At 46.5% G+C, this 64625-nt stretch overlaps 3 protein-coding genes across 3 annotated transcripts; all 3 read right to left on the bottom strand.

The window, feature by feature from the left end:
• Positions 1-5093: 5093 nt before the first annotated feature.
• On the bottom strand, positions 5094-10332 carry LOC137417484 (beta-1 adrenergic receptor). The gene is made up of 2 exons (XM_078769829.1): positions 9707-10332; positions 5094-5554 (listed from the first exon to the last, which is right to left on the bottom strand). The coding sequence occupies exons 1-2, from the start codon at positions 10268-10270 to the stop codon at positions 5213-5215; spliced, it is 906 nt and encodes a 301-aa protein (XP_078625955.1). The 5' UTR covers positions 10271-10332; the 3' UTR covers positions 5094-5212.
• A 22034-nt stretch (positions 10333-32366) lies between these two features.
• LOC137412718 (beta-1 adrenergic receptor-like) lies at positions 32367-37162 on the bottom strand. The gene is made up of 2 exons (XM_078769828.1): positions 36066-37162; positions 32367-32828 (listed from the first exon to the last, which is right to left on the bottom strand). The coding sequence occupies exons 1-2, from the start codon at positions 36801-36803 to the stop codon at positions 32487-32489; spliced, it is 1080 nt and encodes a 359-aa protein (XP_078625954.1). The 5' UTR covers positions 36804-37162; the 3' UTR covers positions 32367-32486.
• A 3547-nt stretch (positions 37163-40709) lies between these two features.
• Positions 40710-62996, bottom strand: LOC137417399 (beta-1 adrenergic receptor-like). The gene is made up of 3 exons (XM_078779974.1): positions 62916-62996; positions 41003-41602; positions 40710-40721 (listed from the first exon to the last, which is right to left on the bottom strand). Exons 1-3 carry the CDS (start codon positions 62994-62996, stop codon positions 40710-40712), a joined length of 693 nt encoding a protein of 230 aa, XP_078636100.1.
• Positions 62997-64625: the final 1629 nt, after the last annotated feature.

The raw sequence follows: 64625 nt of genomic DNA, 5'->3' as shown, positions 1-64625 counted from the left end.
ATAGTTAGTTTACATTATACAGGCCTTTTCATTAAAAATGCATTTGTTCAATAAACTTGAACTTTCATCGAATATTTCTCGTCGGTGTTATTTGGGCGGTGAATGATAAACCATGCCGATATCGGCTATTTCCTGCCTGTGCGTTAACTTTCAACAAATCTCCTTCCCGTTTTTTGCAACAAGTCTAAAACCATGTTAGCGACTGTGAAAAATGAAATCAGATGGTGAATTAGAGTAGAGATACAGCCGTGAGAGAGTCTCAATGGACTTTATGTTATAGGCCTTCAAAAATGCATTTTGTCCTATAAACGGTAACTGTAATTGAATTTCTTTCCCGTTGTTTTTGCAACCGAGTCTCAAACCATGTTATCGACTGTGAAAAATGAAATTAGATATCGAATTAGAGTTGAAATAAAACTGTGAGAGAGAGCAAAACACCACGGGCTTAACAAAGGAGGCCTCAAAGCGATGTGAGTAAATAGCATGGTGGATATTTGTTTTTGAAGCCCCTCCCAGACCGGGTATAGCCACACCCCTAGACAGACTCACAGACAGACTCAGACAGAATCACTTACGGAGAATATTTTATCAATGTTTGGAAAACGACAGTGATGTCATGGCAAACGGAAGTGACGGTTGGTTTGGCAGAGTGGGAGGAGCCTAGAGGACTCGGGGTTTTTGTGGCTTAATGGCATGCTGTGCCGTGTTGCAAGTTACTGATTAAACCGTTGATGTTACAAGCAAGTTCTTTACGCGTGAATGCTGGATACAACATTTGGTGATGAGGATGGCTGATATTCTGTTATCTCCACCTGCACTGTTACTGCCGGTCCAAGGCGAGCGCACAATTCAATGGCGGCGATGCTATCAGTCGTTCAAAACTTACGTAATTGCGCTGGATTTACGAGACAGGACGGCCCCACGAAAGCGATCCATTCCTTTACACTGATTGGGTATTGAAGGTCAGCAGATTTTCTCTACTTTGGAACTGGCAAACGACACGTTCATAGCAGCTGATGATGCACTTTCTGCATATTTTGGGGTCTCGGCAGAGTCTTCTCCTCAATCGCTTTCAGTTTCATCGGCTATCTCAGCGGCCAGATGAATCAATTATCCAATTTGTGTCTGCACTGAGGGAGCTAGTACAGCACTGCAAATTTGGAGCACTGCAGGACGAGTTAATAAGGGAGCAGCTCATTGAAAAAACGTCTTGTGTGCAGCTGAGGGAGCATATGTTGTTAGAATATATTGATTTATCATTGGGGAAAGCAGTGGATATCTCAAAGCAAATTGAAGCAGCTTTAGCAGAGGCGTGTACACTGGCAGACACCTCCACAGCGCCATCTTTGCATACGACAGCACAAGTGCCTGTACAAAAAGTACAAAATACCTCCCGGCATTGCACTAACAGTGGATCATTCAAACATGCAGCCTGGTCCCTGGAATGCCCTGCAAATGTCCAACGCTGTAGGAATTCCCGAAAACTGCACCACTTTGCCCAGTGGTGCCGCTTTTCACCCGTCATATCGGCTACCGCATCAGACACAGAAACTTCATCACGAGAAGCAATCATCTCGGTGACCCAGCCAGTTACTTCATTCAAAACCTGTGGATGTTATGTGAATGACATTTTAATGCCGCTTTTGGTTGACACAGGCGCCAAAGTTTCGATTCTAAATAATTCCCTCCATGACCATGTCACGGCCAAACTACAGCGCTCTGTGACATTGACGTCATCAAATCCATCAATGCGTCCCCTTGGATTTCAAACCCGGTCATTGCACGAAAATATCTGGTGAGCTGCGACTGTGTGTAGACCTCCGGGCAGTCAACAAAGCCATCATTCCGGATAAATATCCCCTGTCCACCGGAAAATTACTCACCACACATTTCCATGGCTCCAATGTTATTAGCAAACTGGATTTAAAGCAAGGTTACTTACAAGTGCGATTGGCACGAGCCAGCAGAGACCTCACAGCCTATCACACACATGGGGGTTTTCCATTATAAGCGCATGCCTTTTGGCCTTTGCTCGGCTGCTAGCTGTTTTCAGAAAATAATGTCTCTTCTCCTCGCCGGCATACCTGGGGTGTTAACCTACTTGGATGATATTGTGGTGCATGGTGCCACCCAGCCTCAACATGATGCTTGACTACAACAGGTTCTACATCAGCTCTCTGCCCATCATGTCACACTCAAGTCTGGGAAATGCCTCCTCGGGGTTTCAGAGATAGAGTTTGTGGGGTGCAAGCTCTCAGGGCAAGGAATTACTCCTATCTTATCACATGTTGACGCCATCCATACCCTTCTGGAACCACAAACAGTATCTCAACTGGCATCCTTCCTGGGTATGGCCCCATATTACCTCCGCTTCTTACCACAGTTTTCCTCCACGACACCCCCAATACGCCACCTCCTAAAAAAGGATGTAACTTGGGAATGGACCACGGGTTGTAGTCACGCTGTACAAATGCTTAAACATCAGCTCAATTCTGCCCCCACGCAAGCGAACTTCAGTCTCACAGCATCCACGATGGTTACCTTTGATGCCTCTGGGGTGGCACTGGGTGTTGTACTGTCACAGCATCATGATGGTGTTGAAAAACCAGTGGCGTTTGTTTCCCGTTCCCTCAATCTGGCTGAACAAAAGTACTTGGTGGGTGAGTGGGAAGCGTTGGCATGCATCTGGGCATTCGAGCGCTGGCATTGTTACCTCTACGGCAGAGCCTTCACGATGCGCACTGAACAACAAGCTCTCACATCACTTTTGATTACCAGTGGCTCAGGTTATAAACCATTACGGCTACTGAGTTTAGCAGACCGTTTGAATCAGTACAATTTTACGTTGGAATTCACGCCGGGCCACCAGAATACAGTTGCAGACCTTCTGTAAAGAGCAGTGGTTTCACCATCAAAGGTTCAGCAGGTAACAGACACCGAAGCTGATCGAGTGCAACTGCTTCAAGCACCCCTGTCCACTGTCGTCTCCATGGAATTGCTTCGGAAAGGATCCCAAGATGATGCTCTGTTTACCATGCTCCACGGAATATCCTTCCTATGTACCTATATTAGTGGGGGTGGGGGGGGGGGGGGGTGGCCGTCCAACATGGAAGGGGAGCTGTTACCCATCTACAGAGTGAGGGCAGAATTATCCTCCTGGGAGGATGCCCTTTATTGCCAGGGGTCGCCGCACCTTGATTCCAGCGTCTTTTATGTCGCAGGTTTTGCGAATGGCACATGAGATGACACTTTGGAGTAGTGAAAGTTAAACAACGCTGCAGGGACATTGTCTGTTGGCCCACCATCGATCACGACATCGAACTGATGGTCAAGCATTTTACTGCACGTCTCCTCAGTGGAAAATTCTCTCCACCAACTGCGGCCCCTCTATCCCCGGTGCAGTGGCCATCCGCACCTTGGAAACACCTCCAGGTGGACCTCTGTGGAGAACTGTATGGTGTACCAGCCCATGCCTGTTACCTTCTCGTGGTGTATGATCTCCATTCAAAGTGGCCTGAAGCTTGGCCGCTAGGGTCAGTCACCACTCAATTGGTTAATCAAAGGCTTGATTCATTGTTTGCCCGGTGGGGTCTCCCGGATATCATTACCACAGAGAACGGGCCCCAATTAATTTTCACTGATTTTACAACTTACCTGGCAGAGAGAGCTATCAAGCACATTATAACATCCATATATCATCCTCAAGCTAATGGAGGTGCGGAGCACCTCAACCAGCCGCCAAAGAACGTCATCCGTGCTTACCTCACCGAAGGTTGGCAGTTTGAAGCAGCACTCCTGCAAACATTAATTACACTTCCGTGCCTCCAAGCACACAACTACAAGGGTTTCTCCAGCATCACTGATGCTGGGAAGGGAACTACAACTCCCGCTCGATCGCCTTGGCTTTGCCAAAGGTAATCCCACATCACCAGCTACACGGTTGCAGGTAGAGACTCAGCAGCAGCGTATGAAGCTGAGGTTTGACCAGTCCAAAAGGGCCAGACCACCGACATTACAGGAGCTGGACTGGGTGCATGTTTGACTACCTCGGCGTCGCAACAAGCTACAGCCTTGATGGTCAGACCTATTGCAAATCATTAAGAGATTGGGAGCAGCCACCTATTGCCTGCACGATGGATCACGATGGCATGTGAATCACTTCAGAAAGGTTCCTGTATCACTAGTCAGGCAAGGACAGGGGAGCATTTCTCCTCTTCTTTCCTGGTAGCAGCCAACAGTGCTTTGACAACGGGCTTGCAGACACACCTGCACCTCCAAGGGTTGCTCAAGTTGTTCAGTGACCTCAAAGGGCAAAGCAACCACCCACATGCATGAAGGATTACGTGGTTGCCTCCTTGTTTTGAAAAAGGGGAGGGAATGTTATGTTTGGAATTCACATGTTGTAATTCACATGTAATTCATGTTGGGAATTCACAGGTTATAATTCATATTTTGGGAAAACGGCAGTGACGCCGTGGAAAACGGAAGTGACGGTTGGTTTGGCAGAGTGGGAGGAGCTGAGAGGACTGGGTTGTTGTGGCCTCATGGCATGCTGTGCAGTGTTGCAAGTTACTGATTTAACTGTTGATGTTACAAGCAAGTAATTTTGCGTCAGTGCTGGATACAACACCAAGTACCCATTTTTCCTTGGAAGGATGACAGGCTGAGTCAACCTTCCTGGTGTTATTTAATGGCATGGCAGGGCTCAAACTCATGACCATAAGATCTTAAGGTGTTGAGTAATTATGAGGTTTGATTGAGGTGCGTGAAAAACTTTTTTCAGGACTTATGATTGAGCGAATGGTACATTGAAGGTGTTTCTATGAAGTGTGGAGCAGTAACATCCCCTCCCCCCCAAAAGGACGTCACCCCCAGTAACCTCCTTCCCGCCCCCCGCAATATCCCCCAAAAGGACATTGATGGATTGGGAGTGTGGTTCAGTTTAGCGATTTTGGTCGTAAGGATATTCCGGTGCTGAGTGTGCACCGGCGGTGTAACTGATTCAAATCCCAGAGAGGCAGGGGGGGGGGGGGGGGGATGTTCTGGGCGATGACTGATTTGTAAAATAAAAAACGACAAAACAATGATCAAATAACCTTTTATGATGTTTATTTCAAAGAAATCGAGCAAATAAATGGAAATATTAGTCTGTCATCTGTATATTTCATGAGATTACATTACTGTTTTCTGTTTGCAACGTAATTATTTCGAACTATGATGGTGTTGTTTTACAAAACACAATTCGTTTGTAGGCTGCCATGAATTCAGGGTTTCTTGAATAGAGAAAGGGATTAAATGATGAATTAATATAACCAAGCCAGGTAAAGAATACAAAAAGATAGTTGGGTACACATAACTGACAGTAAGCAAGTATTGGAAATGAAACAAAGAATGGAATCCAACAAATGGCAAATATCCCAATGATGAGACTCAATGCTTTGAGGGCCCGATGTTCACTTTTCGACATGGCCTTGATGACACGATTATCAGCATTTGTGTGAAGGTTCCCCTTGATTCCATCATTTTGTTTGTTGTTCTGAACAATCTGCTGCGCCTTTCAGAGACAAAAAAAAACAATGCATCAAAATAAAATGTTAATAAACTGCTATTCTTATTGCATCTTTTCATATGGAGAAAAACATTATTGAAATAAACATTGAAATTTTCATGCAAGACATAAAAAATATGACCACTGGACCTGGAGCTTAACTGGGCCATAACCTAGTGGTGTAAACCACATTTTGTAGCATTTTGACTGGTGGGTCTGGATAATATGATTTTTGAAGGAATTTATTAAGTTTGCCAGTTTGGCACACTCCTGGTCATATGATGGGAACGAACTTTGCAATCCCCGTTGCTAGTCAGGAATGGAAACTTGCTGCCAAATTTCAGCCGGATCGGCCCATCGGTTTGGCCGGAAAAGTCGAAATAGGTGACGGATGGACGGGCGGTGCACGATGACAAAACCTTGTCTGGAATTCCAATTGCAGATAAGTGAAGATATGATATAATAATATGAATTGTACAATTGTACAAGTGCAATTGTGCATGCAATTGTACAAGATCAACCTCGAATGATCAAACTAATAGAGAAAGCAATGGAGCTTTGGAATACCACATTGATATTTCAGCACTCGGAAGGAAAGGTCAAAATACCAGGAGTGAAGATACGTCGATTAACCTTCCAGGGAGACAGCTTTTCACCCCTGTTTTGCCAGGACCTGGCCCAACTGAGCAATCTCATTAATGAGCATGGATACACCCTGACTTAAAATAATAGAAAGTCAGAGACAAAAAAGGTGACACATCTACTTTACATGAATGATTTAAAACTCTTTGCACCAGACGACAAAAAATTGGCAAAACAACTCAAATTAGTGAAACGGTACTCAAACGACATTTAAATGGGATTGGGCCTGGAAAAGCGTGCCAAGTGCACATTCATACAAGATAGACCACCAAAAACGGACAACATAAAAATTGTCACAAGTACCACAATACAGGAGCTAGACAACAATGCATCATACTGTACTGTCTGTTTGTACTGTACTGTCTTTTTGTACTGGAGCTAGACAAGTTTTGTACTGTCTTTCCCTCGCGGTCCCCATGTGCTGTCTTTCCCTCGTGGTCCCCATGTGCTGTCGTTCCCTCGTGGTCCCCATGTGCTGTCTTTCCCTCGCGGTCCCCCTGTGCTGTCTTTCCCTCGCGGTCCCCCTGTGCTGTCTTTCCCTCGCGGTCCCCATGTGCTGTCTTTCCCTCGTGGTCCCCATGTGCTGTCTTTCCCTCGCGGTCCCCCTGTGCTGTCTTTCCCTCGCGGTCCCCCTGTGCTGTCTTTCCCTCGTGGTCCCCATGTGCTGTCTTTCCCTCGCGGTCCCCCTGTGCTGTCTTTCCCTCGCGGTCCCCATGTGCTGTCTTTGTCTTTCCCTCGTGGTCCCCCTGTACTGTCTTTCCCTCGTGGTCCCCCTGTGCTGTCTTTCCCTCATGGTCCCCATGTGCTGTCTTTCCCTCGTGGTCCCCCTGTGCTGTCTTTCCCTCGTGGTCCCCATGTGCTGTCTTTGTCTTTCCCTCGTGGTCCGCCTGTACTGTCTTTCCCTCATGGTCCCCCTGTGCTGTCTTTCCCTCGTGGTCCCCCTGTGCTGTCTTTCCCTCGCGGTCCCCCTGTGCTGTCTTTCCCTCGCGGTCCCCATGTGCTGTCTTTCCCTCGTGGTCCCCCTGTGCTGTCTTTCCCTCGTGGTCCCCCTGTGCTGTCTTTCCCTCGCGGTCCCCCTGTGCTGTCTTTCCCTCGCGGTCCCCATGTGCTGTCTTTCCCTCGCGGTCCCCCTGTGCTGTCTTTCCCTCACGGTCCCCATGTGCTGTCTTTCCCTCACGGTCCCCCTGTGCTGTCTTTCCCTCGCGGTCCCCCTGTGCTGTCTTTCCCTCGTGGTCCGCATGTGCTGTCTTTCCCTCGCGGTCCCCCTGTGCTGTCTTTCCCTCGCGGTCCCCATGTGCTGTCTTTATCTTTCCCTCGTGGTCCCCCTGTACTGTCTTTCCCTCGTGGTCCCCCTGTGCTGTCTTTCCCTCGTGGTCCCCATGTGCTGTCTTTCCCTCGTGGTCCCCATGTGCTGTCTTTCCCTCGCGGTCCCCCTGTGCTGTCTTTCCCTCGCGGTCCCCATGTGCTGTCTTTATCTTTCCCTCGTGGTCCCCCTGTACTGTCTTTCCCTCGTGGTCCCCCTGTGCTGTCTTTCCCTCGTGGTCCCCATGTGCTGTCTTTCCCTCGTGGTCCCCATGTGCTGTCTTTCCCTCGCGGTCCCCATGTGCTGTCTTTGTCTTTCTCTCGTGGTCCCCCTATACTGTCTTTCCCTCGTGGTCCCCCTGTGCTGTCTTTCCCTCGTGGTTGTCAGCTCTTTCACGAGCCTCGATTCAGTATAGAAAAAAAAAAAAAAAAATACAAATACACCACAAAGTGGAAGAGTGCCACCAAATATGTCACAAAAAAATGCGCAAAATAATTACCAAAGAATACCTGCATCGAGGTCTGATCCTGAAAACATACCTTTCTCCAAGGAACAAAGCTGTAAACCAACTCGCAATACCAGTATTCCAGCGCAGCTGCAGAATAATATACTGGCCACAATCAGAAATCAATAAACTGGATATCAAAACGAGGAAACTCATTCACAAAATGTTTTACAAAAATCAATGCATCCCGAGAATGTAGCTGCTGAGACGAGAAGGAGGTAGCACCCTGAAGGAACTGAACAAAGTGCACAGAATGACAATTGTAGAATTGGTCGAATATGTAAAAAGTCCAAGAAAAAAAGATTGGCCAAATACGACTACCGAATCCAATTTGTAAGCAAACACGAAGACAACAAATCAGAGAAGGTATCCCTAACCCACTTAGCAAAATATTTATAAAGTAGAGTGCGAATGGTCACACACAATGTCACACAAGAAACCGAAACGAGGAGTACAGCCCCAACAAATACAAAAAAGAAAGACATATACAAAATGAAATATCCACAGATATACACAGATAACCGGGAAAACAAAAGAGCAGGAAGTTATAACCACCACCACCTTGAAACATTTTGGAATGCCACCGAAAGTGAGAGCCAACTGACCACTATCAATCATTGAACTCGCTCAGAAGGAAATTATTCAATGCTTCATGTGTCTTGGTCTGCACAAGTATATAGCATCGGTTTTGACAAAAACCGTTTTGTTTCTCAAGGATCACCAGCTATGGAGGGGGCATCACTCCAACGCAGGGATACTTGACTGAGGTCACAACACTTGGAATTAAAATATGGTGCAGGCAATAGCTCACTTGTCTCTGCAAAGGACACCATGGAATTTTAATATCCATTGACCAATGCCAGCAGACAGGACGCCCAATCTAACATCTGTCCGAAGGACAACACACATATCGATTGATACCTCTCCGACCCTGTGAAACACCAGGATCACAGTTTATAGTTGGGTAGAGATTCAAACCCAGGCTGGAGTGCTGGTGCTCCCTGGTGCTTCCAGCCCCCGAAGGACGAATGGTGCAATATTATAAAGCGCCATCAACCAATGTTAATGAAAAAAAGTTGTTTGGGACAATAACACCCATATGTGGATATATTTGTATCAAATAACTGTTTAACATTAATAACCCTGCAAATTTCATGTTTCAATGCTCTTACCATGAAGGGCAATCAAAAATCTAAACAAACCAGATGCGCATTTTAGTCCAGCAACCCTAACGTTTATGTTTTTTTTCTTCTTCTATCAGTATAATTAGGAAGACAATTTTTTAAAAATAAATAATATTGCACTTACATCTGATTAATAATTATCTGTGAAAAATATATATTTTTCTAATGCCGTTTCCTGGACTCTGGCATTTATCTTATTCCGAGAACTTTTGAACGCATCACATAAACATTTGAGAGTGAAGCTGATTTCAAATTTTCAGGGTTTTATAATTTTCAAAGTCAAAATAAAAAGATAATCTAAAACTTCAATTGTCTCATTGTAACAATTGGCTGAGGTTTAACAAAACTGTCTGCTTCAGGTGCCTGTTGATTAATTAATTCTGTTATATTTCGTAATTCAATTCCGGAGACGTGTATCCTATTGTAATGAACATTTTGATGTGCAGAGGCATAAAACATGAAATGCCAATATGCAGTATTTTTGAATGAATTGCTAGAGGCAGGCAACTTATTACATCACCTACCTGTCTTTCTGCAACTCTCAGCACCTGAGCATACACAAAGATAATGACAGCAAGTGGGATGTAGAATGCAACCAAAGACCCGACAATAGCAAAGGACTTGCTGGTGATGAAATCACAACATGTAGGGTCATCGTAACAAGCTTGTGCTGCAGGATCATCTGAACGCCACCAGCCGAGGTAGATTGGAGGGAAGGAAAGAGTTCCAGCGATAGTCCACACGCAAATGATAAGGATGTAAGCTCGACGTCGAGTGAGAACTGATTGATAACGCAGCGGAGATGTAATAGCCACGTATCGATCGATTGCGATTACACACAGAGTTTCAATACTAGCCGTGGCACAGAGCACATCCAAAGAGTTCCACAAAGCACAGGCACTCGACCCGAAATGCCAAGATCCATTGAGAATAAGAGCGGCTCCTGGAGGCATGACTGAAAGACCCATCAACAGATCTGCACATGCGAGTGAACTCACAAAACAATTTGTAACTCCTTGCTTAAGCTGTTGGTTATATGAAATGGCTATGAGCACAAGACCATTTCCTGCCACTGTAATAAATGCCATGAAAAAGAAAAAATATCCCACAGCATCCTGTAATGGCTGGAAGACAAAAACAACACTTATATTTTCGCTCACTGTGCTCATTGTTCTTGGTTGACAATCAAGATACCCAGGAGTTACCTCCGAGCTATTTATCAATGCCTTCATTTCCCCACTGGCATTTTTACCACCATGCATGGGTCATAATCTCTTGGGTAATCAAGTGTGCGCAGTCAGATTCCGGAGGTTTAATCACAAATTCGTTTGTTGAAGAATATGTGCATCTTGGAGTTGCTCGGGAGACCCGGAGGACTGTGAGACCAAAGGGATCAATGTTGGAGTTGAGACGGTGAAAAACACAGAGAAATTGACAGAGAGAGTGATATTGATAAAGGTGGGCGCGATTCGGAAAATTTTAAGTCCGCTTACCGCTTATCCGCTCCGCCAGCCCGTGTAGTCCGATTCGCTTATCCGCTTCAGCGGCCGAAAATCTTAGTCCGCTTACCGCTTATCTGCTTATCCGCTTCGATTCGATTTTTTAAAAGCGCTTCGACGTTTTTAAAGCGCTTTTTGACGTTTCTAAAGGGAATTTAATGCGTTTTAAGCCTAAATAGCCATTTCTAACTACTACAAAGACAAACAAAGCTTTTAAGATCAAAAATATACATTTTTATTTAAATAAAATTTATTCAAAATTTATTGAAATAAAGTTTTCCACTCGACTCTACTCTACTCTACAGTTAATTTAAATATAATTTTAATATATGCAAGTTACATTAAAGAAAAATCAATTTGCCCGTCCTTTCTTTGACAAGAGAGTCTACTAGTCAACAGACTAGCAGTCTGTTGACTAGTCCTCATCTTCCTCCTCCACCTCGTGGGCCTTCTTGAGGAATTGTCTGTGTCCATTGTCACGTTGATCTCAGCCGACTCGATTGAGTCCAGCGACATCCTGCTCTCGCTGCGCGCGAGCTGAGGGGTCAGGGCGCAGATCTCCTGACTGTCCTCCACGTCCCCTATCATGTTGACCGCCGGGTTGTGGATGTCGCTGTGCTGGGACTGCTGGTTTGCGTCGCTCGTGTGCCTGTCCCTGGCACTGCCGCTGGGCTGGAGAGTCAGAAATCTCTCCATCCTGACATTATTGCCGCTCTAGCGTCCAATAAAATATTCAGTTTTCACTTATTATTCACTTAAATAAATATTCACAATTCTAGAGTAACGGCTCAGGCTAACAGCTGATTTGGCGAATCGCGATGCGCTTTAATTTTTCGGTAGTCCGCTTACGCTTATCCGCTTCGGTTTCCGGGGGTTGTTCCGATCCGCTTATCCGCTTCGAAAACGTTAGTCCGCTGCAGCGGATAAGCGGATAAGCGGACTTTCGAAGCGGACCGCCCACCTTTGGATATTGACCTGCTTTTGATGGGAAAACAACAGCCATTTTGCTTTGTTCAAATTGCTGGTGATTCCACTATTGTTGAGATCTTTGGAATAAACCAAATGCAGGAAGGAGAGATGTGATCTTGGGTGTACCAGCCCAGAGGGGAGAACAGTACTCTATTGATTTATGTACAAAGGCCTTGTTTTTCTCCCCAAAGAGGGGAGAACAATATTTTTTTCCAAAAACATTCCACAAATATATTTAAAATAAAGAAACAAAAACCATAATAATAATGGGTTTGCATACGTAAAAACATGTGATGATGATCAGAAGAGCTAGAATACAGAACAGAACATGAACAGAACATGTCTGTCTGTCCAGGTCTCTCTGGAATACTCAAGTCTATCCAGGTCTCTCTAGAATACTCAAGTCTGTCCAGGTCTCTCACACTAAAATACTCAAGTCTGTCCATGTCTCTCAAGGCATGATTCATCCAGTCATTACTTATCCAATCTGAACCAAACTTGACAGGACTTAGGTTTACACGATGGAAGTTGCAGGGATATGCTGGCAGCCCAGAGCATTTTGGTCAAACGAACAAGGTACCAATATCCGAGTACAGAAACATTTATTGTGTAACCGAACATATTCAGATATGGATGTCTGCCAGGGACCCCCTGCTGCGTGGGGCCCCTGGGGCCCAAAGAGGGGGGCCATATTATGGGCTGGATCAAACATAGGAGGTACCACATGAAACCAAGTTAAAATGAACAAATACACTCCACTAAGTATAAAAAAACCCATCGCCAGACAGATTGTCTTCTGCATAAGGCCTGCCAGACACACCCCAAAAGTTGACCCTGGGGGCACTGTGGTAGAATTGGCCTAGAACATATATCAAAAGTACCACATGAAACCAAATGGAAATCAACAGGTACATCTCACAGATGCAAGTTACTCAATGTTGCAAAGTTGTGCAAAGTTGCAAAGAGAAAGTTACTCAATAAGCTAGAGGAACTACAGGATGGGTTCATGGAAACACCACTCCCACTGATTGATGTGACCTTGATCGATGGTGGACTATTGATCCACTCTTTTCTATCTGCCATTGGGAAGATTAAATCTTATGGAAATCTTGCATGGACACTTCTAGCGTATGTATGTGGCAGCCAAGGGAATGAGGTTCACGTATTGTTTGATACTTATCGTCCCATGTCCCTGAAGGGGAGCGAGAGAAAACTACGTGGAGCCGATGATCGTCCATTCCTCATTACTGGTCCAGAGCAAGCACCCAGACAGGGCTGTCAGAAGTTACTCCAAAACGGGATCTTCAAGGATCAGTTGGCGATATTTCTCCTTAAAGAATGGCAAGAAGATCATTATGGTCCCATCCTAGCAAACAAGATACTTATTGTGTCCCATGGTGGCAACTGTATTCACCTCACATTCAATCAGCTTGATTTGAAGATGTCTGTTGTACACCCAGCCCATCTCCAGGGTAGTCATGAGGAAGCTGACACTCTCCTTGCATTCCATGCATCCAGCGTTACTGGAAATGCAGTGATCAGTGCCTCTGATACTGATATCTTAGTTATTATCCTAGGAATGATAGGAAGGCACCTGACAAGTCACAGACCTACGGCATACAATAGCATTATTATGGATTGTGGATCGGGGAATAGTCGTCGACATATTGATGTCAGCAGCATTGCCACCACCCTGGAGTCAAAGCAGAAGGGACTAGCTGCAGCCATGCCAGGTCTTCATGCATTTACCGGCTCTGACTTCACCACTGCATTCTACAGGAAGGGTAAAAAGAAGCCTCTAGAAGTTCTTGAGAAAGACATAGAAGGAACACTCATCCAGTTCTTCGGCAGACTAGCTTCTGAAGATCAACCAGACCAGAGTAGAGCAGAAGAGTTTGTCTGTTCCTTGTATGGCATGAAGGGTGACGTGAAGGATGTCAATGAGGCCAGACACGTAAAACTGTGTCAGATGACTGGGAAAATGGATAAGGTACTAGTATACCTATGCTATTTCTATTGTTTAAGTAGTCTTTCACCAAGAAATAATTTCATTGAGGGAAGGGGAATGAATCGACATAACTTCAGAAAACTAAACTAGTATATTATTTCATCACTAATTTGTTTTGGGGCTATATTTTAGCATTATGGTGAAATCTTCTTTCTATGCACCCGACAGCAGATATGCCCACAAAGGGAGCTTTTTGAAGAGAGTAAATTTTCAGAAAATAGCTAAGTGTTATCCAAGTGGTGACTTGAGGAAACACTGACTTTGAAAAACGAAAGGGCATCTTGAATACAAATAGTTCAGCATGAATTGAATTTGATTGTGGATAACTAAATTTGAATCCATACATATCTTGTTTCAGGAAAACTCGGAAAGTGTAACAGAGATCTAACCCTCTCAAGGATCACAAGGATTTTCTGATAGTGATCTACTCATTGGATGCATTAAGCATATATATTGTAAATTCTGTTGGATGTCATGTAAAATAGATTTCACGTGGTATGTTTAATCTAGCCCAAATTTTGGGACCCTTTTTGGGGGGGGGGCGGGATCCGGCGGGCCTTATGTGGCAGACAATCGATAGATATATTGTACTTAATAGTAGATTGTAATTGATCATTTTAACTTTGTTGTATATTATGTGGTAGCTTCAATGTTTAATCCATCCCAAATTTGTGGACCCTTTTTAGGGGGTCTCTTGCAGTGGTCATTCTGTGCTCTGTGAGATGTACGTGTTGATTTCCATTTGGTTTCATGTGGTACTTTTGAGATATGTTCTAGGCCAATTCTACCACAGTGCCCCCAGGGTCAACTTTTTGGGTGTGTCTGGCGGGCCTTATGCAGCAGACAATCTGTCTGTCGATGGGTTTTTTATACTTAGTAGAGTATAATTCTTCATTATAACTTGGTTTCATGTGGTACCTCTTATGTTTAATCCAGCCCAAATTTTGGGACCCTTTGAGGGGGATCTGGGGGGGCCTATGCAGAGGCAAATTTGTTTGGCGGTGGTCACTCTGTGCTCTGTGAGATGTACCTGTTGATTTCCACTTGGTTTCATGTGGTACCCCCAATGTTTGATCCAGCCCATTATTTGGCCCCCCTCTTTGGGCCCCAGGGGCCCCACGCAGCAGGGGGTCCCCGGCAGACATCCATATCTGAATATGTTAGGTGACACAATAAATGTTTCTGTACTCGGATATTGGTACCTTGTTCGTTTGACCAAAATGCTCTGGGCTGCCGGCCTAGGGCTTCATTTGCCCTCCCTCCCATTTGTTTTCTGGCTTGGGCAAAATCTGGGTTAAGGTGTATATCTGTGTTAAGATGGCTTATTGTGGAGTTTTCCCAAGGTAATTAGAACTGCGAGCAGTGATGATAGGCTTCCAGGCAATATGACTGCCAAACCATATGACTGAGGACGTCATAATTTAGAAGAAATTTTACTCATGGGTAGTCGATCCTATCTGCAAAGTTTTGTATCGATCAGTCACACGGTTTTGAAGACTCTTAAAGGTTTTTTTTTTCAATCCGATATGGCTACCAAATCACGTGACTGATGACGTCATAATTTTCAAAACTTATTCCACATGGGTATGCAATCATATATTTCAAGATTTGTATCGATCAGATAAGCAGTTTCCAATTTTTTAAGTTAAAAAAATCCAATATTGCTGTCAAACCACATGACCTATGACGTTTTTCTTGCAAACCTATAACCTCATGGTTAGTCGGTCGTATGTTTAAAATTCTGCATTGATCCATTCAGCACTATCAAATTAAATTTTTGAAGTCTTTTGTTGAATCCAATATAGCGGCGAACAAAAGTGAAAGTTCAAAAAACAAAATTCATAATGCACTAGCTTACACAGGTGTCTATAATCAGTTAAAGTTAGATAGAGCTAGCTATAATGTTTTTCTTGCAATCGTCTCCACAACATTTGCTAAGAAAAATAATTCCAAGAACAATAGGCATCCTATGGGAACCCCACTGGAAGCCTAATAATAACACAACACTAACTGATGATGCCATCATTTTCAATAAGTTTTCCTCATGGGTAGTCAAACATATCTGTAAGGTTTGGTTTGGTCAGTTGAGCAGTTTCGAAGAAGATTTTCTTTTGTAATCCAAGATGGTTGCCACACCATGTGACTGATGATGTCATAGTTTGCAAAAAAATTATTCATGGCTAGTCGATTGTACATATGAAGTTTCAGATTGATCCGTTGAGTGATTCTGGAGATATAGATTTTCAAATATTTTTTTCTTAGATTGAAAGATGGCCACCATAACCACGTGACTGATGATGTCATAGTTCTAATTTTGTTTTCCACATGGGTATTCGATCACACATATGAAGTATCAAATTTATCTGTTGAACAATTCTTGATAAAATATTATTTAATTTTTTGCTTAAATTCAATATTGCAGCCAAACAACGTGACTGATGACATCATCATTTTCCAAACTTCTTCCACATGCATATCTGATCGTATTTGTAAAGCCTTTGTATCGATCGGATGAACGGTTTTGGAGAAGTGGCTTTTTGAAGTTTCATTTTAAAATCCAATATGGCTGCCATAACATGTGACCAATGGCTTATTTAAAAAAATTTTTTACATCCTCGTGGCTAAAAATTTTTTGCATTGATCTGTTCAGGGCTTTTCGAAAAGATTGTTTAAAGTTTTTGATAAATCCAAGATGGCTGCTGAAAAAAGTCAAAAAATGAAAACAAAAAAAGGTTATGCACAAATTTACATAGGTATCTATAGCAGGTTAAAGTTTCGCAGAGGTAGCTATAACGGTTTTCTCAGAATCATCTCCACAAAATTTGCTTTGAATAATAATAAAAATCCTGACAAGAAAAATAGGCTTCCAGTGGGAACCTCACTCGAAAAAAGAAAACCACCTTCAGAGGCCATTTTTTCCCGGCAAGCACGGGTTGGCTTTTTTCTGGGACCATGGTTGTTGTCGTTTTTCGGTCCCCTTTTTGAAGCAATGTTTTATGGTCCGGATGCCCTTCCTGCCGCCAACCCTTTTTGTCACCTTTTACTACAAGCAGGGAATTACCAGTGAACAGGTACTCCATTAGCCGAACTTGGAAGGATGAACAGGCTGAGTTCAACCCCCCTTGTGTTAATTCAGTGATTGACCGGGATTACGAACCCAGGATCCTAGGATATTCTAAGCTGGCACCCTAGCCACTAGCCCAACACCTCACTGGAAGCTGAAGGATAATAGCCTAATATCAATGTTAATACAAAACGCCAATAATACGAATAAATATACCACCCCCCCCCCCCCCCCCCATTACCAAGGGGCTTTTCCTATTTGGAAAAGCGCCATGCTAACGTGTATAGATAGCTTATCGTGGCATTTTGTGGGGCACCCTTAAGGGAAGTAAAGAAATTATAAACGACAAACACGGTTGATTAACCTTTACACACAGTCGCTACTACTGTTTAACACTAAATTGAAAGGGAAGAAACCCCATGTTCTTGAGGATCGTATGCTTATCCCATCCCCCACAGACAAACAAACCCTAGCCTAAATACACTGTAATCTATATACCCCAGAAAGGATAATAACATGAACCAACCTTCCGCTCCTATGGAGGGGGGACTGGAGAGGGGGGGGGGGGGGGGTTAGCGACTGTGAAAAATGAAATGAGATATCGAATTAGAGTTGAAATAAAACTGTGAGAGAGAGCAAGACACCATGGGCCGTACAAAAGAGGCCGCATTTCTATGCGAGCAAACAAAGCCCTCAAAGCCCTCAAAGCTATGGTTACAGCGTACAAAATGACATTTTTAAAATTAAAGATTTGAAATAAACTTCTTTAAATTGTATGTGCACATAGCTTATAAAATAAGAATGAAAAAATACATTTTTTCTATGTTTATTTATTTTATTTTATTTCCCGTCTGTGTTTGTTTATTTATTTTACATATGTGAATTACATGTCCATGCACACGTGAAATTAAGTTTCTTTAATGATCCTGGATGTGAACACAATTGATTCAGCCTTGAAAACTTGTACGAAAACCCAAAATCTTTTTAAAAAAGATTTCATGATTTCATTTCCTCTAGAAATGAAAGGCATCTTCTTTGGGCAGTGTATAATCGCTCAGAACGAAACAGGCATTGCCTGGTTTCCTTTGCTTTAGTTGTAATCAAAATGTACCTTTGTTTCTTCAAAAAGTAATTTATTATCAAAGACGTGTTGATTCAGTCTTAAAATGCACATCAGTCATGGGTGACTTCATTTTTAAACTTGAATGTATCGAAAACTTTTCGCTTTACAAAGTAAAAATAGATTTGTAGCGGTTGCCGCTGAACATACACAATCGCCTTACACCTGCCGAGGACGCAACCACGGAGCGATCGCTGTGCCGGGCTCGCCCAGACCGCCCGGAGACGCTCAGTCTCGCCTTGCCCAGGCATGCCCGGACTCGCCCGGCCCGTCCGGCGACACCCAGTCTCGCCGTTCCCGGGCATGTCCAGGCACGCCTGGCCCGTCCGGCGACACCCAGTCTCGCCGTTCCCGGGCATGTCCAGACTCGCCCAGGTCTCCCGGACACGCCCAGTCGCGCCTTTTAAGGGCAAACGCTCCGGCATGAGATATTCGAGTGCTTGTTTATAATGCTGCCCGATAAACGGGCTTTTCAGAGTACCCGAGTTGATTTGATGCAATAAAGAAACTCGGACGAATTCCAGCTTTTTATCGCGTCCATTCTTTCGATTCGAGTTGGAGCACAGCTCCTTCATTGGTGACCTACCGACATGGACACGGCAGTTCTCCTCAAACTGCCTACCTTCTGGGAGGCTCATGCGGCGGTTTGTTTCGCCCAGGCGGACTCCCAGTTCGCCCTGTGAGGCATCACCGCCGACGACACCCGCTTCCATCATGTGGTAGCAGCACTCGGCTCAGCCACCGCGGCCCGCGCCCTCAGCCTCCTCCAGCACCAGCCAGCCGCTGACAAGTACGGCGCGATCAAGAAGCTCCTCCTCGACGCTTTCGCCCTCTCATCGGCGGAACGCGCACTGCGCCTGCTCGACCTGCCTGAGCTCGGCGACACGCGCCCGTCCGAGCGAATGGATTACATGCTCTCGTTGCTCGGGGAGCACGCCCCGGATTTTCTTTTTCAAGAGCTGTTCCTCCGTCAGCTGCCTAGCCAGGTACGCCTCGCCCATGGCAAGCACGCAGATCACGGATCCCCGCGCCCTCACCAGGGAAGCCGACAAGATCTCCTCGGCAGGCCAACGCATCGGGGCAGCGACCTGGAGGCCGCCGCCGTCCGAAGCAATGCCCATGGCGCCCGAGCACCCGGCACGGTCGGCGGCCGAACTGCCGGCGCAATTGGCGGCCGCTATGCCGCGCCGACCGCCTCCAACACAACGACCGGGGCCTACACCTGACCAGGCATGGTGTTACTACCATGCCAGGTTTGGACAAAAGGCCCGGACATGCCGACCACCGTGCACTTTCGGCAAGTCCGGAAACGGCCGGGCCGGCGTTCTTTACCAGTCATGAGCGCCGGCCACACGGGCAACTTACTTTTTATCAGGGACAAAGCGTCCGGACGGCGCTTCCTGTGTGACACCGGCGCCCAACTGAGCGTCATACCCGCCTCCGATCAGGACAGGCAGTCCGCAGTTTGCAGCCCCTCCTTGGTGGTGGCCAATGGATCGGCCATCCACACCTTCGGCCCGCGCAACGTCACCCTCTGCTTCGGCAGCCAGCGCTTTCATTGGACTTTTGTGACCGCAAGCGTGCCCATGGCTCTGCTGGGCGCCGACTTCCTCTGCACACACGGGCTGCTGGTTGATGTCAAACTGCGTCGCCTCGTCAACGCCGAGACCTTCAGCTCCCTGGCATGCACATTGAGCAGCTCCGCGCCGACCGAGCTAGCATGCGCCCTCCCGGCGGCGAACGAGTTTGCTCGCCTGCTCGCAGAGTTCCCGGCCCTCACGCGGCCGACGTTTTCGGCCATCGCGGTACGACATGGTATCGAGCACCACATACCAACTACGGGCCCGCCGGTTTACGCCAGAGCCCGCCGCCTCGACCCAGCCAAGCTCGCCGTGGCCAAAGCCCGTTCACGCCGTTCGGCTTATTCGAATTCCTTCGAATGCCATTTGGCCTCAAGAACGCGGCTCAGGCGTTCCAGCGCTTGATGGACGGCGTGCTGCGCGACCTGCCGTTCCTCTTTGTCTACCTGGACGACATCCTCGTCGCCAGCGCGTCCCGGGCCGAGCACCTCCTCCACCTACGAACACTGTTCGGGTGCCTCAGCGAGCACAGCCTAATCGTCAATCCGGCCAAATGCCACTTCGGCACAACGGCCGTTGATTTTTTGGGCCACCACATCACCAAGAACGGGGCCGTGCCACTGCCTACCAAGGTCGAGGCCATCACCGTGTTTCTGCGTCCCCGCTCCATCAAGGCCCTGCAGGAGTTCCTCGGAATGGTGAATTTCTATCACCGCTTCGTGCCCCGCGCTGCTCAGCTCATGCGGCCCCTCTACGAAGCCCTCCGGGGCAAGCCGGCCAAACACGACGTCGTCTGGTCCGCAGCCATGGACGCGGCATTTACAAGCTCAAAGCGGACCCTCGCCGACACAACACTGCTCGCTCACCCGGTGCTCAACGCTCCCATCGCCCTCACCACGGATGCCTCCGACCACGCGGTGGGCGCCGTACATGAGCAATGGGTGAACGGGGTTTGGCAGCCACTCGCTTTTTTCAGCCGGCAACTCCGGCCGAACGAGCTCAAATATAGCACGTTTGACCGCTAGCTCCTCGGTCTACACCTGGCCGTTCGCCATTTCCGCCACCTCCTGGAGGGCCGACCCTTCATGGCTTTCGTCGACCACAAGCCGTTGGTTTACGCCATGGCCAAAGTCACGGAGCCGTGGTCGGCCCGCCAGCAGCGCCACCTCTCCGCCGTGTCGGAGTTTACCACTGACATCTGGCACGTCGCCGGCAAAGACAACGCCATGGCCGACTGTCTTTCTCGGACCAGCGCGAACGCGGTCCACCGCGGTCCACCTCGGCGTGGACTTCACGCTTATGGCGGCTGACCAGACCACCGACACCACGGTGCAAGCCCTCCGGGTGGCGGCCACGGGCCTTCGCCTGGCCGACGTCCCCTTCGCGGACACTGTCCTGCTCTGCGACGTCTCCCAAGGCAAACCTCGCCCCATCGTGCCCGTTACCTGGCAACGCCGCATCTTCGCCTCCCTCCACGGCCTTTCCCATCCTGGCCGGAAAGCTTCCCAGAAGCTGGTGTAGGCGCGATTCGTCTGGCACGGCCTTCGACGGGATGTCCGCGATTGGACCAGCACCTGCATGGCCTGCCAACAGGCCAAGGTCCACCGACACACCCAGGCCCCGCTGGCACCTTTCACCGTGCCCGAACGGCGTTTCGACCACGTCAACGTGGACCTGGTGGGCCCCCTCCCCCCATCACGGGGTTTCACACACCTGCTCACCATGGTGGACAGGACCACCAGGTGGCCGGAGGCCGTTCCCCTCGTCTCCACCACCACCGCCGACGTGGCGCAGGCTTTCATCGCCACCTGGGTCGCCCGTTTCGGCGCACCAGTGGACATCTCTTCGGACCGCGGGCCGCAGTTCACCTCTGAGCTGTGGGGCACGGTCGCCCGCAACCTGGGGGTCAGGCTCCACCGTACCACGGCCTACCACCCCCAAGCCAACGGGTTGTGCGAGCGGTTCCATCGTTCCATGAAGGCCGCGCTCATGGCCGGCCTTCAGGACAGCGGCTGGACCGACCGGCTACCGTGGGTCCTTTTGGGCCTCCGCACGGCCCCCAAGGAGGACCTCCGGGTGTCCACCGCCGAGCTGGTCTACGGCCAGCCGCTACGCGTCCCGGGCGAATTCGTGCCCGACGCCACCAGTCCCTGGTCCGCAGCTCGCCAGCGCTCGGACCTCCAGGAGACCGCCCGACGGTTTGCCCCCGTGCCAACGTCCCACCACGGTGGCCCCCAGGCCTACGTCCCCCCAGCACTTCACACAGCGGAGTACGTTTTCGTGCATCATGACGCACACCGGGGGCCACTCAGGCCGCCGTACGACGGACCCTTCCGGGTCCTGCGACGGGACGACAAGTCCTTCGTCATCGACGTCGGCGGCAGGTCGGACCGGATTTCGGTGGACCGCCTCAAGCCGGTGCACGTGGACATCGACCAACCACCTCGGTTGGCCCTTCCTCCGTGGCGAGGCCGCCCCCCGTCCACAGTGCCTCCCGCTCGACCACCCCCCCCCATACTGGACCCCCCCCCCCCACGACCCTCCAGGGGTTGCTTCGGCCGGGTCATCAGGACCACCCTTAAATTGACCCTGCCGGTGCAAGTCGATTCTGGAGGGGCGTGTGTAGCGGTTGCCGCTGAACATACACAATCGCCTTACACCTGCCGAGGATGCATCCACGGAGCGATCGCTGTGCCGGGCTCGCCCAGACCGCCCGGAGACGCTCAGTCTCGCCTTTCCCGGGCATGCCAGGACTCGCCTTTCCCGGGCTCGCCCGGCCCGTCCGGCGACACCCAGTCTCGCCGTTCCCGGGCATGTCCAGGCACGCCCGGCCCGTCCGGCGACACCCAGTCTCGCCGTTCCCGGGCATGCCCAGACTCGCCCCGGTCTCCCGGACACGCCCAGTCACGCCTTTTAAGGGCAAATGCTCCGGCATGAGATATTCGAGTGCTTGTATATAATGCTGCCCGATAAACGGGCTTTTCAGAGTACCCGAGTTGATTTGATGCAATAAAGAAACTCGGACGAATTCCAGCTTTTTGTCGCGTACATTCTTTCGATTCGAGTTGGAGCACAGCTCCTTCAGATTAAAACCAAACGTTGTTGATAACTATTATTACCACTTGCGAAGGCGTTGCTAGTCCAGTATCGGCGATTACAATGCATGGTGAAACTGTATAACGCTTTGACTCACTTTGACTCAATGCCATCACATAAGGGCCGCGGGCCGCTAATGAGAGCTTGATTTTCATAACAGCCCGCGGCCCGGGTCATGACCTCTGTGACGTCACATCACGCGACGTTGACAGACGACAGCAACAGAATGGCTGACTCTCTTTACAATGACAACGACAGCGAACTGTCGGAAACTGAGCTGCAAAACCTGGAGAAAAGTGCGCTGCCAGTACAACTTACGGAGTGAATAAGTTTTCGACGTGGCTGGAGAAAAGGAACAAAATATGCCATTTCGCGTCCGTTACAGGTCGCGTTACAAGGCCCGCAGCCCGCGCCCTTGATTTTGCCCTCAGTGTGTTTGCCTTGAAAAAGTGGTAATAATAGTAACTAGAACTGCCACTTTAAAACTGCTGGCAGTGATGACCGGTTTACTCGCACCCACTTTTGATACAACCCCACTTTTGATACAACCCCACTTTTGATACAACCCCACTTTTGCGACAACCCCACTTTCTTTGGACATGCTTTGACACAACCCCCTTGGATACAACCCCGACACACACACACACACACACACACACACACACACACACACACACACATCCCCCCTACCGCACCCACACCCCTCCCCCCAAATGCACACCCCTCCAAACACACACACACACACACATACACACACACTCCAACCCCCACACCCCCCACCTAAACACACACATCCCTCCCCCCCCCCCCACACACACACATCCCCCTACACACAAACATACACACACACACACACACCCCAACACACACACACACACACACACACACACACACACACACACACACACACGTCTTTTTTTCATTTCTGTTCCTCACAATTCTATCCCTCTGTTTCATTCACAGACACACACACACACACACACACACACACACACACACACACACACACACACACACACACACACACACATCCAACCGCCCCTCCTCCACACACACACCCAACCCCCCCCCCCCCCACATACACACATATCCACCCCCCCCACACACACCCACACAAAACACCCCCCACACCCTTCCCCCCACACACACACCCCTCCACACATACACACACATCCCCCCCTCCACACATACACACACACACACACACCCCCTCCATACACACACCCCAACCCCCCCCCCCACACCCACACACACATCCACACACACACACCTTCCCCTACACACCCACACATCCACACACATCCAACCCCCCCTCCTCCACATGCACAACCCAACCCCCCCCCCACATACACACATATCCACCCCCCCCCCCCACAACCCACACACACCAAACACCCCCACACCCCTCCCCCCACACACACACCCTCCACACATACACCACGCACATCCCCCACCTCCACACATACACACACACACACACATCTGCCCCACCCTCCATACGCACACCCCAAACCCCACCGCACACACACACACACACACACACACACACAACACACACACACACACACACACACACACACACACACACACACCCCGTTTTGTCATTTCTGTTCCTCACAATTCTATCTCTCTCTTTTATACGCACGCACGCATGCACACACACACACACACACACACATCCAACCGCCCCTCCTCCACACGCACACCCAACCCCTCTCCCCCCCCCCCCACATACACACATATCCACCCCCCCACACACCCACACACAAACACCCCCACACCCCTCCCCCCACACACACACCCTCCACACATGCCCACACCCCCCCACCTCCACACATACACACACACACACACACACACCCCCCCTCCATACACACACCCCAACCCCCCCCCACCCCACCCATACACACACACATATCCACCACCCCCCCCCTCACCCACACACACACACACACACACACAGACATCCACACACACGCACATCCACACATCCGCACACACACACACACACACACACACAGTCCCCCACCCCCACACACACCCCTCCACACACACACACATGCACATCCACACATCCACACACACACACACACACATCCACACATCCCCCCACCCCCACCCCCAACACACACACATACACACACGCACACCCCTCCACACATACACACACCCCTCCACACATACACACACACATATCCAACCCCCCCTCCTCCACATGCACACCCCAACCCCTCCCCACACACACACATATCCACCCCCCCCCCACACCCACACACACATCCACACACACACACCCCCCCACACACCCACACATCCAACCCCCCCTCCTCCACATGCACACCCCAACCCCCCCCCCCCACACATACACACATATCCACCCCCCCACACCCACACACACAAACACCCCCACACCCCTCCCCCCACACGCACACCCCTCCACACATACACACACTCACATCCCCCACCTCCACACATACACACACACACACACATCTGCCCACCCCTCCATACGCACACCCCAAAACCCCACCACACACACACACACACACACACACACACACACACACACACACACACACACACACACACACACACACACACACACACACACACACACACACACACACATCTCGTTTTTTCATTTCTGTTCCTCACAATTCTACCCTCACTTTCATTCACAGACATCCACACACACGCACATCCACACACACACACATACACACACACACACACACACACACACACACACACACACACACACACACACACACACACACACACACACACACACATCCTTGCAAAAATCAAATCTCTGAATCTGAGATGGCCCAATATCCAGATCTTTTCATAATATGATAGTCTACTACTGTGCCAAATTTGGTGCTTTCCCCACAAAATGCACAATTGTTATGCTATATTTAGCTTAGCTGCCGGACTATATTGACAAATCTGCAATTGGAATTTCATTTGAGGTTGAAATGACCGTGGGATATCGTGTGATAGTGATCACGTCCTGGCTGGACATCTTCTTCTTCAGTAGCTCATAACTTCGAGTGAAATGCGATTGAGGTAAAAATAGTCAGAATTTCACCAAATCTGTTTCATTCGTTTGTTAATGTGCCTCCCCTATTGACAAATCTGCAATTTGAATTTCATTTGAGGTTGAAATGACCGCGGGATATCGTGTGATAGTGATCACGTCCTGGCTGGACATCTTCTTCTTCAGTATGTCATAACTTTGAGTGAAATGCGATCGAGTTAAAAATAGTCAGAATTTCACCAAATCTGTTTCATTCATTTGTTAATATGCCTCACCTATTGATAAATCTGCAATTTGAATTTCATTTGAGGTTGAAATGACCGCGGATCGTGTGATAGTGATCACGTCCTGGATGGACAGCTTCTTCTTCAGTAGCTCATAACTTTGAGTGAAATGCGATCGAGTTAAAAATAGTCAGAATTTCACCAAATCTGTTTCATTCGTTTGTTAATATGCCTCACCTATTGATAATTCTGCAATTGGAATTTCATTTGAGGTTGAAATGACCGCGGGAGATCGCGTTATCGTGATCACTTTCTGGAAGGACAAATTCCTGTGTTTCTTCTTCTTTCAACAATAAAGACTTATAGCTTCGAGACCGTACATCCAATCATCTTGAAATTTTGAACACTTCTTCCGCTTGATGAGCGCTACATTGCGTTAAAAACTCAAGTCGATCCATGCAGTGGTTCAAGAGTTACAAGCTTTTTAAAATTTAACTTCCATTATTTATTGTGGCCAAACCATGTGACTTATCTAAACGTCTCAAGTAACATTGAAACATCCCCTCATGAGGAACAGTTCTATAAAGTTTCCACTCGATATCTCCACAAATTATGGAGGTGATACCATTTCTAGTTTGAGCTTTAAAACGTCATAACTCTGAAACCATGTGTCGGATGACGTCGTGCATGCTGACTTTGTTGTTCGTCATGGGCATGCGAATACGCATGCCAAGATTGGGCTCGATCCGTCCAGCCGTTGTGGATAAAAAGGGGTTTTTGTGTTTTTTCACGAAAAACAAGATGGCGGCCGAACCATGTGACGTATGACTTCGAAATTTTTTGCAGTCTGAGTTTTTTTTAACTAAGCATCTGGGGAATAAAATCCCATTTTCGGGGGAGAATTTTTTTTTTGTTTGACGAATACTAACCTCTTAACGTTAGCATTTTTAATATACTCGATACACATGTCTTTTGTTCCCATTGAAGAGTTCTTCAGAATGAGCCATTCCTCAAATTTTTCCATTGGGCCGTTTCGGAGATACAGAGGGGAAAATTTTAATTTGTTTTACAAGATGGCGCCCATACCACGTGACCTATGACGTCATCATTAGCATTAAAAAATTCTAGGAGCCGAGTCGATCATTTGATGAAAATTTCCTGTCAATCCGACCAGCGGTTGCTGAGAACATTAATTATGAAGTTTTCGGAGGTGCAAAATAGGGCAGAAGAATAATAATAAGAAAAACTCTAGCAGTAATAATAGGTTACTCTCCATTTCATGGAGAGTAAACCTAATAACATGATTTTGTATGGGCTTTATACTTTTTTATTGGCCCTTCATCAATGATTAGCATCCCTCCACAGCCATTAGTGGCCCTTGGGCACTTCGGGCCCTCCGGCCGCTAATGGCTATGTCGGGCTGCTAATCATTGATGTCGGGCCAATAAAAAAAGCATAACGCCCAACAAAATCATGTTATTGTTATATTGTATTCCATAGTTAGTTTACATTATACAGGCCTTTTCATTAAAAATGCATTTGTTCAATAAACTTGAACTTTCATCGAATATTTCTCGTCGGTGTTATTTGGGCGGTGAATGATAAACCATGCCGATATCGGCTATTTCCTGCCTGTGCGTTAACTTTCAACAAATCTCCTTCCCGTTTTTTGCAACAAGTCTAAAACCATGTTAGCGACTGTGAAAAATGAAATCAGATGGTGAATTAGAGTAGAGATACAGCCGTGAGAGAGTCTCAATGGACTTTATGTTATAGGCCTTCAAAAATGCATTTTGTCCTATAAACGGTAACTGTAATTGAATTTCTTTCCCGTTTTTTTGCAACCGAGTCTCAAACCATGTTATCGACTGTGAAAAATGAAATTAGATATCGAATTAGAGTTGAAATAAAACTGTGAGAGAGAGCAAAACACCACGGGCTTAACAAAGGAGGCCTCAAAGCTATGTGAGTAAATAGCATGGTGGATATTTGTTTTTGAAGCCCCTCCCAGACCGGGTATAGCCACACCCCTAGACAGACTCACAGACAGACTCAGACAGAATCACTTACGGAGAATATTTTATCAATGTTTGGAAAACGACAGTGATGTCATGGCAAACGGAAGTGATGGTTGGTTTGGCAGAGTGGGAGGAGCTTAGAGGACTCAGGGTTTTTGTGGCTTAATGGCATGCTGTGCCGTGTTGCAAGTTACTGATTAAACCGTTGATGTTACAAGCAAGTTCTTTACGCGTGAATGCTGGATACAACATTTGGTGATGAGGATGGCTGATATTCTGTTATCTCCACCTGCACTGTTACTGCCGGTCCAAGGCGAGCGCACAATACAATGGCGGCGATGCTATCAGTCGTTCAAAACTTACGTGATTGCGCTGGATTTACGAGACAGGACGGCCCCACGAAAGCGATCCATTCCTTTACACTGATTGGGTATTGAAGGTCAGCAGATTTTCTCTACTTTGGAACTGGCAAACGACACGTTCCAAGCAGCTGATGATGCACTTTCTGCATATTTTGGGGTCTCGGCAGAGTCTTCTCCTCAATCGCTTTCAGTTTCATCGGCTATCTCAGCGGCCAGATGAATCAATTATCCAATTTGTGTCTGCACTGAGGGAGCTAGTACAGCACTGCAAATTTGGAGCACTGCAGGACGAGTTAATAAGGGAGCAGCTCTTTGAAAAAACATCTTGTGTGCAGCTGAGGGAGCATATGTTGTTAGAATATATTGATTTATCATTGGGGAAAGCAGTGGATATCTCAAAGCAAATTGAAGCAGCTTTAGCAGAGGCATGTACACTGGCAGACACCTCCACAGCGCCATCTTTGCATACGACAGCACAAGTGCCTGTACAAAAAGTACAAAATACCTCCCGGCATTGCACTAACAGTGGATCATTCAAACATGCAGCCTGGTCCCTGGAATGCCCTGCAAATGTCCAACGCTGTAGGAATTCCCGAAAACTGCACCACTTTGCCCAGTGGTGCCGCTTTTCACCCGTCATATCGGCTACCGCATCAGACACAGAAACTTCATCACGAGAAGCAATCATCTCGGTGACCCAGCCAGTTACTTCATTCAAAACCTGTGGATGTTATGTGAATGACATTTTAATGCCGCTTTTGGTTGACACAGGCGCCAAAGTTTCGATTCTAAATAATTCCCTCCATGACCATGTCACGGCCAAACTACAGCGCTCTGTGACATTGACGTCATCAAATCCATCAATGCGTCCCCTTGGATTTCAAACCCGGTCATTGCACGAAAATATCTGGTGAGCTGCGACTGTGTGTAGACCTCCGGGCAGTCAACAAAGCCATCATTCCGGATAAATATCCCCTGTCCACCGGAAAATTACTCACCACACATTTCCATGGCTCCAATGTTATTAGCAAACTGGATTTAAAGCAAGGTTACTTACAAGTGCGATTGGCACGAGCCAGCAGAGACCTCACAGCCTGTCACACACATGGGGGTTTTCCATTATAAGCGCATGCCTTTTGGCCTTTGCTCGGCTGCTAGCTGTTTTCAGAAAATAATGTCTCTTCTCCTCGCCGGCATACCTGGGGTGTTAATCTACTTGGATGATATTGTGGTGCATGGTGCCACCCAGCCTCAACATGATGCTTGACTACAACAGGTTCTACATCAGCTCTCTGCCCATCATGTCACACTCAAGTCTGGGAAATGCCTCCTCGGGGTTTCAGAGATAGAGTTTGTGGGGTGCAAGCTCTCAGGGCAAGGAATTACTCCTATCTTATCACATGTTGACGCCATCCATACCCTTCCGGAACCACAAACAGTATCTCAACTGGCATCCTTCCTGGGTATGGCCCCATATTACCTCCGCTTCTTACCACAGTTTTCCTCCACGACACCCCCACTACGCCACCTCCTAAAAAAGGATGTAACTTGGGAATGGACCACGGGTTGTAGTCACGCTGTACAAATGCTTAAACATCAGCTCAATTCTGCCCCCACGCAAGCGAACTTCAGTCTCACAGCATCCACGATGGTTACCTTTGATGCCTCTGGGGTGGCACTGGGTGTTGTACTGTCACAGCATCATGATGGTGTTGAAAAACCAGTGGCGTTTGTTTCCCGTTCCCTCAATCTGGCTGAACAAAAGTACTTGGTGGGTGAGTGGGAAGCGTTGGCATGCATCTGGGCATTCGAGCGCTGGCATTGTTACCTCTACGGCAGAGCCTTCACGATGCGCACTGAACAACAAGCTCTCACATCACTTTTGATTACCAGTGGCTCAGGTTATAAACCATTACGGCTACTGAGTTTAGCAGACCGTTTGAATCAGTACAATTTTACGTTGGAATTCACGCCGGGCCACCAGAATACAGTTGCAGACCTTCTGTAAAGAGCAGTGGTTTCACCATCAAAGGTTCAGCAGGTAACAGACACCGAAGCTGATCGAGTGCAACTGCTTCAAGCACCCCTGTCCACTGTCGTCTCCATGGAATTGCTTCGGAAAGGATCCCAAGATGACGCTCTGTTTACCATGCTCCACGGAATATCCTTCCTATGTACCTATATTAGGGGGCGCGGGGGGGTGGCCATCCAACATGGAAGGGGAGCTGTTACCCATCTACAGAGTGAGGGCAGAATTATCCTCCTGGGAGGATGCCCTTTATTGCCAGGGGTCGCCGCACCTTGATTCCAGCGTCTTTTATGTCGCAGGTTTTGCGAATGGCACATGAGATGACGCTTTGGAGTAGTGAAAGTTAAACAACGCTGCAGGGACATTGTCTGTTGGCCCACCATCGATCACGACATCGAACTGATGGTCAAGCATTTTACTGCACGTCTCCTCAGTGGAAAATTCTCTCCACCAACTGCGGCCCCTCTATCCCCGGTGCAGTGGCCATCCGCACCTTGGAAACACCTCCAGGTGGACCTCTGTGGAGAACTGTATGGTGTACCAGCCCATGCCTGTTACCTTCTCGTGGTGTATGATCTCCATTCAAAGTGGCCTGAAGCTTGGCCGCTAGGGTCAGTCACCACTCAATTGGTTAATCAAAGGCTTGATTCATTGTTTGCCCGGTGGGGTCTCCCGGATATCATTACCACAGAGAACGGGCCCCAATTAATTTTCACTGATTTTACAACTCTACCTGGCAGAGAGAGCTATCAAGCACATTATAACATCCATATATCATCCTCAAGCTAATGGAGGTGCGGAGCGCCTCAACCAGCCGCCAAAGAACGTCATCCTTGCTTACCTCACCGAAGGTTGGCAGTTTGAAGCAGCACTCCTGCAAACATTAATTACACTTCCGTGCCTCCAAGCACACAACTACAAGGGTTTCTCCAGCATCACTGATGCTGGGAAGGGAACTACAACTCCCGCTCGATCGCCTTGGCTTTGCCAAAGGTAATCCCACATCACCAGCTACACGGTTGCAGGTAGAGACTCAGCAGCAGCGTATGAAGCTGAGGTTTGACCAGTCCAAAAGGGCCAGACCACCGACATTACAGGAGCTGGACTGGGTGCATGTTTGACTACCTCGGCGTCGCAACAAGCTACAGCCTTGATGGTCAGACCTATTGCAAATCATTAAGAGATTGGGAGCAGCCACCTATTGCCTGCACGATGGATCACGATGGCATGTGAATCACTTCAGAAAGGTTCCTGTATCACAAGTCAGGCAAGGACAGGGGAGCATTTCTCCTCTTCTTTCCTGGTAGCAGCCATCAGTGCTTTGACAACGGGCTTGCAGACACACCTGCACCTCCAAGGGTTGCTCAAGTTGTTCAGTGACCTCAAAGGGCAAAGCAACCACCCACATGCATGAAGGATTACGTGGTTGCCTCCTTGTTTTGAAAAAGGGGAGGGAATGTTATGTTTGGAATTCACATGTTGTAATTCACATGTAATTCATGTTGGGAATTCACAGGTTATAATTCATATTTTGGGAAAACGGCAGTGACGTCGTGGAAAACGGAAGTGATGGTTGGTTTGGCAGAGTGGGAGGAGCTGAGAGGACTGGGTTGTTGTGGCCTCATGGCATGCTGTGCAGTGTTGCAAGTTACTGATTTAACTGTTGATGTTACAAGCAAGTAATTTTGCGTCAGTGCTGGATACAACACCAAGTACCCATTTTTCCTTGGAAGGATGACAGGCTGAGTCAACCTTCCTGGTGTTATTTAATGGCATGGCAGGGCTCAAACTCATGACCATAAGATCTTAAGGTGTTGAGTAATTATGAGGTTTGATTGAGGTGCGTGAAAAACTTTTTTCAGGACTTATGATTGAGCGAATGGTACATTGAAGGTGTTTCTGTGAAGTGTGGAGCAGTAACATCCCCTCCCCCCCAAAAGGACGTCACCCCCAGTAACCTCCTTCCCACCCCCTGCAATATCCCCCAAAAGGACATTGATGGATTGGGAGTGTGGTTCAGTTTAGCGATTTTGGTCGTAAGGATATTCCGGTGCTGAGTGTGCACCGGCGGTGTAACTGATTCAAATCCCAGAGAGGCAGGGGGGGGGGGGGGGAGGGGGAAGTTCTGGGCGATGACTGATTTGTAAAATAAAAAACGACAAAACAATGATCAAATAACCTTTTATGATGTTTATTTCAAAGAAATCGAGCAAATAAATGGAAATATTAGTCTGTCATCTGTATATTTCATTAGATTACATTACTGTTTTCTGTTTGCAACGTAATTATTTCGAACTATGATGGTGTTGTTTTACAAAACACAATTCGTTTGTAGGCTGCCATGAATTCAGGGTTTCTTGAATAGAGAAAGGGATTAAATGATGAATTAATATAACCAAGCCAGGTAAAGAATACAAAAAGATAGTTGGGTACACATAACTGACAGTAAGCAAGTATTGGAAATGAAACAAAGAATGGAATCCAACAAATGGCAAATATCCCAATGATGAGACTCAATGCTTTAAGGGCCCGATGTTCACTTTTTGACATGGCCTTGATGACACGATTATCAGCATTGGTGTGAAGGTTCCTCTTGATTCCATCATTTTGTTTGTTGTTCTGAACAATCTGCTGCGCCTTTCAGAGACAAAAAAAAACAATGCATCAAAATAAAATGTTAATAAACTGCTATTCTTATTGCATCTTTTCATATGGAGAAAAACATTATTGAAATAAACATTGAAATTTTCATGCAAGACATAAAAAATATGACCACTGGACCTGGAGCTTAACTGGGCCATAACCTAGTGGTGTAAACCACATTTTGTAGCATTTTGACTGGTGGGTCTGGATAATATGATTTTTGAAGGAATTTAATAAGTTTGCCAGTTTGGCACACTCCTGGTCATGTGATGGGAACGAACTTTGCAATCCCCGTTGCTAGTCAGGAATGGAAACTTGCTGCCAAATTTCAGCCGGATCGGCCCATCGGTTTGGCCGGAAAAGTCGAAATAGGTGACGGATGGACGGGCGGTGCACGATGACAAAACCTTGTCTGGAATTCCAATTGCAGATAAGCGAAGATATGATATAATAATATGAATTGTACAATTGTACAAGTGCAATTGTGCATGCAATTGTACAAGATCAACCTCGAATGATCAAACTAATAGAGAAAGCAATGGAGCTTTGGAATACCACATTGATATTTCAGCACTCGGAAGGAAAGGTCAAAATACCAGGAGTGAAGATACGTCGATTAACCTTCCAGGGAGACAGCTTTTCACCCCTGTTTTGCCAGGACCTGGACCAACTGAGCAATCTCATTAATGAGCATGGATACACCCTGACTTAAAATAATAGAAAGTCAGAGACAAAAAAGGTGACACATCTACTTTACATGAATGATTTAAAACTCTTTGCACCAGACGACAAAAAATTGGCAAAACAACTCAAATTAGTGAAACGGTACTCAAACAACATTTAAATGGGATTGGGCCTGGAAAAGCGTGCCAAGTGCACATTCATACAAGATAGACCACCAAAAACGGACAACATAAAAATTGTCACAAGTACCACAATACAGGAGCTAGACAACAATGCATCATACTGTACTGTCTGTTTGTACTGTACTGTCTTTTTGTACTGGAGCTAGACAAGTTTTGTACTGTCTTTCCCTCGCGGTCCCCATGTGCTGTCTTTCCCTCGCGGTCCCCATGTGCTGTCGTTCCCTCGTGGTCCCCATGTGCTGTCTTTCCCTCGCGGTCCCCCTGTGCTGTCTTTCCCTCGCGGTCCCCATGTGCTGTCTTTCCCTCGTGGTCCCCATGTGCTGTCTTTCCCTCGCGGTCCCCCTGTGCTGTCTTTCCCTCGTGGTCCCCCTGTGCTGTCTTTCCCTCGTGGTCCCCATGTGCTGTCTTTCCCTCGTGGTCCCCATGTGCTGTCTTTCCCTCGCGGTCCCCATGTGCTGTCTTTGTCTTTCTCTCGTGGTCCCCCTATACTGTCTTTCCCTCATGGTCCCCCTGTGCTGTCTTTCCCTCGTGGTTGTCAGCTCTTTCACGAGCCTCGATTCAGTATAGAAAAAAAAAAAATACAAATACACCACAAAGTGGAAGAGTGCCACCAAATATGTCACAAAAAAATGCGCAAAATAATTACCAAAGAATACCTGCATCGAGGTCTGATCCTGAAAACATACCTTTCTCCAAGGAACAAAGCTGTAAACCAACTCGCAATACCAGTATTCCAGCGCAGCTGCAGAATAATATACTGGCCACAATCAGAAATCAATAAACTGGATATCAAAACGAGGAAACTCATTCACAAAATGTTTTACAAAAATCAATGCATCCCGAGAATGTAGCTGCTGAGACGAGAAGGAGGTAGCACCCTGAAGGAACTGAACAAAGTGCACAGAATGACAATTGTAGAATTGGTCGAATATGTAAAAAGTCCAAGAAAAAAAGATTGGCCAAATACGACTACCGAATCCAATTTGTAAGCAAACACGAAGACAACAAATCAGAGAAGGTATCCCTAACCCACTTAGCAAAAGATTTATAAAGTAGAGTGCGAATGGTCACACACAATGTCACACAAGAAACCGAAACGAGGAGTACAGCCCCAACAAATACAAAAAAGAAAGACATATACAAAATGAAATATCCACAGATATACACAGATAACCGGGAAAACAAAAGAGCAGGAAGTTATAACCACCACCACCTTGAAACATTTTGGAATGCCACCGAAAGTGAGAGCCAACTGACCACTATCAATCATTGAACTCGCTCAGAAGGAAATTATTCAATGCTTCATGTGTCTTGGTCTGCACAAGTATATAGCATCGGTTTTGACAAAAACCGTTTTGTTTCTCAAGGATCACCAGCTATGGAGGGGGCATCACTCCAACGCAGGGATACTTGACTGAGGGCACAACACTTGGAATTAAAATATGGTGCAGGCAATAGCTCACTTGTCTCTGCAAAGGACACCATGGAATTTTAATATCCATTGACCAATGCCAGCAGACAGGACGCCCAATCTAACATCTGTCCGAAGGACAACACACATATCGATTGATACCTCTCCGACCCTGTGAAACACCAGGATCACAGTTTATAGTTGGGTAGAGATTCAAACCCAGGCTGGAGTGCTGGTGCTCCCTGGTGCTTCCAGCCCCCGAAGGACGAATGGTGCAATATTATAAAGCGCCATCAACCAATGTTAATGAAAAAAAGTTGTTTGGGACAATAACACCCATATGTGGATATATTTGTATCAAATAACTGTTTAACATTAATAACCCTGCAAATTTCATGTTTCAATGCTCTTACCATGAAGGGCAATCAAAAATCTAAACAAACCAGATGCGCATTTTAGTCCAACAACCCTAACGTTTATGTTTTTTTTCTTCTTCTATCAGTATAATTAGGAAGACAATTTTTTAAAAATAAATAATATTGCACTTACATCTGATTAATAATTATCTGTGAAAAAATATATATTTTTCTAATGCCGTTTCCTGGACTCTGGCATTTATCTTATTCCGAGAACTTTTGAACGCATCACATAAACATTTGAGAGTGAAGCTGATTTCAAATTTTCAGGGTTTTATAATTTTCAAAGTCAAAATATAAAGATAATCTAAAACTTCAATTGTCTCATTGTAACAATTGGCTGAGGTTTAACAAAACTGTCTGCTTCAGGTGCCTGTTGATTAATTAATTAATTCTGTTATATTTCGTAATTCAATTCCGGAGACGTGTATCCTATTGTAATGAACATTTTGATGTGCAGAGGCATAAAACATGAAATGCCAATATGCAGTATTTTTGAATGAATTGCTAGAGGCAGGCAACTTATTACATCACCTACCTGTCTTTCTGCAACTCTCAGCACCTGAGCATACACAAAGATAATGACAGCAAGTGGGATGTAGAATGCAACCAAAGACCCGACAATAGCAAAGGACTTGCTGGTGATGAAATCACAACATGTAGGGTCATCGTAACAAGCTTGTGCTGCAGGATCATCGGAACGCCACCAGCCGAGGTAGATTGGAGGGAAGGAAAGAGTTCCAGCGATAGTCCACACGCAAATGATTAGGATGTAAGCTCGACGTCGAGTGAGAACTGATTGATAACGCAGCGGAGATGTAATAGCTACGTATCGATCGATGGCGATCACACACAGAGTTTCAATACTAGCCGTGGCACAGAGCACATCCAAAGAGTTCCACAAAGCACAGGCACTCGACCCGAAATGCCAAGATCCATTGAGAATAAGAGCGGCTCCTGGAGGCATGACTGAAAGACCCATCAACAGATCTGCACATGCGAGTGAACTCACAAAACAATTTGTAACTCCTTGCTTAAGCTGTTGGTTATATGAAATGGCTATGAGCACAAGACCATTTCCTGCCACTGTAATAAATGCCATGAAAAAGAAAAAATATCCCACAGCATCCTGTAATGGCTGGAAGACAAAAACAACACTTATATTTTCGCTCACTGTGCTCATTGTTCTTGGTTGACAATCAAGATACCCAGGAGTTACCTCCGAGCTATTTATCAATGCCTTCATTTCCCCACTGGCATTTTTACCACCATGCATGGGTCATAATCTCTTGGGTAATCAAGTGTGCGCAGTCAGATTCCGGAGGTTTAATCACAAATTCGTTTGTTGAAGAATATGTGCATCTTGGAGTTGCTCGGGAGACCCGGAGGACTGTGAGACCAGAGGGATCAATGTTGGAGTTGAGACGGTGAAAAACACAGAGAAATTGACAGAGAGAGTGATATTGACCTGCTTTTGATGGGAAAACAACAGCCATTTTGCTTTGTTCAAATTGGTGGTGATTCCACTATTGTTGAGATCTTTGGAATAAACCAAATGCAGGAAGGAGAGATGTGATCTTGGGTGTACCAGCCCAGAGCGGACTACAGTACTCTATTGATTTATGTACAAAGGCCTTGTTTTTCTCCCCAAAGAGGGGAGAACAATACGTTTTTCCAAAAACATTCCACAAATATATTTAAAATAAAGAAACAAAAACCATAATAATAATGGGTTTGCATACGTAAAAACATGTCATGATGATCAGAAGAGCTAGAATACAGAACAGAACATGAACAGAACATGTCTGTCTGTCCAGGTCTCTCTGGAATACTCAAGTCTGTCCAGGTCTCTCTAGAATACTCAAGTCTGCCCAGGTCTCTCACACTAAAATACTCAAGTCTGTCCATGTCTCTCAAGGCATGATTCATCCGGTCGTTACTTATCCAATCTCAACCAAACTTGACAGGACTTAGGTTTACACGATGGAAATTGCAGGGACTTCATTTGCCCTCCCTCCCATTTGTTTTCTGGCCTGGGCAAAATCTGGGTTAAGGTGTATATCTGTGTTAAGATGGCTTATTGTGGAGTTTTTCCCAAGGTAATTAGAACGGCAAGCAGTGATGATACGCTTCCAGGCAAGATTACTGCCAAACCACATGGCTGAGGACGTCATAATTTTGAAGAAATTTTCCTCTTGGGTAGTCGATCCTAACTGCAAAGTTTTGTATCGATCAGTCACACAGTTTTGAAGACTCTTAAAGGTTTTTTTTCAATCCGATATGGCTGCCAAATCACGTGACTGATGACGTCATAATTTTCAAAACTTACTCCTCATGGGTATGAAATCATATATTTCAAGATTTGTATTGATCAGATAAGCAGTTTCCAATTTTTAAAGTAAAAAAAAAAAATCCAATATTGCTGTCAAACCACATGACCTATGACGTTTTTCTTGCAAACCTATAAACTCATGGTTAGTCGGTCGTATGTTTAAAATTCTGCATTGATCCATTCAGCGCTATCAAATGAAATTTTTGAAGTCTTTTGTTGAATCCAATATAGCGGCGAACAAAAGTGAAAGTTCAAAAAACAAAATTCATAATGCACTAGCTTACACAGGTGTCTATTAATCAGTTAAAGTTAGATAGAGCTAGCTATAATGTTTTTCTTGCAATCGTCTCCACAACATTTGCTAAGAAAAATAATTCCAAGAACAATAGGCGTCCAATGGGAACCCGACTGGAAGCCTAATAATAACACAACACTAACTGATGATGCCATCATTTTTAATAAGTTTTCCTCATGGGTAGTCAATCATATCTGTAAGGTTTGGTTTGGATCAGTTGACCAGTTTCGAAGAAGATTTTCTTTTTTAATCCAAGATGGTTGCCACACCATGTGACTGATGATGTCATAGTTTGCAAAAAAATTATTCATGGCTAGGCGAGTGTACATATGAAGTTTCAGATTGATCCGCTGAGCGGTTCTGGAGATATAGATTTTCAAATATTTTTTTCTTAAATCCAAGATGGCCACCATAACCACGTGACTGATGATGTCATAGTTCGCATTTTGTTTTCCACATGGGTATTCGATCATACATATGAAGTATCAAATTTATCTGTTGAACAATTCTTGATAAAATATTATTTAATTTTTTGCTTAAATTCAATATTGCAGCCAAACAACGTGACTGATGACGTCATCATTTTCCAAACTTGTTCCACATGCATATCTGATCGTATTTGTAAAGCCTTTGTATCGATCGGATGAACGGTTTTGTGGAAGAGGCTTTTTGAAGTTTCATTTTAAAATCCAATATGGCTGCCATAACATGTGACCAATGGCTTATTTAAAAAAACAAATTTACATCCTCATGGCTAAATTTTTTTGCATTGATCTGTTCAGGGCTTTTGGAAAAGATTGTTTAAAGTTTTTAATAAATCCAAGATGGCGGCTGAAAAAAGTCAAAAAATGAAAACAAAAAAAGGTCATGCACAAATTTACGTAGGTATCTATAGCAGGTTAAAGTTTCGCAGAGATAGCTATAACGGTTTTCTCAGAATCATCTCCACAAAATTTGCTTTGAATAATAATAAAAATCCTGACAAGAAAAATAGGCTTCCAGTGGGAACCTCACTGGAAGCTGAAGGATAATAGCCTAATATTAATGTTAATACAAAACGCTATTAATATGAATAAATATACCATACGCCCCCCCCACCCCCCCATTACCAAGGGGCTTTTTCTCTTTGGAAAAGCGCCATGTTAACGTGTATAGATAGCTTATCGTGGCATTTTGTGGGGCACCCTTAAGGGAAGTAAAGAAATTATAAACCACAAACACGTTTGATTAACCTTTAGAGACAGTCACTACTGCTGTTTAACACTAAATTGAATGGGAAACCCCATGTTCTTGAGGATCATATGCTTATCCCATCCCCCACAGATAAACAAACCCTAGCCAAAATACACTGTAATCTATATACCCCAGAAAGGATAATAACATGAACCAACCTTCCGCTCCTATGGAGGGGGGACTGGAGGGGGGGGGGGGGGGTTAGCGACTGTGAAAAATAAAATGAGATATCGAATTAGAGTTGAAATAAAACTGTGAGAGAGAGAAAGACACCATGGGCCTAACAAAAGAGGCCTCATTTCTATGCGAGCAAACAAAGCCCTCAAAGCTATTGTTACAGCATACAAAATGACATTTTTAAAATTAAAGATTTCAAATAAACTTCTTTAAAGTGTATGTGCACATAGCTTATAAAAGAAAAATAAAAAAATACATTTTTTCTGTGTTTATTTATTTTATTTTATTTCCCGTCAGTGTTTGTTTATTTATTTTACATATGTGAATTACATGTCCATGCACACGTGAAATTGAGTTTCTTTAATGATCCTGGATGTGAACACAATTGATTCAGCCTTGAAAACTTGTACGAAAACCCCAAAAAAATTTTATAAAAGATTTCATGACTTGATTTCCTCGAGAAATGAAAGGCATCTTCTTTGGGCAGTGTATAATCGCTCAGAACGAAACAGGCATTGCCTGGTTTCCTTTGCTTTAGTTGTAATCAAAATGTACCTTTGTTTCTTCAAAAAGTAATTTATGATCAAAGACGTGTTGATTCAGTCTTAAAATGCACATCAGTCATGGGTGACTTCATTTTTAAACTTGAATGTATCGAAAACTTTTTGCTTTACAAAGTAAAAATAGATTAAAACCAAACGTTGTTAATAACTATTATTACCACTTGCGAAGGCGTTACTGGTCCAGTATCGGCCATTTCAATGCATGGTGAAACTGCATAACGCTTTGACTCACTTTGACTCAATGCCATCACCTAAGGGCCGCGGGCCGCTAATGAGAGCTTAATCATATGTTTTTTTTCTTCTTCTATCAGTATAATTAGGAAGCAATTTTTTTAAAATAAATAATATTGTACTTACAGTACATCTGATTTATAATTATCTGTGAAAAATTTATATTAATAATTCCGTTTCTTTGACTCTGGCATTTATCTCGTTCCGAGAACGTTAGAACGCATCTCATGCACTTGCGATTAAAGCGGGTTTCAAAATTTCAGGGTTTTATAATATTTATCAAAGTCAAGGTTAAAAAAAAAAATCATGAACTTGAGTTATTTAATTGGTTCGGCAACAGCACACGCATTGCTAAAATATAGGCTAAAAATGACAAAATGACAAAAATAAAATACAGGCTAAAAAGAGAAAAATGAATGGAACACGCATTGTAACAATCGGCTGAGGTATAACAAAACTGCCTGCTTCGTTCCTACATTTATCCCAACGATCATGTGCATGTTGATTAATTCGGGTATATTTCGCAATTCAATTCTGAAGACGTTTTTTCCTATTGTATTGAAATGTAAAAAATTGGTGGGGCATAAAACATAAAATGCCAATATATTTTTAGTGGATTGCTTGAAGCAAGTAACATCACCTACCTGTCTTTCTGCAACTCTCAGCACCTGAGCATACACAAAAATGATGACAGCAAGTGGGATGTAGAAAGAAACCAAAGACCCGACAATAGCAAAGGACTTGCTGGTGATGAAATCACAACATGTAGGGTCATCGTAACAAGCTTGTGCTGCAGGATCATCTGAACGCCACCAGCCGAGGTAGATTGGAGGGAAGGAAAGAGTTCCAGCGACAGTCCACACACAAATGATTAGGATGTAAGCTCGACGTCGAGTGAGAACTGATTGATAACGCAGCGGAGATGTAATAGCTACGTATCGATCGATGGCGATCACACACAGAGTTTCAATACTAGCCGTGGCACAGAGCACATCCAAAGAGTTCCACAAAGCACAGGCACTCGACCCGAAATGCCAAGATCCATTGAGAATAAGAGCGGCTCCTGGAGGCATGACTGAAAGACCCACCAACAGATCTGCACATGCGAGTGAACTCACAAAACAATTTGTAACTCCTTGCTTAAGCTGTTGGTTATATGAAATGGCTATGAGCACAAGACCATTTCCTGCCACTGTAATAAATGCCACGAAAAAGAAAAAATATCCCACAGCATCCTGTAATGGCTGAGAGACAAAAACAACACTTATATTTTTGCTCATTGTGTTCATTGTTCTTGGTTGACAATCAAGATATACCTCCGAGCTAATTATCAATGCCTTCATTTCCCCACTGGCATTTTTACCATCATGCATGGGTCATAATCTCTTGGGTAATCAAGTCAGATTTCAGTGGTTTCATCAGAAATTCGTTTGTTGAATAATATGTGCATCTTGAAGTTGCTCGGGATGGCTGGAGAACTGAGAGTTCAAAGGGATCAAAGTTGGAGTTGAGGCGGTTAAAAACAAACAAACAAAAAAAAAAAACAGACTGACGGGTTACCATATTGGAATTTCAAAAAGAGGACAGCGAGGACAAAAAATGAGAGCGGGTTTGTGTATGATATCTATCGGTATCTACCAACTTATGTTGTATTAATGTTTTATGTATTGTGTACGACATGTCGTCTTCATTGAGTACCTATATATATGTGTGTGTGTGTGTGTGTGTGTGTGTGTGTGTGTGTGTGTGTATATATATATATATATATATATATATATATATATATATATATATATATATATATATATATATATATATATATATATATATATATATATATATATATATATATACAGTAATACCCCGGCCTACATCATTAATTGGTTCCATAAGCCGTTACGTAACTCTGTTTTTGACGTAAACCGGGCGTAATGTCTTTAAAATGCCTTAAAATGAAGACAAACACCGTAAAACTAGAGTAAATAACTGGAGGAGGCTGCAGATTCGCAGCAAATTGTAAATTTGCAAATCCGTGCACATGCACACTTCGATCGGTTCGTCGACAAGGCACCCCGGCTCGAGGAATGAAAACGGTCGTTCGTTTCAAGTGGGCCTGACCTCGTCACGGACATTGCACACTCTGCATGGTGACGTGATGTGAGGTCTGCCATGGACGGTTGCCCGAGCCGGCATCGTCATGTTTCGCTGTTGCCACGTTACGTTGTTTGTTTTACACAGTAAAGGAACCTTTACACAGTAAAGGAATAATCACAAAAATACAAGCAAAAGGCAAAGCAAGCAGGCGACCACAGCACAGGAGAAAATGCATATGGCGTCACCTTTGTTTTGAATGAGAACCAGCAGCTACGCGTACGTACAGTACAGTATACTGAACGTACATTTTAATATATTTTTAATGTGCGTTTTATTGTAATTTAAATTGTTTTTTTTTGCCTCTTTTATTGTTAATTTATGTACTATTTTATTTATTTTAAATATATTTTAAAGGAAAAATGCAATTTTTTTCACGTCCGTAGGAGTGACGTAAAGTCGCACATAATGACATTCGCTGAACTGAAATTTACTCTAGAAGAGTGGCGTAAAGTCGGATTTGACGTAGGTCGAAATGGCGTAAAACGGGGTATGACTGTATATATGCATATATGTATATATATATATATATATATATATATATATATATATATATATATATATATATATATATATATATATATATATATATATATATATTGTTACGGTCCGCGGATTAGATGTTATTTTTACCGAGCGGTGGTGTAACCGCGGCCGAACAGTTGTTCCCCGACTAAACCCGATTCACCCGATTCACCCAAACGTTGGCTGTATCGCGCCACAGATACTCAATCTGGAAAACTCTAAAGCGACCGAATGCAAAGAGGAAGAAGAAGACGTACAGAAGAGTAACGGGGTTTATTATGTACACATACACAAGCAAGAAGAACAGTCACGATTATTTACAGGGGACATGAGACGCAGGCGACACAGTGCAAATTACTAGCTTATCTAACAGGCTTACTTAATACCCAGGACAGAACAAACGAAGACACAGACTCATGCGGGGAATTGCAGAGTGGATTGACTGGAAGGAGAGGAAAGTCCACTGGGTCCGGCAGCACGATCCGCACGTTCTGCAGCCGCCGTTCCTTCGCGGCCCTGCTCCGAACTGCCGTCCAGGCCCCTCAGCGGCTGGCGAGCGTTGTTGCTGCTGCTGCTGTAGACGCTGCCGCTGGCGAGCAAGGTGACGAATAGCTGGCTTTTGCGCTTCCCTGGATGACCTCTGCTTTTGGACCTCACAACTCAGCTCTGCTCTGACGACCCAGCCCTTTCCTTTGCACCTTACCACGCAGCTCAGCTCAGCCTTGGACCTTTTTGCAACTCTCTTGGACTCATCTGCTTGTCTCCTTTTTGGGGAGCGTCCCCACGGTGGGTCATATAGGCCCCGCCCTTCACCCTTTTCGAACCTCCCCCAAGCATTCTCTCTCCGCACTCTCAAGCCAAACCCCTCGTTCTGGGTTGGATGAGCGGGGCCGACTTACTCCTCCCCTCTATGACGAGGTGGAGACCCGCCTTTCTTCCCCAACCCTGCCTCGTGGTCAATGACGGCTTTGGAGGGGATGTAATTGCCAAATTGAGGCTTGGCCATTACGAAAGGGGAAATGGAGGTTTTTGGGAATGGGAATGAAGGGAATCTATCTCTTTTACTCGGTGCAATGGAGTGTCATTTTAATGGAAGACAAGGCCTTACTCTAAAACACATAATAAGATATAAGCTACTGAACAAGGGTTTTATCGGGTCCTGCAATGTGGTGTTTCATGGAATAACTACCGAGACGCCCTTTTTATCTTTACACAACTCCAGAGGCAGGAGGCGCAGAATAAACAATAATAATAATAAAGCACACAATAAAAAAAAATACAGTCCTCATATCCGCAACACTGCACCCTCCTCCTCTTAGGCACGTCCCGGGCCTACAACTTTTATTTAGTGTGACACGTAGGTGTAGTTACCCTCTACTTTTAACCTGACCCTGAGTGCGACAGTTTTAAAACATAAATAAATGTGTCCCGCTGCTCCATTGCACCCTGCCTAACAGACTCACGCCCACAGTTAACCGAATTGCGGAATGGTCTTCAAACTACACACTGACGGTGGGGAGCATTATTTACAATTGACGCTACTTTTATTTACAAAACATAACCCAGGACCTGTAATTGTTCTTTCTGGGGGTGGGGGGGAGACAGTCTGCTCTGCATCGACGCACCATGAAAGCACCCAAAAACGCACCAATACACCCTCAGGCACCAATCGGTGCCCAGTCATCATAGTTCATCAATGTTCATGAATAAAAAATAAATCAACAACCCCTATCCCTGCAGGTCTCTTGCTCTTCAGCTCCCTCTGCTGGCTATTATTATTTCTTCCAGTTGTCTTTTCCTTCATTTTCTTACTGGCGGCCTATTTGCAATAAAGTGTGCCCAACGTGTCCATGTTTATTTATTGTATTTATGGCCCACAGGGCCGACTAGTGTGGTTCACCTGTGGGGCATCGGTGCCCTGTGACCAAGGTCCGCCAGCAAGATTTCGGGCCCTCATGGCCGGTTCCAGCAGAGGGGCCATGCCCCAACCCATGGGGTCCATCAGTGGTACTCGGCCACAGACATGTGGTCCATAATGTGGTGCATCGATGCAGACAGCTGGTTCTGAGAATTTTGGGCGCACAATGGCCGACTCACGCACGCTCCCCTCGGCGCCCAATGGCGCACAGGTCATGTGGGAGACAAAAGGGGGAAGACAAATGAGCGAGGGGTAAGGTCACAAGGGGGTACCCATCAAACAAGGCAATGCAAGGCGAAATGCGTACGGAGGGCGAAGTGAGAAAGCTCGTCCCTACCGTACGTCACCCCCCCTGTCACCTACACTACCCTTGCCCTTACCCCATATTTACAAAAATCTACACATTTACCAATCCGTCGCTACTGTCATGTCTCCCCATATTTCCCTTATCAAAATCGTCTCCACAATCCCTCTATCCAAAATTTGTCATCACCAAATTCATCATCAATCCTCATAAGGAGGAAGTGATGGAACGTCTTCCCCATATTTCCCTTACACCAAATTCGTCACCACAATCCCTCTAGCCAAAATTTGCCATCACCCAAATTCATCATCAATCCTCATAAGGAGGAAGAGATGGAACATCAAGCACAATGTCACACCCACGTCATGATGCATCTCACAATCTAAAACATTTGCACATAAAAATAACAAAAACAACCTGGCATGGTGTGGAGGTACGTCATCTCAGGTGAGTGCATGTAGATGGTGCGAGGAGCCTTCTATCCTAACTATCCTCTAAATGACTTTAACACACTTTACTCTACCCGGGGTCTCTCCCTGCCAATCCATTGGCCAACTTACACTATGGGTTCTAAAAACCAATTCCCATTGACCAAACTGTGGTGCTGCTCAATTTGGGGTCTCACTCCCCCGATTCATCTCCCGGTGCCCTTGCACAATTTCTGGGCTGAGACGTGTCGCTCTCCCAGCAGGTCTACCCACCTGCACACCTCCACCACTGTAGTTGCCACCCGAGCTTACTTAGCTCCTCACCCTAACCTAACTAACTGGAGAAGGCCCCTCCTGGCTCTGTCACCCCTCGGTGCCCTCTGGCACTGGGCTACCCGGGTCCGTCCTCCGGATCCTCGGGCCCCATCCACAACAACTACCGGCTCCCAGAGCCCACCTGCGGCCGCACCTGGACGACATCCTCACAGTGGTGGAGTGCCCAAACCAACTACACACACTAACAGGCTACACGCCCAGCCATTTCCACGACACTAATGCACCCATCACTACACTCCTGTGCAACTACCCGCACCACAGATGCCAATATCCAACCAGAATTTACCTGTACCCTCTACCCAACACTTACACTACCCGCCCCGGGTATTCGTGATGGGGGTCCACTCTTCCCCCATTCACACCTTCGCACCATCCACTCCACTCCATCGTTTCCACCATACTCACTCCACGACCATCCACTCCAATACTCCATATACTTCACACGCCATGTATTCCACACAACCATTCTCCATACACCTGTCGTTGCACACCTGTGCAATCACTCCTGGTGCCACCTGCACCCTCCTTCTTTCCTGGACCATTTGGTCAACACAACACAACACACATCACCATCACCATCACTCAAACACTGCTCCATACATCTGTTCAGTTGCACACCTGTGCAATCACACCTGTTCCTTACACACTTTTCACAATACACTTCCGAATACACCTCCAACACTCACACGGCATCATCTCAGCTAACTACTCCCCTCTGAAACTTGCGCTTCCAAGTCGCCTCTTTAAACTATTGCGCTCCCTCGTCATTATCATCCACTCTAAACTACCTGCGTCCCCACGACAGGTGTCATTGTCACTACCTAATCTTAACGTTACCTAATGTCAATCTCTAGGGCCCTACACATTATCCAAACCCACCCGGGCTCGTTTTCACTGCCATCAACCCCATAAACTAGTGCTCCTTTGCCCCCCTGCTGTGAGGGATGGTGCATTGGCCATCCCATCACATGGGGCATCTCTTACTATAAATTTTGTTCGTCCAATTTCAACAAATCAAAAATTTGCCAATCATTTGCCAATCACTGTACCATTACCAATCATCACTCTGCCAATCCTTTGCCAATCATCAAATTTTGTTTTTCTAATTTCGGGTCCAGACCACTATCCTCATCATTACAGTCTACTTACTAATGCCTCTCGGTGCGCCAATTCACTTCTACAGCCCGGCTTCGTAAAGCTGAGCAATGAATGCGGGTTGTTTGGTGCCGGTGGCTGGATACGTCCCGCATTCGGTGCAGGGACGGGGGCTTACCCGGGCCGAGATCCCACGCACCACCTCGGCACGGAGCCATCCCATGGCCCGATCTCGACCTGCCGGAACGTCTCAACAAAAAGGGTTCGCCATGACGACCCTTCCTATCGGGCTGCCCGCTCCGCCTAGGCCAGCGTGGATCACGTACGGCGGTCCTTTCGAACCCGCCGTGGTTCGGATCCCCGCTGGTCCTCGTGGCACGCGGAGCTGCCCGACGCGCACCGAGGGCCCGATTCGGCTATAAGTCGTTCTAACCTCTAACCCGGTTACCGTCGATGCCTCACCTGCATGCTCACACACATACGCTACCCCTTTCACCCTCACCGAGCTCGGTGCTCCAATGCCGCCCGTACACCCCGCGTACTTCGCTATTGCTGTCGTTCTTTTGCTCACAGACTTGGTCACACACCTGCCCACCGAACACCTTGGCACACATTCGTCGTTCGCACACCTCACCAACACACCTCTTCGCGCCCGCTCCTCGGTCACCTCCTCTGTGACAATCACAGGTGTGCTCTCACTCGCACTCCCAACCACGTGCCTCACTACCAACTCAAGTGTGCATTCCCACACACGCTCTACCATTCCAGGTGTGCATCCTTCCATTCCAGGTGTACATCCTCTCTCACCTGTCACAACCAACTCACTCTCCATGTCACTCTTACTATTCTCACCTCCACTCTTGACAGCGCACTCACCCTTACTCTCGACAGCGCACTCTTTCCTCATGCACCTGTCCGTTACACACCTTTCTCGCGCCCCCTCTTGCGCACACTCTCCCGTTACTCCCTCCATAACAATCACCACAGGTGTACATTCCCCCTTACTCTTGACAGCGCACTCTTTCTTCATGCACCCGTCCGTTACACACCTTTCTCTCGCATCCTTTTGCGCACACTCTCCCGTTACTTCCTCCGTAACACTCACCACCAGCATACATTCTCTCGTTACATCCTCTGTAACCCTCACCACAGGTGTACACTCTCTCGTTACATCCTCTGTAACACTCACCACAGGTGTGCATTCTCCCTTACTTTTGACAGCGCATCTCTTTCCTCATGCACCCGTCCGTTACACACCTTTCTCGCACATCCTCTTGCGCACACTCTCTCGTTACTTCCTCCGTAACACTCACCACACCGCGCTTCCATGTGCTCCCTCGCACATGCGCTACGACCGACTCACTCTCGACAGCACACTCACTCCTCGGCGCGCACTTTTTCCTCACACACCCCAGAGTCGGACATTCTCGCACACCTCCTCTTTCGCACACCAGACCTGTCGCACACTTCACCAACGGCCTCTCACGAACATCCGGATCCAATTCAACCCCCAAGCCGACTGAAGCTCCCCTCACATTATGTACATTTCCTCGTATATCGCCACTCACCTTGGCACCTCGTCTCCACACCTCCTTCGCCACCTGCAAACTCTTTATTTGGTTAGCGAGCACATCATCACGATTTGAGCACCGACCTTGTACATATTCCATCACCTCCTTCTTTATCTCCCTTTTAGTTTCTGTCCGTCCCTTCTTAATTTCACTCACCTCTTCTTCCACTTCCTCTAATTTTTGCTTCACCTCTTTTATTTCCAGGTGCGTCTCCTCAAGTTCGTCCTCTAAGGCTATCTTGACCGTCTCTATGTGCGTCCTCACTTCTCAGTCCTTCGTGTCCATTACTTCTGTCACCTCATCCAACCTCATTGTCAGTCCCTCACGTACCATCTGACATTGCCTCTGTGTCGCTATCATGTCCTTTTTTATGTCGTTTTGTGTCGCTTTTAACCCTCCTAGTACCGCAGTGTTCCTTTGAACCTGCTCCACTAACTCCGTCTGTCCCACCGTCAGCTGTTCCACCTCCTCCGTCAGGTCCTCTATGCCCCCTTGTAACCTAGCCGTTCCATTTCTCACCTCTTTCTCTATACGCTTTTCACCTCGGTTTACCTCCTCGCGTACCCCCGAGACCTCCTCACTTACACCTCGTCGTATCTCCTCTTTCATCTCCTCCCTCTCTTTTGTAGATGCCACCCTCATCTGTCCCAATTCATCCCTCTGAGCATCCAGTTTGGTTTCTACTCCGATTTTCACCTCCTCTATCTGCTCTCCCATTTGTTTAATTTCTCGGGCGGATTGCTCCCCTATTTCCCGCAATTTGCCTTCCATCCTATTTTCTAACCCCATTAACCCATTTTTCACCCCCTCTATCTGATTCTCCTGGGCAGCCATTCTATTTTCCACCCCCGTTAACCCATGTTTCACCCCTTCTATCCCATTGTCTAACCCCTCAAATTTAGCTTCTAGCCCCCCGATTTGATTTCCTAGTCGCTCCCCCATTTCTCCCATTTGGCCCCCCATTTCTCCAATTTGGCCCCCCATTTCTCCCATTTTGCCCCCCAATTCGTCCCTCATTGCCCCCATTTGCTCATTCTGAGCCTCCATCCGGTTCCCCATTTTGGCTTCCAATCGCTCCCCCTGAGCATCCATTTTTGCCATCATTTGAATCAAAAAGACTCGCATGTACTCTGACATCTCTGGCTCAGCTGCCGCGACCACGTGCGCAGCGCAGTTTGGTGCTGCTACGGTCACGGGCGCGGCAAAATTTGGTGCCGCTACACCCGCGTGCGCGACGACGCCATCTTGTGCGCCTGATACCCCCTCAACCACCTCCTCCATATACATTACCCCGAGGTCCTGGGTTACTCCTAACCCCTCCTCTAGCTCACCCACCTGCATCCGATCGCCTTGACCAGCCATGGCGCGATTTCAAAATTCGGGTTTTGCTTTAAAACAACACAAATTTCGGTGGTTCCAAATTTTGACCAAATTTTTTCTAGCTGTTTTAAAAATTTGGTTCGGGCCTCGTATCTCACTCCCCGACACCAATTTGTTACTGTCCGTGGATTAGATGTTATTTTTACCGAGCGGTGGTGTAACCGCGGCCGAACAGTTGTTCCCCGACTAAACCCGATTCACCCGATTCACCCAAACGTTGGCCGTATCGCGCCACAGATACTCAATCTGGAAAACTCTAAAGCAACCGAATGCAAAGAGGAAGAAGAAGACGTACAGAAGAGTAATGGGGTTTATTATGTACACATACACAAGCAAGAAGAACAGTCACGATTATTTACAGGGGACATGAGACGCAGGCGACACAGTGCAAATTACTAGCTTATCTAACAGGCTTACTTAATACCCAGGACAGAACAAACGAAGACACAGACTCACGCGGGGAATTGCAGAGTGGATTGACTGGAAGGAGAGGAAAGTCCACTGGGTCCGGCAGCACGATCCGCACGTTCTGCAGCTGCCGTTCCTTCACGGCCCTGCTCCGAACTGCCGTCCAGGCCCCTGAGCGGCTGGCGAGCGTTGTTGCTGCTGCTGCTGTAGACGCTGCCGCTGGCGAGCAAGGTGACGAATAGCAGGCTTTTGCGCTTCCCTGGATGACCTCTGCTTTTGGACCTCACAACTCAGCTCTGCTCTGACGACCCAGCTCTTTCCATTGCACCTCACCACGCGGCTCAGCTCAGCCTTGGACCTTTTTGCAACTCTCTTGGACTCATCTGCTTGTCTCCTTTTTGGGGAGCGTCCCCACGGCGGGTTATATAGGCCCCGCCCTTCACCCTTTTCGAACCTCCCCCAAGCATTCTCTCTCCGCCCTCTCAAGCCAAACCCCTCGTTCTGGGTTGGATGAGCGGGGCCGACTTACTCCTCCCCTCTATGACGAGGTGGAGACCCGCCTTTCTTCCCCAACCCTGCCTCGTGGTCAATGGCGGCTTTGGAGGGGATGTAATTGCCAAATTGAGGCTTGGCCATTACGAAAGGGGAAATGGAGGTTTTTGGGAATGGGAATGAAGGGAATCTATCTCTTTTACTCGGTGCAATGGAGTGTCATTTTAATGGAAGACAAGGCCTTACTCTAAAACACATAATAAGATATAAGCTACTGAACAAGGGTTTTATCGGGTCCTGCAATGTGGTGTTTCATGGAATAACTACCGAGACGCCTTTTTTATCTTTACACAACTCGGGAGGCAGGAGGCGCAGAATAAACAATAATAATAATAAAGCACACAATAAAAAAAAATACAGTCCTCATATCCGCAACAATATATATATACATATGTATGTATATATATATATATATATATATATATATATATATATATATATGTATATATACACAAAGAATTAAGTTAAGCACCCCCCCCCCCCCCGTTTTTTTACAACCTCGCACATTACAAGTTTGTTGTCGTCAAAACAGTGTAATATACCCATGATATTGCTATATTTTCTGGAGAAGTGATATTATGGTCACATAAAAACATAACAATCATGCCGTTTTCAATATTTTATTCTGAATAATTTAAGGTGAAATTTTTGGGGAATTTTAGGCATATTTTCACCTCAATTTAAGTATGGAGCTATAGGTCCATCACGGACAGTGTGGATGACGTTTATGTTTTCTAACGTACAGTCATTGTTCTGAGAAGACCTCTAGCGATCTTTGCGTCAATAACGTGTGTAGGACCCACGTGATCGGATCACTGACTCAACCCTACGTCTCATAGACCCTGTAAGCCGTCGTATGCGTTGCTGTGGCAGGTTGTTCCATTCCCGATGTAATGCACGTTCCAATTCATCCAGATTGGCTATTGGAGGGACCATCTTCGCAATTTGTCGTCCCAACATGTCCCAAACGTGCTCGAGGGGGTTCAACCTGCCACAGCAACGCATACGACGGCTTACAGGGTCTATGAGACGTAGGGTTGAGTCAGTGATCCGATCACGTGGGTCCTACACACGTTATTGACGCAAAGATCGCTAGAGGTCTTCTCAGAACAATGACTGTACGTTAGAAAACATAAACGTCATCCACACTGTCCGTGATGGACCTATAGCTCCATACTTAAATTGAGGTGAAAATATGCCTAAAATTCCCAAAAAATTTCACCTTAAATTATTCAGAATAAAATATTGAAAACGGCATGATTGTTATGTTTTTATGTGACCATAATATCACTTCTCCAGAAAATATAGCAATAACATGGGTATATTACACTGTTTTGACAACAACAAACTTGTAATGTGCGAGGTTGTAAAAAAACGGGGGGGTGCTTAACTTAATTCTTTGTGTATATATATATCTATCTATAATTCCATTAATCTCTGTGTGTATGTGTGTTTGTATGTGTGTATGTGTGTATGTGTGTATGTTTGTCTGTGACCGCTGTTTCTCGACAACTACCGGTCCGATATACTTGAAACTTGCCAGGTATATTGCTGGGGACCCGAGGATGTGCCTTTTCAAGGTTTCATATTAATCGGACAATTACTTACCGAGCTATGTCCAAAAAACGATTCAACCAATCAGAGAGCAGCGAGCTATCGCGTGTGCCGAACGTGGCGAACACACTCTGCCTCGGATGGCACATTTGAGAGCGTATTCATTTATTTCACGTTTGCAAACTATGTTGGCGCTATGTTGGCGTTAAACTATGTTTTAAAACTAATAAAAACCATTTCATGTAAATAGAGGGGGGGGGGGGGGGGGGGATTGTCACTGTACTCGCAAGCCGTTCGCCGTTCGCTTTGGCGTTGCGAATGGACCAAAACATTTCATGGACCAAACCATTTCATGTAAAGCGTTCGCCGTTCGCTTTGGCGTTGCGAATGGACCAAAACATTTCATGGACCAAACCATTTCATGTAAAGCGTTCGCCGTTAGCTTTGGCGTTGCGAATGGACCAAAACATTTCATGGACCAAACCATTTCATGTAAATAGAGGGGGGGGGGATTGTCACCGTACTCGCACCCACGTACCCACGTACCCACGTACGGGCATTGCACCCACGTACGGGCATGCCCTAGTATATATAAATATAACGAGTGAGGTACACGTGCTACGCACAGTTGGGCAGCCAAAAGCAAAGAAATAATGCGGAAACGGTGAATGCTAAACCATGGAACCAATAAATTCCACACTCCTGTGCCACCTTCTGTTGCATATCAGACATGGACAGCATGCTCGTGAAAGACTTAGGTAAAACTAGAACGACATTCTTCAACATCACGATGTCGACTGATATGCCTCCGCCCACATTATTGCATCATTAAATTAATTGTACCAAGTTTGCTTTAAATCCATTCAGCTGTTCTGAATTTATCACATTATTACCTGACATGACCTCTGACCTTTGACCTCTTGGCCCAAAAATTTAATCAGTTCATGTTTACATCATTATACATACCTGTACCAAGTTTTAATTTAAATCCCTTCAGCTGTTCACAAGTTATCACATTTTTACCTGACAAGATCTCTGACCTTTGACCTTTGGACCCCAAAATCTAATCTGTTAATCTTTACATCAACATACATATCTGTACCAATTTTGAATTAGATCTCTTTAGCCGTTCTCAAGTTATAGACCAATTACAGACTTTGACCTTTGACCTCTTGGCCCCAAATTATAATCAGTTAATCTTTACTTCATTATACATACCTGTACCAAGTTTGAATACGATCACTTCAGGCGTTCTCAAGTTATAGACCTATTAGGTCTTTGACCTTTGACCTCGTGACCCCAAAATCTAAACAATTTATCTTTACCTCATTATACATACCTGCATCAAGTTTGACTAAGATCCCTTCAGCCGTTCTCATGTTATCGCGGTAACAAAAACCTATCACTGACGGACGAACGGACAGCCGGACGGACAACCTGTAAACATAATGCCTCCGGCGACTTCGCCGACGGAGGCATAAAAACGGTGATGTTAAACCATGAACCAATAAATTCCACGTTCCTGTGCCACCTGTCGTGGAACATCAGGCATGGACAGCATGTTCAAAAAAACGTACCCGTTTGAATGGTTCTATTCCCAGTCAATTGCGAATCTGTGAATGTCACGGTTAGAAAGTAGAAACCCTCACGTCATTTCCTCATGAATTGGAACTCAATATCTCTATTTTCATTCCAAACAGCATAACTCCAATCACAAATTAAATAGCATTAATATAAAAAGTTTTACCAACACTCGTGACATAAACAAATATTTAAATCTGTGCTGACGTTACATCCGGATATGGAGGAGTTCTGTACGGTTCAAAATTCTAAATCATAATTGTATTCACTCAATTCCAAACAGCATCATTCCAATCATAAATTGCTACTACAACAAAATACTGTGTTAAATGACGATTGTATTGAGATATTTATCAAACCAGCTCATTATCGTCATGTGTTCACTTCTGGATTCGGGAGCAGCTCGATATTGAATCAATTTCAAAATCATAATTTTATTGAGGAATTTATGAAACCTCCTTCCTACCTTACAACATCCGCTGGGACCCTAAAACGTTCAACAGAAGGCTTGGTGGGGATAGCCCCAAAACTGAGGGAGTAGTTTGGCGATGGACGGACAGACAAACAGACACGCCTGTTTTATTATATTGTTACGGTTCTTTTCGCCGCCCTTCTTCCCCTTACCAGGGGGGGATTAATCCCCTTGTCTTTGCTGGGCTTTGCGGAAACAAGCCTCGCACGAACCACGTGTGGTTTGCGTATGCCGAGCGGATTAAGTACCACGTGGTCCGTGCAGTTTTGATTAGTGGAACCCCATTTGAGCGATCCTATTCGTGCCACACTTAGTCAATCGAAGAAACCACAGAACTGGTCGAATGGAAGAAAGGAAGAACAAAGGTTTTAATTATTCCCACACGTACAGTCACGTGAAAAAGTAAGTACACCCCATGTAAAGTTTTGACATTTTCAACATATTTCTACATACAGCTATTTGATCTTCATTTCAACAATATTGATAGATAAAGGTGATATAATATAACAAATATCATGAAACATTTACATTTGGGAGTCCATTGTATAATTTAAATAAACATAAATGCAAATTTCGCATGTGGAAAAAGGAAGTACATCTCTACATTTATCACTACTTCAAATACCTAAAATTAGAATCAGGTGCACCAGCGCAGGTGCAAATCATTAGAACATCGTTAGAGAGGATCTTGGAGGAAGCTATCTTATTTAAACCTCAGACAATCAGTTTGGTTTGCTCTTTGTTGCCAGATCATGGCGTCACCATGCCAAGATCAAAAGAGCTCTCTGAGGCCTACAGAAAGAAGGTTATAGATGCCTACGAGTCTGGGAGGGATTTAAAAAGATCTCCAAACAATTTGAAATCAATCATTCGACTGTCCAGAAGATCATCTACAAGTGGAGAAGATTCCAAACAACTGCCAACTTGTTCAGGCCAGGCCGCCCCAGCAAGTTCAGCCCGAGAGCAGACCACAAGATGCTGAAAGAAGTCTCTAAGAACCCCAGAATGTCAGCAAGGGACCTACAGGTAGCTCTTACCACTGTTGATGTCAAAGTGCACAGGTCTACCATTAGAAAGAGACTGCACAAATTTGATGTACATGGGAGGTGTGCCAGGAGGAAACCTTTGCTGTCCAGAAAGAACATCAGGGCAAGACTAAAGTTTGCCAATGAACACCTCGGCAAAGACCAGCACTTCTGAAACAATGTGCTCTGGACAGATGAGTCAAAGGTCGAGCTATTTGGCCACAGTACCAGAAGACATGTTTGGTGAAAACCAAAGACAGCATTTGACCACAAGAACCTGCTACCAACTGTAAAGCATGGTGGTGGTATTGTTATGGTTTGGGGCAACTTTGCTGCATCAGGGCCTGGGCAGCTCACCATCATAGAATCCACTATGAATTCTTCATTGTACCAGAGGGTGCTTGAGGATAATGTGAGGCCATCTGTCGGAAAGTTGAAGCTCAAGCGAAGGTGGACCTTGCAACATGACAATGACCCTAAACATCTATCTATAATTCCAGTAATCTCTGTGTGTGTGTGTGTGTGTGTCTGTGTGTGTGTGTGTGTGTGTGTGTGTGTGTGTGTGTGTTTGTCTGTGACCGCTGTTTCTCGACAACTACCGGTCCGATATACTTGAAACTTGCCAGGTATATTGCTGGGGACCCGAGGATGTGCCTTTTCAAGGTTTCATATTAATCGGAGAAGTAGTTACCGAGCTATGGCGATTTCTTTACCAAACTCCGCAAGCCGTTCGCTTTGGACCAAACCATTTCATGTAAATAGAGGGGGGGGGGGGGGGGTTCTGTGGTCGTTGCGAATGGACCAAACCATTTCATGTAAATAGAGGGGGGGGGTTCTGTGGTCGTTACTGCCACGTGGTTTCAAAGTTTTTTTTGGTTGTTGTTGTTTGCACGCATGCTTTTTTGCACGCACGTACGGGCACCCACGTACGGGCACGTCCTAGTACAAGTAAATCCACCAAAGAATGGCTGAAAAGAAAGAAATGGAGGGTTCTGGAATGGCCAAGTCAAAGCCCGGATCTAAATCCCATCGAGATGTTGTGGGGGGATTTGAAACGAGCTGTGCATGCAAGAAACCCCTCAAACATCGCACAGCTGAAAGAATTCTGCATAGAGGAGTGGGCAAAAATTTCTCCCAGTCGATGTCAGAGACTGGTAGACAGTTATAAGAAATGCCTTCTTGAGGTTGTTTCTGCCAAAGGGGGCAATACCACCTATTAGAGCCAAGGGTGTACTTAATTTTTCCACATGCGAAATTTGCATTTATGTTTATTTAAACTATACAATGGACTACAAAATGTAAATGTTTCATGATATTTGTTATATTATATCACCTTTATCTATCAATTTTGTTGAAATGAAGATCAAATAGCTGTATGTTGAAATATGTTGAAAAGTCAAAACTTTACATGGGGTGTACTTACTTTTTCACGTGACTGTATATACATTGTTCAGGGACGCAGAGACACAGAGTAGCCTTAGACAATCTTAACCTATCCAGACAATGGGCCCGTCTCACATCACACAGGGAATTGCAGATGGGTAGATGTTCCCCAACGCGTCGACGTGGTCGTCCAGACGAGACGGTCCCCATCCGGCTCTCCACGGCCCGGCACGTCCCGCGAAGATGGTGGCAGGCGAAGGCAGGGACTCGTAGCGCGTCTCCCGAACAAGGCAGATGACGGGGCGGAACGGCAAAGGGCGGGACTTTTAGCGTGGCTGGCGATTACTCAGACGCTCTCACTCGCGCGTCTCAAATGCACTGTATATCGGTTCAAGCGCGTCTGGCTGCACCCGCGTATCTGTACAGTTCTCACAACCGGCCAACTCCTCTTCCTCGATCTCTCTGAGCTGGTTTAGTGCACGCGAGTTCTCGTGCAAGTTCTTTATAACGATCCTCTTCTGCGCTAGTCCTCATGCAAGTCCCCCTGTGCAAGTCCTCTGCTTCAAGTCCTCCCGTGCATCTGCGAGTCCTGTCGTGGGTTTTTGCGCAGCGGGTCTTATAGCTATGCCCCCCAAACCTTCTGGAACACTCTCGATCCTTCTCACCACGCCCTGTGACGCAACGCCGCCGTCACCACCTCTGAGCCCTGATTGGCGGCTCGTGCTTACCATCAGCGCTTCTGCCGCTCCACCCTCGGCTCCGCCCGGGTCCTCCTAGCCTGCCTCGTGGTAACTCGCCCAATAATGAACCAACGTTAACGCAAAAGGGATTGAGGCTACGGACGTAGGATGATCAGTGGCAGTAGGGCCTATTTTCTCCTGGCTCCTACTCAACGCAGAACTAACAATGGAAAGGAACTAAACTCACAAATACTAAGATATAACTATACTATCGCGAGGCTACATGTTGCTTGTGTGACTAACTATTTTGGGCAAATTTTAACCTTTATTAGACTCACTTTACAAACTCAAAACCGCAACACTACCCCCCTCCCTCGTCAGACTCATCCCCGAGTCGAACCTACAAAAACTGGAACGACCGGTTTTGAGAAAGATCTGGGACTAACTTTTAATTACGTGTGACATACAGATGTGGTTCCCCCTAACATTTATTCTAACCCCTGTATGCGACAGTTTTAAAACACTAAATATGTCCGACCTACTGCGTTGAGTAGCTAACTAACAGAATCACGCCCACAATTAACCAAATTGCGGAATTATTTTCAAACAAAACATAAAGCCGGTGGGCAGCATATTTATATACAAGCACAAAACCTAACCTTGTTTACAGTTCTATGACCCAGGACCTGTCCTTTTTGGAAAGAAGATTGCAGGGGGAGAGAAAGCACAGCAATGCACAAACACATTCATCAATTCACATTTCACAATTCACATTTGCTGCTGGTGTCTCGCATCTTCTGTCTTCAGTGTGCACATATCAAACCGGCAAGCCCCCGAACCGGCATACAGGCCATTCCTGCTCTTCGGGGCTTAATAAACTTACACTCTTCTCGGCCCTAGCACACAAAAATAAAAAAGAATGCACAACAAGTGTTTGTTGTATTTGCCAGCAGGGCCAACCCTATGTGGCCCGACTGCGTGACATTGATGCCACTCAAAAGAAGTGGTCCGAAGATGCAAGGTGAGTTTGCAGCAAAGTGCTGCACAGCAGAAGTGTAAGGCCACAAAACCTGTGGTCCATAAGTGTAATGTGATAATGTGCAGCAAAGTGTTTGTAGCAGCAAGGTGCTGCACAGGTGCAGCAAAGTTACAAAAAGATATGGCAGCAAATGCTGCACAGTTTGGCTGCACCGATGTAACAAAGTACAGCAGGGGTACTGCACAGGTGCAGCAATGTGCAGCTGCACATGAATGCTGCACAGGTCGATGGTGCTGCACAGTTCCACCTCCAAAATGGTCCTGGGGTGGGGGGAGAGACAAAGCACCACCAGCAAAGCGGAAAGGGCACAAAGGTGCACAGAAATACAAGGTAATGCAGCATGAGGGGCGCGGAAGAGCGAGCAAAGCAAGCTCGTCCCTAACCGTCCATGCCCCCCCCCCCCAACGTCAGCTTACATTACCCTTGCCCTTCCTTGTATTTACAAATTCAAATCCGTCTCTACGTCCTGTCTCCCATATCCCCTTCTAACTCCAAATTAGTCTCCCAATCCCTCCCTGGAAGGAAGGAATGGAACAAACACAATGTCTCATCACATCATGATGCGTCTTACTCACTCAACAGTTTACAAAGCCTTGGTGCTGGTGTGGAGCTTCGTCCTCATCGGTGCATGGATGTGGATGGTGCGAAGGGATTTTTCTTCCTAACTACTTGAATGACATTAACTCTTAAACTATCCGGGGTTGTACCCTGCCAATCAGCCATCTTTAGACTATGTGGTTCTAAAAACCGAATCCCCATTGACCACTCTGCGGTGCCCTACGAATTTGGGTCTCACTCCCCAATTTTTCACACTGTGCCCTTGCACAATTTCGGGGCTGGGTCGTGTGGCTCCACTAGCAGGTCTACCTACCTGCGCACCTCCGCCACTGAAGTTGCCACCCGAGCTTACCTGCTCCTGTGATTACCTAAACTGGGGAAGGCCCTCCCAGGCTTTTTACCACCTGATGCCCTCCTTGGCATTAGGCTACCCGGGTCCTTCCCTTGGATCCTCGGGCCCCACTGAACAACTCACCACTACTCTGACTGGCTCCCAGAGCCTACCTGCCGCCTCACCTGGCTGACAAACTACCAGTGACGGTGTTCCCCAACAACCATACGTACCAATTAAGCCACACGCCAGGCCATTTCACTGACTCATGCACCCAACCAAAGCACTTCATTGCCACTACCTGCACCGCAGGTGTCAATATCCAAACAATTTACCTAAGCCCTCTACCTGGCTTTAAACTACCCTCCCTGGGTATTCGTGAATGGGTCCATCTCCCCCCATTCACTCCTTCGCACCATGCATTCCACACTTTTTAGTCCACACCAAATATTCTCACACATTTATTCGCACACCAATTAGTTCACACCCCTTTCGTCTCGCACACCTTTTGTGCTTGCACACTTCCAACACAATTCCTTTTATTATACTCACACAATTCCTCACACACACACAGCATCATCTATCTAGCTGCTTTTCCCCTAATACTTGTGCTTTCCCATCATCCCTTTACACTAAGCACTCATTTCGTCATTAACATCCATGTAATCTCTCTACGTCCCCTATACAGTACAAATGTCTCTACTGAAATCTTGTCCCTACTGTCCTCTAAATTCCCTAACAATTATCCTAGCCCGCCCTCGGCTAGCTTCGGTGCCCCATGGAGGTAACCATTGCTGGCACCTCCATGTGCACGTCACTGCCATCCCCCTAATCTAATGCTCATGAGTCCAGTGTGAGGAATGGTAAAACTACCATTCCCCCACGCAGGGTACCATTCCCCAACACTATTTCCATTCGTCCACTACACTCAAGCCTCTTCGTGCGGAAATACATCGTCGTCACAGCTCGGCTTCAAAAAGCCGAGCGACGCATGCAGGTGGTTGGTCGCCTGTAAGTTGGGTCTGTCCGGCATTTTCGATCCAGGGGAGGAGGCATGGAAGGGCCGAGGTGCAGTGGCCCATCTCTGTGCGGGGCCTTGCGGTCCCACACACGATGGCCCAACCGCCCATGGTCGGAGCACCGCACCAGCCATGGGGCACGGCTCCGAACTCTCCTTCCTCCCCTTGAACCTTGCCAATCGCCTTTACCGCCACGACGCAGCACTGACCATACAGGGTGGGGGCCGGCACGAATCGTGCACGGCGGTCCTTGGGACACGGCCGTAGCATTGATCCCCGCCGGTCCCAGCCGCACACAACTCACCGAGGGCTCACGTCGGCTATACGTTGCGCTAAACGCTACCCCGGTCTGCGTCGATGCTCGAGCCGCGTTCTCTCCACTCGCGACCTATTCCACACTCACATACCGAGGCGCCCCCATACACCCCATGCATTCCGTTACTGCACTCTCCTGTGCACACTCTTCTCTTGCACACTCAGGTGCACACCACCCAGGTGCACTCACACCGTTCGCATACTCCATTATCACACACCCTCACGCACACCCTGGCACACTCATATCACTCACACACTCCGTTACACACTTTTCCTCCACACACTCCTTTACCACACACTTTTCTGTTACACACTCCATAACACAATCGGCCATCGCACACCCTCGCGCACACTCTTTTGTTACACACTCAGTAACAACCATGGGTGTGCACTCTCCTGCTACACACCCAATCACACGCTCTGGTGTGCACTCCTGCACACTCTCTACAACACGCTCTGTTGTGCATTCTCTCTCAATCTCCTCGGCCATCGCACACTCTGTAACACACTCTTCTCCGATGCACTCTTCCCACACACATTCCGTCATACACTCGTGCTCCGGTGCACACTTCTTTCGCACACGCACACCAGTCACTCTCGTACACGTACACTGGACCTTCCACGACCGCCCGGGTTTCGTCTTGATCCCAAGCGCGCCAAAAATCTTTTCGCGCCAAACACATTCCCGCTCACCTTAGGGACCTTCTTCTCTGGCAACACCTGCAAACTTTTCATTGAGTTAGCAAGCCCAGCATCATGGTGCAAATACAAACTTTGCGTACATTCCATTTCTTTCTCCCGTGATTCATTTTCTAACTCTGCCGTATCTTCGGCCCCAATTTCAATAATTTCTTTTATTTCTTCGACGACCGCCGGAGCGCATAAAATTTTATTTTCCAATTCGGCGGCCGTCGGCTTTTCCACACCCCGTGTCACGATTTATATGCTCCCGGTCAACCTAGCTGCGCTCTGCTCTACCTCGCTCTCCCCGTGTTCCTCGCACCGCGTTACCCTGTTGCGTCCCAATGCGACCTCCTCGCTCAGGTTGCGCCTTATGTATGTCCTTCCCTGCCTCTTTTATTTCTTTATTTGACGCCGCCCTCATTTTTTCCAATTCGTTCTTTTGGGTGTCCATTTTGCTTTCCAGCCCCTTTTTCCACTCAAACAATTCCCGGGTGGATTTGTCCCCCAATTCTTCCAATTGGCCACCCATTTTGTTTTCCAACCCAGTTAACCCGTCTTTCATTTCTCTCATTTCTCGGGTGGATTTGTCACCTTGGGCGTCCAATTTCGCATTCAGTTCGCCCTTCATTTCTTTCATGTCATTCCTTTGGGCATCCATTTCTGCATCCAGTTGGGTCAGGAATAGTCTAAAGTCAAACCCGATTTGCACAGCGGCCCCAGCTGCCACCGCGGGCTCGGCTCTCGCCGCCACGTGCAAGGCGCCGCCATTTTCTACCCCTGCTGCCGGCCCCTCGTCAATTTCCTCTTCTTCTCCCAATTCTTCCCGTGGGTCCTGGGTCATTAATTCCTCCTCATCTATCTCATTTTCTACCCCCACCGGCATTCGACCGCTTTGGATAGCCATGGCACGAATTAAAAATTCTGAATTTAAAACTAAATTTCATCCACTCGCAACTTCAAGTGCGTGAAGTGCACACCGCATCCAATCCCACTCCCCGACACCAATTGTTATGGCCAATATGAACAATTGGTGTCCAAAAATTTGCTTAAAATTTTTTGTCCCAGGTTCCAAATCCCCACTCCTGACTACCAATTGTTACGGTTCTACGCAGCTCTCCTTTACCCCCTACCAAGGGGGGATTAGGCCCCTTGGTCTTGCTGGGCTTGGCGGAACCGAGACTTGAAACACCCTTCCCGGGCAAGCGTGAAGTGGGGTTTCGGGACCAATTCTCGCTCGTACCTAAGTACCTGCGACGCCACAGAAACGAAGTAGCAAGCCTCGCATGAAACACGTGTGATGTGAGTACGCCGAGCAGATTGCGTACACATGGTCCACGCAGTTACCTAGATGTTGGAACCCAATTAGAGTGGTGGTACTCGTGCCACGCTTAGTCAAATGAGGAAACCACAGGAACGATCGAATCAGGAAAAGGAGAAACAAGGGTTTAATTATTTCCCACACGTATATACAATGTTCAGCGATGCAGAGACACAGAGTAGCCTTAAACAATCTTAACCTATCCCCCAGACAACGGGCCTGTCTCACATTCACACAGGGAATTGCAGATGGGTAGATGTTCCCCAACGCGTCAATGTGGTCGTCCAGAGACGGTCCCCGTCCGGCTCTCCACGGCCCCGGCACGTCCCACGAAGATGGTGGCAGGCGATGGCAGGGACTCGTAGCGGGTCTCCCGAACAAGGCAGATGATGGGGCGGAACGGCAAAGGGCGGGACTTTTAGCGCGGCTGGCAATTACTCAGCCGTTCTCACTCGCGCATCTCAAATGCACTGTATATCGGTTCAAGCGTGTCTGGCTGCGCCCGCGTATCTGTACAGTTCTCACACGCGGCCACCTCCTCTTCCTCAATCCTCTGAGCTGGTTTAGTGCATGCGAGTTCTCGTGCAAGTTCTTTATAACGATCCTCTTCCGCGCTAGACATCATGCAAGTCCCTCCGTGCAAGTCCTATGCTTCAAGTACTTCCCGTGCAAGTCCTCTGCTTCAAGTCCTTTTACCAACCCTTTTCAACGCAAGTCCTTTTGCGCAGCGGGTCTTTGCGCAGCGGGTCTTATAGCTACGCTCCCGAACCTTCTGGAAAACTCTCGATCCTCTCACCACGCCCCGTGACGCAACGCTGCCGTCACAACCTCTGAGCCCTGATTGGCGGCTCATGCTTACCGTCAGCGCTTCTGCCGCTCCGCCCTCGGCTTCACTGCGGTCATCCTAGCCAGCCTCGTGTTAACTCGCCCAATAATGAACCAACGTTAATGCAAAAGGGATTGAGGCTATGGACATAGGATGATCGGTGGCAGTAGGGCCTATTTTATCCTCGCTCCTACTCAACGCGGAACTAACAATGGAAAGGAACTAAGCTCACAAATACTAAGACATAACTATACTATCGCGAGGCTACATGTTGCTTGTGTGACTAACTATGGGGGGCAAAGTTTAACCTTTATTAGACTCACTTTACAAACTCAAAACTGCAACAATATAGATATATACAAGGATGGCTGTCTGTTCGTCTGTTTCCTGTTACGCTGATTGGCTGTGAGGCTAGGTTCACTGTAATTGGCTCCTGGCAGGATTATCACATGGGCTTATTAAAAGCTGATATTCAAATTTGATTCAATATTTTTACGATCAGAACTCATGGCCGAAATCATTTTGCTGAAATTTACAGTGAAATCGGAATAATTTTGGGGGGTGGGGGGAGGGAAACCCGATACATAATTAAATAACATGCTCTATGGTGCGTGAGGTGAAACTGCTCCAAACAGGCAAACAGAAGTGTTATATTCACAATCGCCACGAGTGCCCTATAACTTTTCTCATCAGTATGGAAAAGACCAACAGCGACTATTGAACGCATCATCAAATGTCGAAAGATGGCAGCCCATCGGCATTGCAGAGGTTCTGAGGCACACAGTTTTGCAGGCCTCAGGCTTCAAGCCTTCCG

Source organism: Myxine glutinosa, chromosome 1 (genome assembly GCF_964187855.1).
Source record: "Myxine glutinosa chromosome 1, kmMyxGlut1.1, whole genome shotgun sequence".
Taxonomy (NCBI): Eukaryota; Metazoa; Chordata; class Myxini; order Myxiniformes; family Myxinidae; genus Myxine; species Myxine glutinosa.
Note: the sequence above shows the minus strand (reverse complement) of the source record. Positions and strands in the feature narration are given on the sequence as shown.

Bases quoted from the DNA above. Each gene is read 5' to 3' on its own strand.
- LOC137417399 (XM_078779974.1), bottom strand. From the start codon at position 62,996: ATGTGTACGCAATCTGCTCGGCGTACTCACATCACACGTGTTTCATGC. The intron at 41,603-62,915 runs GTACTTAGGTAC...TTTGTCTCTCAG, and splicing joins TCGTTTCTGTGGCGTCGCAG to CCATTACAGGATGCTGTGGG.
- LOC137412718 (XM_078769828.1), bottom strand. From the start codon at position 36,803: ATGCATGGTGGTAAAAATGCCAGTGGGGAAATGAAGGCATTGATAAAT. The intron at 32,829-36,065 runs GTAGGTGATGTA...TGTCTCTGAAAG, and splicing joins TGAGAGTTGCAGAAAGACAG to GCGCAGCAGATTGTTCAGAA.
- LOC137417484 (XM_078769829.1), bottom strand. From the start codon at position 10,270: ATGGCATTTATTACAGTGGCAGGAAATGGTCTTGTGCTCATAGCCATT. The intron at 5,555-9,706 runs GTAGGTGATGTA...TGTCTCTGAAAG, and splicing joins TGAGAGTTGCAGAAAGACAG to GCGCAGCAGATTGTTCAGAA.